The 69890-nt window shown below is 51.4% G+C and overlaps 2 protein-coding genes and 4 non-coding genes across 6 annotated transcripts in view; 5 read left to right on the plus strand and 1 right to left on the minus strand.

Annotated features, from left to right (window-relative positions):
• Window positions 1-21198: 21198 nt before the first annotated feature.
• SYNGR1 (synaptogyrin 1) lies at window positions 21199-43944 on the minus strand. The gene is made up of 4 exons (XM_060112482.1): window positions 43791-43944; window positions 24299-24536; window positions 22735-22880; window positions 21199-21502 (listed from the first exon to the last, which is right to left on the minus strand). Exons 1-4 carry the CDS (start codon window positions 43887-43889, stop codon window positions 21410-21412), a joined length of 576 nt encoding a protein of 191 aa, XP_059968465.1. The 5' UTR covers window positions 43890-43944; the 3' UTR covers window positions 21199-21409.
• Window positions 43945-63700: 19756 nt separating this feature from the next.
• Window positions 63701-69890, plus strand: part of RPL3 (ribosomal protein L3) — a 7228-nt gene continuing 1038 nt past the window's right edge. The window contains exons 1-7 of the mRNA XM_060112420.1: window positions 63701-63772; window positions 65278-65470; window positions 66280-66448; window positions 67023-67158; window positions 68199-68385; window positions 68891-69051; window positions 69588-69689. Coding sequence (XP_059968403.1) covers window positions 63770-63772; window positions 65278-65470; window positions 66280-66448; window positions 67023-67158; window positions 68199-68385; window positions 68891-69051; window positions 69588-69689 — 951 coding nt within the window. The 5' untranslated portion in view covers window positions 63701-63769. The remainder of the gene's footprint in view (window positions 63773-65277; window positions 65471-66279; window positions 66449-67022; window positions 67159-68198; window positions 68386-68890; window positions 69052-69587; window positions 69690-69890) is intronic.
• LOC132499629 (small nucleolar RNA SNORD43) lies at window positions 64256-64319 on the plus strand. The gene has a single exon (XR_009533868.1). It is a non-coding gene; the product is annotated as a small nucleolar RNA SNORD43 (small nucleolar RNA).
• On the plus strand, window positions 66968-67022 carry LOC132499661 (small nucleolar RNA U82P). Its single transcript, XR_009533895.1, has one exon. It is a non-coding gene; the product is annotated as a small nucleolar RNA U82P (small nucleolar RNA).
• On the plus strand, window positions 68445-68537 carry LOC132499655 (small nucleolar RNA U83B). The gene has a single exon (XR_009533890.1). It is a non-coding gene; the product is annotated as a small nucleolar RNA U83B (small nucleolar RNA).
• LOC132499654 (small nucleolar RNA U83B) overlaps window positions 69886-69890 on the plus strand; it is a 94-nt gene continuing 89 nt past the window's right edge. Inside the window, exon 1 of the small nucleolar RNA XR_009533889.1 lies at window positions 69886-69890. This exon is cut by the window's right edge and continues 89 nt beyond it. This is a non-coding gene — a small nucleolar RNA (small nucleolar RNA U83B).

A 69890-nucleotide genomic window follows, 5' to 3' on the forward strand; every position in this document is an offset into this window, starting at 1 on the left:
GGGCAAAAGGTGTCTTTCCTGAGCATCCAGAGGGCTATGGAAAAAGAAGGACCGGCGTTTGAGTCTCAGCTAGAACACTGCTAGCTGCGTGGCCCTCCATCCAGCCACTCATTCAACAAATACCTACCTAGCACCTACCATGCATCAGACCCTTAGAGAAGGCGGTATGTGCACGACTCTGGACACAGACAAACCTGGTTCAAGTCCCAGCTCAGCCCTTTACTGTGTGACCTCAGATGAGTTGCTTAACCTCTCTGAGCTTTCTTTGTCTCGTCAGTTAAATGGAAGGAATGTTACCATCCTCTTTTCAGGATTGCTGGGAAGATAGAATAGACATCGATAAGGAGTTTTGCACGCACCTGGCACCCAATGAGTACTCCATAAATGGCTTTGTTGCTGCTATAGAAGGTGCTGGAGGTTGAAAGGTAAGTAACATGGATCCCCTGCCCTTGAGAAGCAAATGGAGAGACAGAGATGAACCTGAATCAGTGATTAGTAAAAACACACCCTGGGTTTGGCGTAGAAGGACAGACACGCTGGATGGGGTGGGGGCGAGGAGGAATAAAGAGGATGGAGAATCCAAAAGGCTTCCCAGAGGAGGTGCCCAACCTTAGGGAGTTCAGCTAACTTCTCTAAACATCTCATCAATCGTTTATTTTCTTTAATGAGTAATTCTTAGGCAAAACTATAGTCACCAAAAGCAGGTCAGTAGGTACCAGGGGTGCAGGGAAGCAGTTGGATAGCACTGTACATATTATTTTATAACCTGTTTTTCCCACTGAATATAATTTTAATGTTTTATTTCATTATTCTTCTACAATAAAGTTCTTATTTCCCTCATGGTATTCCATTGTAAAGATACAACCAAGATTAATTAACCAGTTTCCCTTGCAAGATGTCTTGGTTGTTTCCTGCTTCTCAGGATTCAACTCCAGGTTGCATGGTGTATCCCTGTAGACCAAGATTTCTTAACCTTCTCTGTGCAAGAGAGCCCCTGCCACCAGGAGAAGCCTCCCACCCCCAAAAAATAATATTTTAAAATGCATAAAATAATATACCAAAGTTTGCAAAGGAAACCAATTATCCTGAAACACATTTATCAAAATATATTTTAAAATTGGGCTACAGCGGTCCAAAGAAGGTGTGAGACCCGTGGAACAGAGCAGCCCACAGATCTTCAGGCTGCGAGTGGCCTGAAGCACCCAGCCCCACCCAGCCCCACCCAGCCACGATCAGCTAAACCCCGCAACACCCACAGATGTGTGAGTTTATTTTAAACCACTGAGTTTTGGGACTTCCCTGGTGGAGCAGTGGCTAAGACTCTGTGCTCCCAAGGCAGGGGGTCCGGGTTCGATCCCTGGTCAGGGAGCTAGATCCCGCATGCATGCTGCAACTAAAAGTTCGCATGCCACAACTAAGGAGCCCACGTGCTTCAACTAAGGAGCCCTGGAGCCTCAACTAACGAGCCCGCCTGCCGCAACTAAGACCCGGCGCAACCAAATAAATAAATAGAAATAAATATTAAAAATAAATAAACTACTGAGTTTTGGAATAGTGTGTTACACAGCAAAGGCTAACTGATAACAGTGGGGGAGGATAGTCTTCCTACAGAAAGCATCACCTAAGCTTATGATTAAACCTGGAGCAGAAATGACAAATAAGCATATGAAAAGATGCTCCACATGTCTTTGGGGAACTGCAAATTAAACAACAATGAGTTACCACTACATACTTATTAGAATGTCTAAAATCCAAAACACTGACACCACCAAATGCTCGCAAGGATGTAGAACAAGAAGAATTTTCCTTCATTGCTTGTGGGAATGCAAAACGGCATAGACACTTTGGAAGACAGTTTGGTGGTTTCTTACAGAGTTAAACATAGTTTCACCATATGATCCAGCAATTGCGCACCTTAGTGTTTATCTAAATGAGTTGAAAATTACATCCACACAAAAACCTGCACATGGATATTTATAGAAGCTTTATTCATGATTGCCAAAACTGAAGCAACCAAGATATCCTTCAGTAGATGAATGGATAAAGAACTGTGGGAATCCAGACAATGAAATATTATCAGAGATAAAAATAAATGAGCTATTGGGACTTCCCTGGCAGTCCAGTGGTTAGGACTCTGCACTTTTCACTGCTGTGGCCCGGGGTTCAATCCCCAGTCAAGGAATTAAGATCCTGCAAGCCGCATAGCATGGCCAAAAAAAAAAAAAAAAAAAGAGCTATTAAGCTTCATGAAAAGACATGGAGTAACCTTAACTGCATATTGTTAAGTAACGAAGCCAGTCTGAAAAGGCCACATGCTGTATGATACCAGCTATATGACATTCTGGAAAAGGCAAAACTAGACACAGTAAAAAATCAGTGGTTCCAGGGGTTCAGGAAGAGAGAGGAAAGGAGGAATAGGTGAAGCACAGGGCATTTATAGGGCAATGTAAATATTCTATATGGTACTGTAATGGTGGATACGTGACATTATGCATTTGTCAAAACCCATAGAATGTGCAACATAAAGAGTGAACCCTGATGTAAACTGTGGACTTTAGTTAAGAATAATATATCATTCATATATACAATGAAATACTACTCAGCCATAAAAAAGATTGAAATAATGCCATTTGCAGCAACATGGATGGGCCTAGAGATTATCATACTAAGTGAAGTAAGTCAGGAAGAGAAAGATAAATACCATATTATATCACTTATATGTGGAATCTAAAATATAACACAAATGAACTTATCTATGAAACAGAAACAGACTCACAGACATAGAGAACAGACTTGTGGTTGCCAAGGGAGAAGGGGGGTGGGGGAGGGAGGGATTGGGAGTTTGGGGTTAGCAGATGAAAACTATTATATATAGAATGGGTAAACAACAAGGTCTTACTGTATAGAGCAGGGAACTATATTCAATATCCTGTGATAAACCATAATGGAAAAGAATATAAAAAAGAATATATATATATATGTATAACTGAATCACTTTGCTGTACAGTAGAAATTAACACAACATTGTAAATCAACTGTACTTCAACAAAATAAATTTCTTAAAAGTAGTAATAATAATGCATCATTATTGGTTTATCAATGGTAACAAATGTATCAGTAATGCAGGACATTAATAATAGGGTAAACTCTGGGGGCAGTGAGATGAGAAGTATGTGGGAACTTTCTGTATTTCCTATTCTATTTATTTATTTATTTATTTATTTTCCGGTACGCGGACCTCTCACTGTTGTGGCCTCTCCCATTGTGGAGCACAAGCTCTGGACGTGCAGGCTCAGCGGCCATGGCTCACAGGCCTAGCCACTCCGCGGCGTGTGGGATCTTCCCAGACCGGGGCACGAACCCGTGTCCCCTGCATCGGCAGGTGGACTCTCAACCACTGCGCCACCAGGGAAGCCCACAGTTGCCTTTCTTTGGCCTTCGGATAAACTCCAGGAAATGGTTTTGTCGGGTCAGAGGATGCGCATTTTTGAAAGGTTTTGCTGCAATTGGAAAATTGTCTTCCAGTTTGCAGGTGCAGTTTCCAGTCACCCAGCATATAAAGGGGCCTGTTCTCCTGCCTCCAACCTGCAGCCAGGGGTCCTGGGCTTCTGCATCCCCTGGGCCACTCTGCTCTTTAATACTCAAGTGACAATCACCTAAGTGTCAGCCCGGGAGACCAAGCCTTCCGAGGCTCACTTTGCCAGTGACTTCCAAGCAATGCTTCCTGTTTCCTGATCTGACCTGGTTGCCACTCGTCACCTCGGCCACCTCCCTTCCTCTGGACCACTGCCCTTCTCCCCAGAAATGGGTCACCTCCTGCCATCTGGTGACATCTCCAGGCTTCAGCTCCCAGGATGGCTTCTCTGGGCTCAGCACCCTCCCTGAATTCCCTAAAACACAGCTACCACCAACCTGACAAAACCTGGCTGCAGGTTTGGGGAGAACAAAAGGCAGATTTAAATCGGAAATCAGGGACTTCCCTGATGGTCCAGTGGTTAAGACTGCGTGCTCCCAATGCAGGGGGGCCCAGGTTCGATCCCTGGTCAGGGAACTGGATCCCACATGCTGTAACTAAGAGTCCACATGCCGCAACTAAAGACCCAGCAAGCCAAATAAATAAATAAATATTTAAAAATTAAAAATAAACTGGAGGGCTTCCCTGGTGGCGCAGTGGTTGAGAGTCCGCCTGCCGATGCAGGGGACACGGGTTCGTGCCCCGGTCTGAGAGGATCCTACATGCTGCGGAGCGGCTGGGCCCATGAGCCATGGCCGCTGAGCCTGCGCGTCCAGAGCCTGTGCTCCACAACGGGAGAGGCCACAACAGTGAGAGGCCCGCGTACCGCAAAAAAGAACCCCAAAAATCAAAAAACTGGAAGTCCACAGTCGGGGATTCTTCACGGGGGCCACATGCCTGCTTTCTTCTTAGCCCCCACTGGCCTCTGTGCAGGGGCTCAGTGCCCTTGACTGGGTCCCTATTGCCCAGCATGCAGACCTCCCCAGCCCCCCACCCCAGGGGAGAAGAAATCCTGGCCTCCCGTCTAAAGCTTGCTTCACCTCCTTCTCCTGCACCCTCCTGCACAGAGCAGTCCAAAATCGAAATTAAGGAGGAAAAAAAGTTCTTTAACTAGCTGACCCAGTTTATATAACTGAATAGAATACTTAACACCTTAGTCTAAAGCAGCTGGCTTTGGGCGTCCCCAAGTACAGCAGGAGGCTCTTACTTCACAGCTGCCTGACCAAGAGGGCTCAAGAAAGTGGTCTTTCCAAAACAATCCAGAACAAAGGGAGGATCATCTCTGTAAACAGATCCCCTCTGCTGCCCTAGAATGCAAAAGATGTTTATAACCTTTAAGATTGTCACAGTTTCTATCATCAGCAGTTTTATGCTGCATTCTCCCATGGCGCCCCATGACGCTCTCGTTTTATTAAAATGAATGTTTGATAATTTAGTAAAATTTATTTTTTTAATTAATTAATTTATTTTGGCTGCGTTGGGTCTTCATTGCTGCACACAGGCTTTCTCTAGTTGCGGCGAGCAGGGGCTACTCATCTTTGCGGTGTGTGGGCTTCTCATTGCAGTGGCTTCTCTTGTTGCGGAGCACAGGCTTTAGGTGCATGGGCTTGAGTAGCTGTGGCTCACGGGCTTTAAAGTGCAGGCTCAGTAGTTGTGGCACATGGGCTTAGTTGCTCTGTGGCATGTGGAATCTTCCCAGACCAGGGCTCAAACCCGTGTCCCCTACATTGGCAGGTGGATTCTTAACCACTGTGCCACCAGGGAAGTCCCTAATTTGGTAAATTTTAAATGGTACCTCAATTTGATTTAATTTATATTTCTCTGATTACTAGAAAAATTGAACTCTGGCCCATTTAAATTTCTTCCTATGTGAATTGTCTGTTTAGATTAGGAATCTATATTTCTCTCTGGTAACATATAGGAAATATTTTTCCCAGTTTTCCATTGTCATTTTAACTTAATTTGTTGACATAAAACGTTTACACTTTTACCTAGTCAAGTCTCTTAGTACTTTCCTTTCTGGTGGCTGCCTTCTGTGTTATGCTGAGAAAGACCTCCCCTACCCCAAATTCACATAAATAATCACTTAAATGATGGTGTTTACTCCATTTGGAGTTTTAATGCAGTGTAAGGGATCCAACTTGATTGTTTCCATGTATATAGCCAATTTCACATTAAAGTCTTCTATTGAATAGTCTCTTCTTTCCCCACAGCTTTGAAATGCTACCTTTATTAGTTTTGGAAATCCTATACACCAGTTCCTTTGTTTTTAAAATCCCTACCTCCCAGGGATGTTTTGATGATTAAATGAAGTAGCATCTTCAGAGCCTTTAGCACTAGAACATAGAATCTGCTCCAAACATGTTGGTTCTCGTCCCTTCTCCTTCTCTTTCCCAGTCCCATTTCCCTCTTCTCATGCCATATGCATCTACCATTTGACCTTGGGATTCTGGGAACAGTTCCAGATTCACAGAAGGTGTTTACTAAGGCCTTTGCCATTTGGGCCCCCAAAACTGCTTTTTAGCCTGTTAATCATCTCAGCCAAGGTGACCTTGCTCGTGAGGACTGGATGAGTGAGCCCCTGGTGAGGAAGGTGGTAATTACACAGTGCTGGGGAGGTGGGAGGGGGTGGTCAGGGAAGAGTTCACAGTGGAGGTGATCTTGGAGCTGGGTCTAGGAGGGGAGAGGAATTGGGCAGGCAGAGAAGGGAGAAGTCATTTCAGGCCAAGGGAACAGCATGACCAAGGGGTGGGTTGCGGGGTGTTGGGCAATGGCTGAAGTTGAATGTGGCAGGACGCTGGGGATGGCAAGTCAGGGAGGGTGCACAGGAAAGAGTAGGGCTTCATCTAAGTGGGAGAGTCACGTGATCATGCTTGTGTTTTTGGAAGATCACCCCAGGCTAGGCAGCAGGCAGGGAGACCAGGACTAAGAGGCTGCTAAGAAAACCCAAATAAAAGTCCAGGGGCGGTGGCCTGGACTAGAATGGTGGCCATGAGGAGGAAAGGAAATGGTCAGTTTTCCAAAATATCCAAATAGGTAAAATAGAAAGAATGGCCTTAGACTGGCAGAGAGGGGAGCTGAGGATGCCTCCCGGGTGCCTGGCTCGGGCAGCTGGGCCAATGGTGGAGGGTTTCCTGAGACAGGAGGAGCAGGTTGGGGCCCGGGTTGGGAGGACTTGGGGATGGATGGGGAGAGGCAGGGGTGGAGAAGACATGGAAAAATTCAAAATATGCAAACTCAGTGTATTACTGTGTGCATTCCTGGCATCTGTTGTGGAAGGGCAGAACCAAGGAAGTGGCAGAAGGGATGGTGGGAAGTAGACGGTTTAAAAAATACTTAGGAAGTTGAGTCAATAAGATCCGGGGGTGGATTTCTGCAGAGAGGGATAAATCTCGGATAAGACCCCCAGCGGGAACTGGAGACTGATGGCACCTTTTTCTGAGATGGTGAACACAGAGAAAAGTAGAGGTTTGGTGGGAAGATCAACTCAGTAACTCAACAATTCTCAATTAAGCACCTAACTGCTCTATGCCAGGTACCTTTTTTTAAAAATTTTTATTGGAGTATAGTTGATTTACAATGTTGTGTTTCAGGTGTACAGCAAAGTGAATCAGTTATACATATATATACATATATCCACTCTCTTTCTTTTTTTTTTAATGCCAGGTACTTTTGTATTTGGGATAGAGCAATGACAAGATCTCTGCCCTCATGAGATGTACGTTCAGTGAGGAGAGCCAGACAGTAAAGAAATAAACAGGCAAACATGTTAAATGGTAAAAAGTGCTACGGAGGAAAATAAAGTGGGGGTGGGGACTGCTGTTTTTAAAGGCATGACTAGGGAAGATGCCATTGAGAAGGTGTCATGTGGGCAGAGACTTGGAGTGGGGAAGAGCATTCCAGGCAGAGGAAACTGCAAGTGCAAATGTCCTGAGGCAGGAACGTGCTAGGTGTGTTCAAGACACGGTGAGGAGGCCAGTGTGGCTGGAGAACATGCGATGGGAGAAGTGGCAGAGGCAGATTCTGTGGGGCCATGTAGGTTATTGTAAAGACTCTGGCTTTTATGCTCAGAAGGACAGGAAAACTTTCTGGAGAGTCTTGAGCAGAAGAGGACCATGGGTTAACCTGTATTTTATCTTTTTAAATTTTTAAATTAATTTATTTAGTTTTGGCTGCATTGGGTCTTCGTTGCGGTGCGCGGGCTTCTCATTGTGGTGGCTTCTCCTGCTGTGGAGCACAGGCTCTAGAGCGCAGGCTCAGTAGTTGGGGCACACGGGCTTAGTTGCTCCGCAGCATGTGGGATCTTCCCGGACCAGGGCTCGAACCCGTGTCGCCTGCATTGGCAGGCGGATTCTTAACCACTGTGCCACCAGGGAAGCCCTAACCTGTATTTTTTTTTTAATATATTTATTTATGTATCTACCTGGCTGTGCCAGGTCTTAGTTGCGGAATGCGAACTCTTAGTTGCAGCATGTGGGATCTAGTTCCCTGACCACGGATCGAACCCAGGCCCCCTGCATTGGGAGTGTGGAGTCTTAGCCACTGGACCACCAGGGAAGTCCCCCTAACCTGTATTTTAAAAGCTTAGTGATTAAGAATTCTTTGGTCTTTAGATTCCCAATTCCACCATTTTCTAGCTGGGTGACCTTGGATAAGTTTTATGTATATATATATATGTATATATACATATATGTATGTATGGATTCTTTTCCAGATTCTTTTCCATTATAGGTCATTACAAGATATTGAATGTAGCTCTCTGTGCTATACAGTAGGTCCTTGTTGTTTACCTATTTTATATTTAGTAGTGTGTATCTATTAACCCCATGTTCCAAATTTATCCTGCCCTTCTTGGACAAGTTATTTAATTTCTCTGTGCCTCAGTTTCATTATCTGTAAAATGAGGATAATAATAGTACTCCCTCTGGGGAAGCAGCTGCATAGCACAGGGAGATCAGCTCGGTGCTTTGTGACCACCTAGAGGGGTGGGATAGGGAGGGTGGGAGGGAGGGAGACGCAAGAGGGAAGAGATATGGGAACATATGTATATGTATAACTGATTCACTTTGTTATAAAGCAGAAACTAACACACCATTGTAAAGCAATTATATTCCAGTAAAGATGTAAAAAAAATAGTACTCTGTATGGATATTGTGAGGATTATATAAAGTTAATATAAGGAAAGCACTTAGAACAGTTTCTGGCACATTATAGCACTGTATAGTGGGAGCAGTGATTATGATAATATTGAATAGTTATATCTTGGCTGCTGGCGTTGAGAACAGACTGGAGGGGGCCACGGTGGAAGCAGGGATGCCATCTGGGCAGCTCCTGCCGTGGTCCAGGAGAACGATGAGAAGGGCTTGGACTAGAGGCCATAGTGGAAATGGAGAATTAGGAAGAGCTGACAGCATTTGCCAATGGATCAGATGTGAAATATGACAGAAAGGGGAACCAAGGACAGCTCCAAGGATTTCGCCCTGAACATGTGGAAGACGGAGTTCACTGAGCTGGGGAGTCTGGGTTTCAGGGAGGAACATCATCAGGACTTGGGCTTTGAGTATGTTACATGGGAGATGTCGACGAGGTATCTCCGTGTAAAGATGCTTGGATCTACAAGTGACCTGAGCTGGGGGTGTACGCTTGGGAGTGGTCAGTAAACTGTGGATATTTAAAGCCAAGAGACCAGATAGGCTCACCCAGGAAGCGAGTATGGATTGAGAAAAGGGCCAAGGATGGGCCTGGGAGTCTGCCATGTTGACGCTAGGGCTCAACTGATGCCACCACCAAATTGATGCGACTTGAAAAGCCTGCAGACTTTGGAAAAAGCTTGAGTAAAAGGTTTTTGGTTTTGTCGGAGCTCTCTCAAACGTTTGAAGTAGCACTTCTAGGACATGTATTGGGACAGGCTTGGGAAGACAGCAGAGATGGGTAAGCCCAGAGGATGGATGGGTACCAAAGCTGAAGCCTTTGCTGATCCAGAAATATTCAGAGCTGGGGAAATTGTTGCATAAAACAGCCTTTAAGGATATGTGAACTACTGAAAGTGTATAAAAATATTTCAACAAAAAGCAGCAAAGTTGGGCCTCCCTGGTGGCGCAAGTGGTTGAGAGTCCGCCTGCCGATGCAGGGGATATGGGTTCGTGCCCCGGTCCGGGAAGATCCCATATGCCGCGGAGCGGCTGGGCCCGTGAGCCATGGCCGCTGAGCCTGCGCGTCCGGAGCCTGTGCTCCGCAACGGGAGAGGCCACAACAGTGAGAGGCCCGCATACCGCAAAAAAAAACAAAAAACAACAACAACAACAACAACAAAAAAGCAGCAAAGTGGCCAAGAGCATTTTTTTTTTTTTTTTTTTTTTTTTTTTTTTGGCCGCACCGCCCAACATGCGGGATCTTAGTTCCCCAACCAGGGATCAAACTCGCGCCCCCTGCAGGAGAAGTGAGGAGTCTTAACCACTGGACCACCAGGGAAGTCCCGGAGCATGGGTTTTTTGTTTTTTATAAATTTATTTATTTATTTTTGGCTGCGTTGGGTCTTCGTTGCTGTGTGCGGGCTTTCTCTAGTTGCAGCGAGTGGGAGCTACTCTGCGTTGCGGTGTGTGGGCTTCTCATTGCAGTGGCTTCTCTTGTTGTGGAGCAGGGGCTCTAGGCACGTGGGCTCAGTAGTTGTGGCTTGTGGGCTCTAGAGCGCAGCAGAGCATAGGTTTTGAAGGTGGGTGTACTGTGGTGCTTCAGGCTCTGCCCCAGTGTGACCCTGGCTCTACCCAGCTCCTCCTCAGTAGAATGGGGTCAGCTTAGTGCCTCTATCCATAGGCGTTGGAGAAGTGAAATAGATAATACAAAGTACCTAGCATAGCACTGGCCCTAAAAGAAAAAAACAAGGGCTTCCTTGGTGGCGCAGTGGTTGAGAGTCTGCCTGCCGATGCAGGGGACGCGGGTTCATGACCCGGTCCGGGAAGATCCCACATGCCGCAGAGCGGCTAGGCCCGTCCGGAGCCTGTGCTCTGCAACGGGAGAGACCACAACAGTGAGAGGCCTGCGTACCGCAAAAAAAAAAAAAAAGAAAAGAAAAAAGAAAAAAACAGTTTTCTTCCTCTTTTTTTTTTTTAATCGGGGTATAGTTATTTTACAATGTTGAGTTCATTTCTACTGTACAGTGACATAGAGTTCCCTGGACTATACAGCAGGTAAACACTGTTTTCTTCTATACCTACTCCCACTCACACTTGTGACACCAAAAGTGTGGGGTTTCTCCCACACTGACCAATTCTCTGACACCAGCTGGGTGTCCTAACCGAACCCTATTCAGTTCTGACACTATCCACCTGGAGTTAGGGTCCCATCCCACAAGTTAGGGGATCAGTTCCACAGACTGCCCTCACTTCAGAAACTATTTCTGACCTACCGGATATAAATCAGGGGTTCCCATGACCCCCTCCTTGGGTTCAATAATTTGGTAGAATGGCTCACAGAACTCCAGAAAGTGCTTTACTTATTTTTACCTATTTATTATAAAAGGATACATCTCAGGAACCGTCAGATGGAAGAGATGAATAGGGCAAGGCATGTGGAAGGGGGTACAGGGCTTCCATACCCTCTTCAGGCCTGCCATCCTCCCAGCACCAACCTAGAAGCTCTTGGAACCCCTTTGGTTAGGAGTTTTATGGCGGCTTCATGATGTAGGCATGATTGATTAAATCATTAGCTGTTGGTGATTGAACTCAATCTGCAGCCCCTCCCATCTCTCCAGAAGTCAGGGGGTAGGGCTGAAAGTTCCAACCCTCTAAGCACATGGTTGGTACCCCTGGAACTAATCCCCCATCCTTAGGGGCTTTCCAGAAGTCACCTCATTAACATCTGCTCAGGTGTGGTTGAAAGGGGCTTATTATGAATAATAAAAGACATTTCTTTTACCCATATCATTCAGAAATTCTGAGGATTTTAGAAGCTCTGTGCCAGGAACTGGGACTGGATGAAGACCAAATATGTATTTCTTCTTATAGCACAATATTACAGGCCCACAGTCAAGTGTAGCTATGTAGTTGACAAAGAGAGTAAAAGGAGAAGGAAAAAAAGATTCAGAATAGAATAAAGGGGAAATGGAGAGGGGGCCAGAATCAGTATTCTGGGTAGGGCTGAACTCATGGGCATGTGACCTGTGCAGTCACACAGAGCCCTGCTCTCAGAATGGACCCAGCCTTTGGTTTAAATCCAGCATGCGCCGTCTTGAAATTCTTAATAATTTTCTCCTTGAACTTGTTTTTTTGTGTGTGTGTGTGGTACGCGGGCCTCTCACTGTTGTGGCCTCTCCTGTTGTGGAGCACAGACTCCGGACACGCAGGCTCAGCAGCCATGGCTCACGGGCCCAGCCGCTCCGCGGCATGTGGGATCTTCCCGGACTTGGGCACGAACCCGTGTCCCCTGCATTGGCAGGCGGACTCTCAACCACTGCGCCACCAGGGAAGCCCTCCTTGAGCTTGTTTTGTAAGAGAAGTCCAATGGGACGATGATGCATGTGTATGAGCGGAGAAGATACACCAGGTGGCAGCAAGCAGGCTCTGGCCATCAAGAACAGCAGGCAGTGGGCAGTACGGGTGCTGAGCAGTTGGCCTGGCCACCCCACGTGCACCCATTTGGCTGGGCAATCTGGGACACCGTGGGGCTGTAAGGGGCCAGGATCTGGGCCCAGATCGACAGCAGTAGAAGATGGTAGCAGTCCACCAAGGCCGTGGTGAGAGGAGGAACCCCATATGGAAGAGCCCGTTCTGTAGCATCTACACAAATATAAGCTCTGCGACCTAAGTCTGGGACAGGAACTGCCAGCACACACACCGTAAGATGTCAGTAAATTATCACAAAACTAAAGCATACACATGGATGTTGCAATAAAGCATATCAGGGAGTCATCAGAATTCATTAGAGCTAGAACCTCTGGCTTTAAAAACTGCTGCAGGGCTTCCCTGGTGGCGCAGTGGTTGAGAGTCCGCCTGCCGATGTAGGGGACACGGGTTCGTGCCCCGGGTCGGGAAGATCCCACATGCCGCGGAGCGGCTGGGCCCGTGAGCCATGGCTGCTGAGCCTGCGCGTCCGGAGCCTGTGCTCCGCAACGGGAGAGGCCACAACAGTGAGAGGCCCGCATACCGCCAAAAAAAAAAAACAAACAAAAAAAGTAATAAAATATTTTGAAAGGAAAAATCTTTATATTTTAGTAACTTTGACTGTACTATTTTTTTTTACACGGCTTTTTGAACAAGAGGCCCTGCGTTTAATTTTGAACTGGGCTCTGCAAATTATGTAGCGGCCCTGATTCTGAAAACTAGTATTTTTTCCAAGGGTTTTCACATTTCCGCAAATTGTCCTGACTCTGTGACAGGACAATTCAGGCTTTTACAGACTTCCCTCCAGTCCAATGAATGGCCATCACGTGATAACTTCTTAAAACCCACATCACAGTGTGGAGGGCTGGTCATCTTGGAAGGCTGACACTCTTCACTGTGATGTCCTATTCATCCCGTTTGGGGCACAGTCTTCTCAACCTGAGACACATTCTTCTGAATCGCTCCCCCACCCCCACCCCAGATGGCAGATCTGAGTCCTTCGATGTCAATTTTTGAAGTCCTTTGGCAATATGTGACAAGTGGTAACTGTAAAGAGTGGAGGGAATACCTGAATGATGACGAGTACGGAAAGTGCAAATAGAGGACGGTGTGACTGCTAAGTGATCACAATTCCATTAATCTTCTTGAAGACTGAGGGGAAAGGTTGTTACAGGTGAGCCCCGGGGTCAAGCAGAAGCTAGCGGGTTGGAGCCCGGCCCCACTGTGTCCCAGGGGTACGCTTCCTCGCGCCGGGGTGGGGATGGGGGGACAGCAGCCTCAAGGGCGGGCCTTCCAGGGGTGGTGGGGCTCTTCTGATTGCGAGCAGTTGCAGCCTTCAGGCCTCCTTAAAGCAAAGCTGGACAGAACCTGGGTAGGCTGAAACCTGCGGTTCTCCACTTTCTCCTGGAACTCGCGCCTCTTCCTGAGTCTCCGCCCACCCCTGATTGACCAGTCCCTCTGCTCCATCGCCGAGGGAAGCAATCTGATTGGCCTAGTCATAGCGGGGTGGGGGCGGTGCTTTATAACAGACATGGCGCCAAGGCCCTGGGACCCATCAGCCTGTGAAGGGGCGGCCCATGGATCAGGTGCTCACCTCTGTCCAATCAGAGGCCTAGAGGCTATTTCCCAGGCCGGGACTACTGCGGAATCTGCAGAGAGCAGGGGAGTGGGCGCGGCCAGCGCCATAATTGACAGGTCCATACTGAGAGCCGAGCTCAACTGCTCCTCCCCGCCAGCCTGACCTCCAGCACTTCCAGTACTTGGGAGCTGTTCTCACACCTACCTCACCCCTCTTTACTCAGTCCATCATTTACTGATCTGCTCCTCCGTCAAACTTCTTCCACCCTTCTCATCGCCATGGTGACCTTCCTGTCTGAACACTGGGCAGCAACCTCGACTGCCATCTCACCACCGGAGTGGTCTTTTTAAAGAACACACTGGGACGGTCACTCGCTCTTCAGTGGGTTCCACACACTTGCTCTGAACCAAACCCCTACGCAGGCCTCAAGGCCCTGCGCCGTGCAACTCGAGTACCCTCCGCATTCTCTCCTGTGTCCGCCACCCTCAAGCTCTTCCCCAGACAGAACGGCGTTTTAGTTCCTCTCCAGAATGCTCACCAGCCCACCTTCTTGCCAGCGAACCCCTGCTCATCCTAGACAGCTCAGGTTAAGGGTCATCTGCTCAGAGGGGCCCAGGTCTAAACCGCACCTTCTGACACTCTCTCAGCACTTCACACAGTTGAGATTTTTGCTTTCACGTTGGTTTAACGTCCATCTCCCCTGCTGGAAGACCACCTCTGCAAGGGCAGGGGTGTCTACCTGGTTCAGTATTGAGCTCCTAGGGCCCAGCACAGTGTCTGGCACTTTATAGAGTCTGAATAAATACTGTGCCAGCTGAGGGCCACTAACTTTAAAAACAGCGCCCTGCAAACATGTGTAAGAGCATGGGAACGGTCTGGAAGGAATGAGGCCAAGCTAATCTTGGCTGCCTCTGGTGGTCGGGGAAGGGACCAGGAAAGGGAGTGGCGATGGGGTGTGCGTGCATGCACACATGTAAAGGTGTGGGGCACTGGCTTCATCTGTAATGACTTTACTTTTTACTAAACATTAATGAACAAATAAAGCATGTTCCAGGTCAGGGGAGACAGAGGGGATGGGCAAATGCCAAGCCACACTCACCAAGAACCAAAAAAACACCGTGACACTCTGCAATCCACTGGTGGGTTTGGAGTCTTCACTTTATTACTATGTCACCAGAAGTCACCATCTTCACTTGGTTCACCACAAATGGACGGATGTCATAGAGGAGGGTGCCACGGGGCCACTGGATTCACTCTTGAGAGACTTAACCAGGTGGTGGGGGAGTCCAGAGTGGGGGCCCAGGATGGGGACTGCCATTCACTGCACACACACACGCACAGATATATTTGTGGAGCCTTATATTATACATCTTATATATAGAAAATATATATATTTATACTATACACAGGCAGTAACGCTGTGGGAAGGGCCAGGGCACCCAGACAAGGGCTGTGGGCACCAGGGGATGGTGAGCGTCACATCAAGGGGCAGCGCTGGGAGACGGATGGACAAGTCCATCCTCCCACAAACTCTTGGGAGGGGTGCTCCCCCTTTGTGCTCCTTAGAGAATCAAAGGGGTCTTGGGCCAAGGTTGGGGGCTCCCGAGGGGTAACACGGGGGCTCTTGGTTACATGGGGGAAGCCTGGGACCCCCAACAATCTTCGAAGATCAAGAACCACCAGGGAAGGGTGGAGTGGGGAGCAGATACCAGTACCCTGGGAGTTAGTCCCTCGATTGTTACACACCCTGGTGGACCAGGAGCCACAGCCAAGCAGATGTCTGTGATGGAGCAGGATCAGTGTCAACTCAGAGGCAGGAGACCTGGATCCCGAACCTCTAGCTCTGTGCTTGACTTTGGACAAGTCACTGTCTTCCTGGCCCAGACTCTACCACCCCTAAGTATCCTTGCAGCTCTAAACTTGTGTGGAACCCAGTTTTCCTTGGCCCTCTCTTGTGCTTGATGGGAGGAGGGAGCCCAAACTCAGCAAGGTCGGACTGCAGGGGTGCCCTTCTTCAAGGAAGGGCTTGGAAGCAAGGGAGAGGCAGAGGGAGGCAGCAGGGAGGGTAAAGGGGATACCGCTGGCCTGTGAGCACAGGCTCTAAGCTTGGGGCCCCCAGGGGGCTGTCCTCAGCCAACAGAAGGAGCAGGGCTTCCCCACCAACCACTCAGTAGGGGAGTCAGGAGCCCTGGGTCTCAATCAATTCCCGCCCTCCAAATCTCTGCTCCTGTTTCTCACCCCCACCGCAGCACAGCCTGACCACGGGACCCTGTCTGGGCAGCACCCCAGGACTAGTGGGGAATGCTGAGTGAGATGATTCAGCAGCCCCCAATCCTGGCAGGGCCTTGTAAATTTTCCCATTCTGGGGTGGCAGGTAGAGTCTGTAATAAACACCCAGCGACCGGGTAAAGTTTAAATGGTACCCTGCCCTCTAGCCCAGCATCACCAGCAGCTGATCGGTGCCCAGGGGAAGAGATGGGCAGCACCCTGGGGTCTCCTGGTGCCCATCAGCAAGGGATGTTTTTGGTGGGGAGTGGGTGAGGGACAGAACTTCTCTCTGCCAGAAACACACCCACTCCCACCCTTATTTACCTTTTTTGCAAACCTCTGGTCTGGTACTGGTTCCACTGCTCAACCTGGCAGATACCAGAGCCTCATCCTGTTCCCCACTTGGGCCACCCAGGGGGAGAGAACCATAGATAGCGCCCCTTCCCCAGATGTGGAAAATTGAAGTGAGCAACAAGCAGCTGTCACTTGGCTGTCTGGGGTCCTCTCCCGTCACCGCCACCCCTTGGGAGGACTTGACCAGACCTGATCCATGCTCCACTGCTAATTCACGTGCTGAGCCTCCGTTTCCCCTTAAGCGGGGACAATGATGCTGCTTCTCTGCCTAGGAAATTCCCTCTCCTTCCCTCATTGCCAAGCTAACTGCTGCCCATTCTCAGGGCCCCTCCTTGGGGAGCCACAGCCCGTCATGCACTCGCATAGCGCCTCACCCCTGTAATGGACCCTGGATACAGCTGTCGGTTTAATGCTCATCTCTGACGACTCAGCTCCTTGAGGGCAGGGACCCCACGCTCTGTATTCCCAGCACAGATGCCCCATAACTGCTGAATCAACAGGCAAGTGAACAAATATTACCTGCCCCTTAGGGTTCTCGTGGGGGCTGGTGGTGGGAACACCCAGCACCGTGCTGACCTGCAATCCCAGTGCCCTGCTTCCCGAGGCACTGGCTGGTGGACTCTGGGCCCCAGGTCTCCCCACACCTCTCCCCTCTTCTTCAAGGCCTCCCCAACCCTTAAGGCTCAGTGGAGAGCCCACGTTGTGTAAGAGTCCCTCCCTGTGCCTTTGAGGACACCTGCCACCCTCTCCCCTACAGCCTGTGGCCTCCCGGAGCCTTCCACGCCCCAGGGGCTCTCACCGTTCATCTTGAGGACAGTTTGTCCCACGGCAGCAATTGCAGGCTGGCCTTGCTGGGTCTAAAGCCCGTCTTCCCATAGGGAGACCAGCCATTTGGCAGGCCTTCTGGAAGGCTCTGGCTTGGCTGCCCCAGCCCCTGGGCCCCTGGCTGACCCCAAATGAGGAAAGATGACACAGTGTCCCAGATCAGTTCTGTTTCCTGGGAGGTCACAAGGGCAGGGAATGGGGCACCTGCTGGGTAGCTGGGACCAAGAAGACCAGGTAGCAAGCCCAGCCCTGCCACTCACTCACTGTAACCTGGGGCGAGGTGTTCCCCATCCAGGCCTCCTTGTCCACTCGGCCCCTGGCAGGGACACAGCGAGCCCCTCCTAGAGGCAGGGACAGTGGTCAGTCGTCGGGAGGCCACAGAGGCGTGCTGGAGCTCCTGGCGGGATACGCGCAGCATGGAGCAGCACACGGGAGCCAGGTCCGCCCTCTTGGCTCTCCCGCCCTGGGAGGCGGCCGGGGAGGGGCTGGCGGGATGTGGGGAGAGGGGCCTGGAGGCAGGGCTGTCCCACTTGGGGGAACAGTCGGGGCAGAGCAGGCCCCTGGCTTGCAGCAGAATCAGGGTGTCTCATGGGCTGAGGTCCCCAAGGCCTCCCAGAGTGACGGTAGCACTGAGCAGTGGAGCCCACAGCTCGGGGAGGGGGGATGGTGGGAAGGCCAGGGGACAGCAGGTGCTCTGCAGTCAGGGGGCCTGGGCTTGGCCCCATCTCTATCACTGGCTGCCTGAGTGACCCTGGGCAAGTGACCTTCACCCCTCCAGGCCTCCGCTTCCTCAGCCATAAAATGGAGACAGGCCAACACCCCTAGCAGGGCGGTTGTATCACTCCTAGCAGGTGACAGCCCCCAGTGTCCTGTGGGTGCTCACACCCTGCAGCCAAACCTTCCCAGCATCCTCCCGGTCTAGCTTTCTCTCCATTCCTACTTCTGGTACCAGTAGGGCCTCCTCCACATCTCTTCCCCATTTCCAGGGACCATTTGTCTTTCAGCACTCATGCCAAGCACAGGCCTGATATACAGTAGGTGCTCAACGAACGCTCGAAGACACAAGGAATGAATGCAAACACCCCAGGGCCCTGCTGGACACACCTGCACACACATGTGGATACCCCCCCAACCCCTCACTGCCCCATCCCACCCGAGCTGCCCTGGACCTCAGTGGAGCCACCTGGAGGGACCGGGCAGGGCAGCCTGGGAGGGAGAAGGGGGCCGGGTGTGAAGGGAGGGAGCAGGGGGCAGCTGGGGCAGGTCACAGGCAGGTGGGGGGCAGGCGGTCACTGTGGCTCAGTAGCCCTGCGACTGGTAGCCCTGGGGCTCGGGCTCAAAGGCGCTGGCTGGCTGCTGGTAGGTGCCGCCCATGCCGGCAGGGTCTGGCCCGGTGCTGGGCTCCACGTAGGGGGCGTAAGGCATGCTGGAGTCCTGGCTGGGGTCCATGTAGTCCTGGGAGAAGAGGGCCGAGTCTGCGCCAATCTGGTACCTCTGGAAGGCCAGCACAGCCTGGCCCGCCTGGGGACGGGGGTCGGCGGGGACAAGGACAGGCGGGAGGGGGTGGTTAGGGGAGAGACAGACAAGAGCACTGGGTTAGTAGAGGTTAGTCCACAGGACACGGGCAATAGAGGGTTAAATATCCTCAAAACACAGAAGATGAAACCAAGCTTGACTGGGGAGGAAGGAAGGCTGTCCTCGCAGCCAGCCCGGAACCACACTCTCTAGCCACAGAGAACTTCGGAAATCACCTGCCCTATGTCCCCTAATCCCAGAGGTCACTCTGGGTCAACAAAAATTCTAGAGTCTTCATTTTAGAGTGTTAAAATGCCCCCAAGGCCCACAGCACCCTTCTCAAAATGTGTTCTTAGGGAGTTAGATGGAATGGAGAAAAAAGTTTTTGTTGGGACAGAGAAATGTCGGCATCTCCTAAAAGCTATTCTGTCTCTCTTGCAGTTAGGCACAGCCATATGACTAAGTTCTAGCCAATGGGTCACCCCCAAGTTCTTTGTCCCACCCTTTGACCTGATGCCTGGAATGCAGGTGTGATAGCGGGCGCTCTAGTTGTCATAATGGGCCATGAGGTCCATGAGCCAAATTGTAGGGATGGACGAAGCCTGGGTCACTAAAGACTTCTGGAGCCACTATGCCAGCCCTGGACTGTCTTCCCAGACTTAGACTTTGTTTAAACCACTGTCATTTGTGATTTCTGTCATTTGTCACTGAACCTAATTCTAACTGAAATGCTTCACCAAACAAGTTTGGGAAACTGAGTTAAATAGAAGAATATAGGACTTGTCAGAGCTTTGACTAATGACTAATGTATGCTGGGATCCCCAAGGGGAAAACTATGGCAAGCAACATTTGCCAACCTTATCCAACCACTGAAGCCCTTTTTTCATAGGACCCAGTTGGGAAAGACTTGTCTACCGCATAAATGCATAGGTGGGAAATTCTTTTCCAGTAAAAGCAGCTACATTGTTATGAAGGACAAGGACACTGATCACACGAAGCTAGGGAATAAATTAAATCTGTCATTAAATGACAATGTTTATAAGTTTACACTGAAAGCCTTCTCCAGAGACCTTCCCAATCCAGGTAATCTGCCTGTGATGGGAAAATGCTAATGTTCTACATACCCTTGTTTTGGGGCTGGGAAGACTGAGGCCTAGAAAAGGGTGGCCTCATGGCAGTCAGTGCCAGAACCCAGACCTGAACACAGGGGTCCTGCCCCTTCCCAGGCCACAGCCCTCCCCATCTCCTTCCTTTTGATCAGCCTGCTGACAAGACACAAAGTCAACCAGGAACCCAAGAGGGTCAATGGGTGAGAGGCAAGGGCCAGGGGCCTGGGAAAGGCAGACCAGGCCTCAAGGAGGTGGGCTGAGGAAGTTAGGAGTGGCCCTCCTATATTTTCCACTATGTTGGTACGAGGTCCTGGCCGCGCAGACGCTCAGATGCAGGAGCCTGGAGTAGCAGGGAGGTGGAAAGTCCCCCCTGGGGTACCGGCAACGTTGTCAGCACCCTTGAGCCATCAGTGAGCCCACAAGAGCACACGGGGAATGAATGAATGAATGAATGAGTCCCTGAGAGGAACTTCTGCAGACCTGGTCCCCCCACAGCTCCCTGGCTCCACTGGTGTCTGCACTGAGGCAGAGGCCTGGAGAAGATGACCTCTGCAGACCCTTCCAGGGAGAGGCCTCTAGCTACAGGCACCTAGAGCTATATCTGTGGTCACTCCTCCATCCCCACTGAGTCAAGGCCTCCCTTAGCCAGCCAGTTCAAAGAGCCACAGACAGGAGCCATGGAGGGGTGTGGGCCCCTGCTGGACTGGGGTGCAGAGGTGAGGCTGGGCGTTCTGTTCAGAGCCCAGGGACCTGGTGGTCCACTTGGCCCTGCTTCTTCAGAGCAGGCGCACTCTCTGTGGCATTTCCACCGTGCAGTGCTTTGCCCTGGGGGCCAGTTTGTACTCCAGGGCAGCAGAGGGAACCTGTGTAGAAATGGGGGCCAAGGTCCTTTGGAAGAACAGCGATTCACCACACGGGAATCACTCCCAAAGTAGAGATTATGAAGGTGTCCTTGACTCCTTGGAGAGAATGAATGAATGAATGAATAAACAAAAGAACCTACATTTATTGAGCATCTCTGTGCCAAGCCCTGTGTCAAGCTTTGTTTCATCTGTGCAACAGCCCTGAGAGGTTGGTACATTATCACTCCTCAGTCCAGGGAAGTAGACTGAGGCTCAGAGAGGTGCACAGGTCTGCCCAAGGTCACAAAGCACACGAAAGCAGAGCCAGACCATGAGTCCTCTGATGTCCTGGGCCAGACCCCCCTTGGCAGCCAGCCTCCATGGGGACTGGAAAATCGGCCTTCATGTTGCAGCCATGGGATGGGCTCTCAGCCCACAGCTCGGCACCCTGACAGCCCATGTGTGGAGCCACCTCCAGCCCTTCTACAACCTGTGCAGTACATTTGGGGGAGGTTTCGGTTTGCCTGTCTTCGCCTCCCCAGGCTGTGGGCTCCTGGGGCCAGGGACCACATCTGATTCATCACTAGGCACAGAACAGTTGCTCAATAAATGTTTACTGAATGAACAGACACATGAAGAATAAACAAAGGAGGCAATGAGTGAATGGTGAGTCTTAACTGGCGCCTCTAGCCAGCTTTCCACTGCCCTACACGCCCTGGCATCTTGGCCGGTCCAGGAAGTGGGCTGCCCCCCAACCTTGCCACTGGGCATGATTAGGGCTCCCTGCCTCTGGAAGCCAGGAGGGCCTACGGCTGTGCTGAAGTGGGAAACAGCGTGCTGTATTCCTCCTGGAAGGTAAGGTCCTTGAATCTCCGCACGGCCAAGGCTGCGGTCAGGCTCTGCCAGGAGAGAGCAGGGGTGAGGCCAGCGGGGAAGAACAGGGAGAGGCAGAGGTGCCAGCAGGGAGGCTGACTTCAGTGGGCTGGTGGGCACCTGTCAGTCAGGCTTTCAGACCCACCCCTGGAAGTCCTGGTGTCCAGTCACTCACTCCTCCTCTGCAAGCCCCGCCCCCAAGAGAAAAGGGATAGCCAGGAGCCCTCAAAAAAGGAAGAAGTCTAGGACAGGCCCAGGAGGGCAAGGGGGACAGGGAAGGCTGGCTGCAGCAAGGCTTCACAGGAGGGGTCAGGACAGCTGGAAGGTCTGGAGGGAAGGGGGCACTGTCAGAGGGGAGACGAGAACCCTTGGGATGTGGGAACGGAGCCTGTATAACCCCAGATATCTGCAGGAGGGAGACTAGAGAAGAAAAAATAAATCGAGAGGACCTGGAACCAGTGGGAAAGAAGGACCAGCCTTGCTGTCACGCTGATGGGTGCTCAAGACCACTCGGTCTAGAGCCTGCAAAGGGGTGACCTCTGGCCAGTGGGGCCCAGAGACATGCTTTTTTGGACCCACACAATATGTTTTCTTAAACTTGAACAAATTGCTAACACATAAAGATGAGATTTCTCATAGAAATTCAGACTTCTGGGCTCCCTGGGAAAACAGGAAGACCTGGCCTCTGTGGGTCCCCATTACTGCTCAGAACAGGGGCCGGACAGAGGGTACCCTTTTAGGATGGTGTCCACATGTCACCCGGTCCACTCACGCCTTCTCACATCCTGCCTGCCCCGTGGCCATCTGTGTTTGTGACACACCCCACAGCAAATCCAATCTCCCCACTTTACAGATGGGAAGACAGAGGCCCAGAAAATTAGAGGCAGCCCCACGATTTGACCCAGGTCTCCTGACTCTCAGCTTGGGCTCCTTCCCCGCCTTGAACCTCAAGGCCTTATCTTCCCATCTAGGCCTCAGCTTTGTCATCTGTAAAAGGGGACAGTAAATACCTACCACCCAACTATTGGCGTGGTTGGGAGGGGAGTCCATTACCACAGGAATGGTGCTCCGCACCACAGCCAGGGTCTGTCACCACCGCCTGACTGTCTTTGCTGGACAGTCTCCTTCCTCAGGGAGCAGCTCCGCCATGAGCATTGAGGAGGGAAGCAGAACAGAGTCCATGGCTATGCTCAAAAGCCACCAGCCCAGGAGCCTGGCTGGGGCCGGCGAGTGTGGGCTGGGTGGGCGGTGTACTCACCCACGTGAAGATGGAGAAGAAGGAGAAGGCGATGGCAGCCCGGGCCGCGTCTGTCCCTTCATTCAGCGGGTTGTCCTCGGGCTTGGAGACCTGCCACTGGTTGGCCAGGTAGCAGAAGCCCACGAACCAGAGGAAGGCCCAGAAGGCTGGGGTGTGCACGGGGCCAGGCGGAACGCCCACATGGGGAGAGAGGGCGAATAGGGAGGAAATCGGAAACCGAGGAACAGGGGCGGTTCAAGATCACGTCTCCCACGCTCCCCCACCCCCAAAGGGAGAGGAGGTGGGGGTCAGAGCGGGGAGAGCACAGGGAAGGCGCAGGCAAAAACAGAGAGGCCGGTCAGATGCAGAGCGGGAGAGAGACCACAGAAAGGAACCAGCCAGGCCGGGAGCAGACCCAGGGAGGGCCGGGCAGTGAGAGGCAGGGAGAGACAGAGGGCAGGAGAGACAGAGAAAAGTCAGTCAGCCTCGGCCGGCGTTTCTCTAACCTCAGCCAACACAGATTTCCTGGCTGAATCCCTGACTGACCCACGGTCCACCCTGAGGCCTGCAGCTCTCTGGGAGGAGCGTCCACCCAACCCCGCACCTGACTGCAGCCTCCCAGAGAACTGGGCAGGGGAGGATGAGGGGACGCTGGGGCCAGCAGGTCTGAGTCTCAACCACTAATGTGACTGCAGCGTCACAAAGCCCCGAGGTTAGTGAGGGGCCCTCTGAGAGCCGAGGTCTGAGGAGTTTCGTGGTGTGAGCCTTGTGGCAACAAGATCTCTGGGTGCCCACAGTCTATCCACAGAAGTCCAGAGCTGCTCAGGATAAAAAGCATGTGTGCGGGGGGCGGTGCCTAGAGCCCAGCCCCTCCCAGAGACACTGCTGGGGAACCCTGGGGCTCCATGGAACAAATTTGAGAACCACTCATGTCATTCTAGTTCCTTCAAGTCTAAGGGACCCGGTGCCTCACTGCCTGCAAGCCAGGTACATCCTGAGAGTCCTGGGGCCAGGAAGTGGGGGGAGGTCCCAGCCAGACACCTGAGACCACAACCCTAGGCCAGTGACACCAAACCCAAGCACCCTCCAATCAGTGTCTCAGAACTCATGGGGACAGAGGCCAGGGTACTTCTGCCAAAGGCCATCTCTGAAGGGCAAGGGTGGCAGGTCACGGCAGCTCCCCAGCTCCAGGTCCTGACCCACCCGGGGTACCTACTGTGTGCTAGGGCCTTCAGCCATCGCCTTGCTTACTTCTCACGGGGCTCCACCAGGGAAGGGGCCAGAAGAGGCCACTGAAAGAAGAGGTGACTCCTCTGGTCGTTGTGCTCCCCTCCCCGCATGAGATGTGGGCTGTTCTGGGGTCTCAGGCCCAGCCCTGGTCCCACCCTTCCCTGCTGCCAGCCCTGTGACCCCAAGTCTGTCCCTTCACCCACCTGCACCTCAGTTTCCCCATCTGGAAAATAGGGAGGAGGGTGGCAGCTGCCTCCCAGGTGTGCGTGAGGATGAGCAGGACCACGGCCGGGACAGCCCCCTGTGGACTCTGTTGTGCCGGGGTTGGGGGGTGCCCACTGGGATGGGGGCTCACCCGAGACACCGATGTCGGACAGGACGGCCTTCTTACGGTCCTTGACACTGCTGATCTGCGGGAAGTACACGTCCAGGGCCAGGTAGAGCAGGCAGGTGAGGAAGGCAAGCACGCCCACGGTCACGCTGTAGCCGCAGGCATTGGGGTTGCGGTTGTAGATGCAAAACTCCTCGCTCTCCGAGGGCCTGTTGAGGTAGCCCTCATTCACGATGGAGGCGAACACCACGATGGAGAACACCTGCGGTGGCGGGGGAGGGGCAGGGGCAGGCGTGAGACCCCTCCCAGTACCAGCCCCAGGGGAGGGGAGGGCTGCCAACTCCCTCGGCCTGCTGCCGGCCTCTCTGTGAGCCCTCTTCACCCCAAACAGCCACAGGGCCGGTGTTAAACAGGCATTTCAGAGGGCAGGCCCAGAGAGGGAGGGGAACTTGCTTGGGGTCACACAGCACAGGCAGGGTCAATCGCCTTCTTCTTCAGCTGCAGGCACTGAGGACCCTCTGACCACAGATGTGGCCCCACTCCCCTTCCAGCCAGGTGCTGAGAGGTCTTCCTGGGCCCTGATACCACGGTTCCTCTAGGACTGGACCTGGCCTCCCAGAAGAAGAGGTCTCAGCCCTCTGGGTGGTGAACTGCCAAGCCAGCAAGCCCCCAGCTGATTCCTCCAGATGTGGGCACGTGCCCAGCCCCATTTTGTGCTCCCCTCTGCTCTGCAGAGCCATGGGCTGTTCTGGGGTCTCAGGCCCTGTCCTTGGTCCCACCCTTCCCTGTTGCCCAGGCCCTGACAAGTGGAAAGAATGATAAATGAAAAAAATACAACAGTCATAACCCTGTCAATTACAGAGCAACAGGTCAATTACTTGCAGGACCCCAAGTGTAACATGTGTTACCTCCTTAAGTGTGCCCAACAACTTCCAAGACAGGTCTATTTCAGCTGGGCTGGCAGCCAGCAGAGGTGGTCCTCTAAGACCCCACTTCCTGGTATTCACACGTTTGTGCAATCTCCTTCCCCTAGACTGTGGGCTGAGCCTAGCGATTTGCTTCTAAACAAACAGAATATGGCAAAAAGTGATGGGATGTCACCTGTGCGAGGAGGTTACAAAGACCTGGCCTCCATCGTGCTCACCCTCTCTTGACCCCTCTCACTTGCTTGCTCTGATGGAAGCAGCTGCCAGGTTTTGAGCTGCTTTATGGAGAAACACACGCAGCATGGAACTGAGAGAGGCCTCCAGCCAACAGCCAGCAGGGAACTGAGCCCCGCGGCCCACAGGGAACGAGTCCTGCCAGCACCATGTAAGTGAGCTTGACAATGGATCCTCCCTCAGCCTTCAGATGAGACCGCAACCCTGGCTGACACCATGATGTGAGAGGCAGTGGCACCTCGCTAAGCAGATTCCTGGCCACAGAAACTGTGAGATAACAAATGTTTGTTGTTTTAAGCCACTACATTTTGGGGTGTCTTGTTACATAGCAGCAGCTAACGAATACAATCAGCATCATCGGCGTTTTGCAGATGAGGCAGGAAAGGTATAGGTATTGGTTAATGTGCCCAGAGTCACACAGCTGGTACGTGGCAGAGCTGGCTTCAAACCCAGGGACCTGACTCTGAAGTTCATGCTTTTTCCTCCTACCTCCCACCTCCCCGGAAACTATGATTATGAGGAGGCCCAGACCCAACTGACAAACACACAAACAGGAAAAGAGAACCTCAGATGTGGCCTACAGTGAACTTGAGGTTCAGGCTGCAGAGGGTTTATTGTCCATTTTCCACTTCACTTTGCTTTCCAATTTTTCTACAATAAGGAACTAGAATTTCAATATGACCCAGATGCATTTTCGTCCTTAGCTAACACCTAGGATGGGAAGTGACTCCAGCGCAGGTGTGAGAAAAAATATAAGAAGCATCATTTTTTAAATTGTATCTTTTTAAGATGTCTACACTTTACATGGGTTTTATCATGTACTGGATATATTAGTGTAGCAGTAATATATATAAAACAAATCCACATTTTTTATTGAAGTATAGTTGATGTACAATATTATTAAGTTACAAGTATACAATATAGTGATTCACAATTTTTAAAGGTTATATTCCATTTACAGTTATTATAAAATATTGGCTATAGTCCCTTGTACAATAAATCCTTGTAGCTTATTTTATACGTAATAGTTTGTACCTCTTAATCCCCTACCGCTATACTGCCCCTCCCCACTAGTAACCACTAGTTTGTTCTCTATATCTATGAGTCTGCTTCTTTTTTGTTATATTCACTAGTTTGCTGTGTTTTTTAGATTCCACATGTAAGTGATATACAGTACTTGTCTCTCTCTGTCTGACTTATTTCACTTAGCATAATACCCTCCAAGTCCACCCTTGTTGCTGCAATAGCAAAATTTCATTCTTTTTTATGGCTGAGTAGTATTCCATTGTATATATATACAATATTTACCACATCTTCTTTATCCATTCATCTGTTGATGGACACTTAGGTTGCTTCCATTTCTTGGCAACTGTAAATAATGCATGAACGTTGGGGGGCATGTATCTTTTCAAGTCGGTGTTTTTGTTCTTTTTAGATATATGTCCAGGAGTGGAATTGCTGGGTCATATGGTAGCTCTATTTTTAGTTTTTTGAGAAACCTCCATACTGTTCTCCACAGTGGCTGCACCAATTTACATTCCCTCCAACAGTGTATGAGGGTTCCCTTTCCTCCACATCCTCGTCAACATTTGTTATTTGTGTTCTTTTTTTTTTTTTGCGGTACACAGGCCTCTCACTGCTGTGGCCTCTCCCGTTGCGGAGCACAGGCTCCGGACGCGCAGGCTCAGCAGCCATGGCTCATGGGCCCAGCCGCTCCGCGGCATGTGGGATCTTCCCGGACCAGAGCACGAACCCATGTCCCCTGCATTGGCAGGTGGACTCTCAACCACTGTGCCACCAGGGAAGCCCTGTGTTCTTTTTTAAAAATATTTATTTATTTTTTTTATTTTGGCTGCACTGGGTCTTCATTGCAGCATGCGGGATCTTTAGTTGCAGCATTTGGACTCTTAGTTGCAGCATGCATGCAGGATCTAGTTCCCTGACCAGGGATAAAACCCGGGCCCCCTGCATTGGAAGTGTAAAGTTTTACCCACTGGACCACCAGGGAAGTCTTTATGTTCTTTGTGATGATAACCATTCTGACAGGTGTGATATGATATCTCATTTTTGTTTTGATTTGCATTTCCCTGACAATTAGCGATGGTGAGCATTTTTTACGTGCTTGCTGGCCATCTGCATTTCCTCTCTGGAAAAATGTCTATTCAGGTCTTCTGTCCATTTTTTAATCAGGTTGTTTTTTTGATGTTGAGTTGTAAGAGCTGTTTATATATGTTGGATATTAACCTCTTATCAGTCATATCATTTGCAAATATTTTCTCCCATTCAGTAGGGTTGTGTTTTTGTTTTGTTCATGTTTCCTTTGCTGTGCAAAAGGTTTTAAGTTTAATTAGGTCCCATTTGTTTATTTTTGCCTTTATTTCCTTTGCTTTAGGAGATAAATCCAAAAAAACACTGCTATGATTTATGTCAAAGAGTGTTCTGCCTATGTTTTCCTCTAGGAGTTTTATGGTTTCCAGTCTTACATTTAGGTCTTTAATCCATTTTTTTTTTTTTTTTTTTTTTTTTTTGGCGGTACGCGGGCCTCTCACTGTTGTGGCCTCTCCCGTGTGGAGCACAGGCTCTGGACGCGCAGGCTCAGCGGCCATGGCTCACGGGCCCAGCCGCTCCGCAGCATGTGGGATCTTCCCGGACTGGGGCACGAACCCATGTCCCCCTGCATCGGCAGGCAGACTCTCAACCACTGCGCCACCAGGGAAGCCCTTTAATCCATTTTGAGTTTATTTTTGTGTATGGTGTTAGGGAGTGTTCTAATTTCATTCTTTTACATGTAGCTGTCCAGTTTTCCCAGCACTACTTATTGAAGAGACTGTCTTTTCTCCACTGTATATTCTTGCCTCTTGTGTCATAGATTAACTGACCATAGGTGCGTGGGTTTCAAATTTACATTTAATGGGAGGACTGATTCAAAAATTTTTCCTGAAGGACGGCATGAACTAAGGTTTGGAGACCACTGGTTAATGACACTTGTGTTAACAAGGATTCTGACCCAAATGTCCATCAATGGATGAATGGAGAAGTAAGCTATGGCACATCCATACAATGGAATATTATTCAGCCATAAAAAGGGGCAGAGTTCTGATATATGCTTCAACTAGATGAACCTTAAAACAGGTGAAGAAAGAAGTGAAAGAAGCCCAGACACGAAAGGTCAGTATTATGATTTCTTTTATGTATCAAACCCAGAATGGGCAAAACAGAGACAGAAAGCAGACTAGAGGTTACCAGGGGCTGGGGGAAGGAAGAATGTGGAGTGATTACTTAATGGGTATGGGGGGTATTTATGGGGTGATGAAAAAGTTTCAAAACTAGACAGTGGTAGTTGCACAACATTGTGAATCCACTAAATGCCACTGAACTGTATACTTTAAAATGGTTTATTGTGGGTAATATGAATTTTTCTGCAATTCAAAAAAAAAAAAGAAAGGATTGGGGGGGTGCTGTGTCCTGGTTCAGCCATGGGCACTGAAATGGGCAGTGGTGGCCTGTGAGCCACACATTTGCCAATCCTGATTTGGGAATGTACATGTCACCTCAACCTGCAGACCAGTGCAGGCCTCCTGGCACACAGCTCTGCCCGGTCACAAGCTCTGCATCTTCACAATCTCCACATGGAGCAGCAAGGGCAATTCGTACTGCCCCCAATTGACAGAGAAGGAAAACTGAGGCTCAGAAAGAGAAGGTGACACTGTGGTCAGGGTACAGGCTGAACTTGAACCTAGGTCTCTTGAATCTCAGCCCTACGCTCTCTTCCACCTGACCAAGCTGACCCTCAGCCTCGGGAGGTGGGCCCTGAAGCAGGCGTGACCCTTTATTTCCAGAGACCCAGGGGAGCAGTAGGAAAGCATCAGTGTGACGGGAACAGGCCGTGGGACTGGAATGGCAAGTCTGGTGTTCAGGGGCACAGGAGGGGACAGGCACGAAGTCCAGATTTCAGAGCAATTGTCAAAGGGACCCCTGGGCTACTGACAGCCCAGACAAGCAACGCAGACACCACTGGGAGACAAAGGCGGGCTCTGACAGCCAGCCGCCTGGGCCGTGCATTACACAACTCCAGGGACCGCCACTCACACAGTCCCTTGGGCTTGTGCACCAAGACAAGTCCAAGGCTCCTACCAGAAAACTGCCAGGTTGGGAATCTGAGGCCCAGTCCCAATATCATCAGACATCACCAATCCAGCAAAATGGAAAAGCCTCTTGATTAGACAGAGACTTCAGACACTGAGGAGTCACACAGACCTGCTGGATTCAAATCCCAGCCCTGCTCCTCATGCTGTGTGGCCTCAGGCAAACGACTTAACCTCTCTGAGCCTCAGATTGGTCCTCTGTAAAAATTAACCTTCCTTCCAGGGCTGATGGGAGAATTACACACAAGTACACAGAGCACAGCAGTCAGGACTTCGTTCAGGGTTAACTCCCTTCTCCAGAGGCCCTGGGAGAGAAGACATGCTCCCTGGGGGCTGGAACAAGGGTGGACCCCTTCCCTAAAGCAGGCTGAGTGGAGGGGTGGGGGCAGCAGGTGGGCGGAAGTCTGGGCTTTGGGGACAGCAGAGGAGGAACCATTAAGACGGGCCCTCTTGGGGGACAGGTGCAGGGAGTCCTCAGAGAGGCCAGGAGGAAAGTGCTGGTGAGGACATGTCCCCAAGAGGGGAAGGAGCAAGATCAAAACAGCCTCCGAGGGACCTGGCGGGGCCACGGAACTGGCAGAGCTGGCGTGCCAGCTCCCTGCAGCCAGTCCTTCAGGCCCCGAGCTCCCCGCCCTCCTCTCCGCCCACGGCTCCCTCCTGCAGACTTGGGCCTTGGTCAGGCATTCATCACAGGTCACAGGCTTCTCAGTGCCTTGCACTGTGCTGGGAGGGGGCGTCAAGGGGGACCGCGTCCGTGGAGCCCCTGCTGTCAGGGAGCTGATCGTCTGGAGGGACAGGAGTGAGGGGGTGACAGGAGTGAGGGGGCGAGAGCCTGGGTCAGATTACCTGGGCTTGCTGAATCCGAGCCTGGCCCCTTGTCTAGCGGGGTGACCTTGGGCTTAACCTCTCTGAGTCTCAGTTCCCAACAACAATAGCACCTAAACCACTGACATTTTGTGAGGAATAAATGAGGTCCTACGTGTAAGGAAGAGCATGTGATGCAGAGTAAGCATCCAAAAAATGCCAGACTGACACTAAACAAGTGGAATAGATAATTGAGGCAATGACCCACGGTGGCAAGTGCTGGGAAGAGGTGGCAGTGATCAGGGAAGGGAGCCCTGAGCAGTGATCTCTGAGCTGGGTCAAGAAGGAGCCAGCCCTGCACAGATCAGGGGAAGCGTGTTTCAGGCACAGGAACAGAAGGGGCAAAGGCTGAAGGTGAGGGAAGGAGCTCGGCTGGAGCAGGGACCAGGGAGCTGGGGCTGGAGGAGGCAATGGGACAGGAAGCGGCAGGGAGGGCAGGGCCTGGTGGGCCACAGGAACATCGGATTAAATGCAGTGAGAAGCCACAGGAGCAACGAGATCTGGGTCTATGGATCATGGTCCCCACCCTGCAGAAGGAAGGTCACCTAAGTGCCCCCGCCCCCAATCCCCGGCCCTGGGCCTTCTGGACACAATCCAAGCTTCTAGGGCTGGTGGTCAAGGTCCTCTAAGTACCCGCTCTGCCCACCTCTCCCGGGGCCTCCCTTCCCTCCACTTCCCACCAGCCACCTACTTGCCCACCTCACACCCCCGGCCCTTTCCACTGTTTTCTTTCCGTAATATTCTTTCTACCACGTGGTAGGTGCTGGGCTATAAGTAACTTTTCTGATTATGTTGGGTGGCGGTGGGGTGAGCTGCCCCTCTGCTGGGCATGCACTACCCAGGGAGCTGACCGCTTTGCAGCCACAGGGACCCCTGCCTCCAGGGCCTGGGAGGCCACATCTCGGAGGCCAGAGAACTGGGGCTTGCTATCGGTTGTTCATTCATTTGAAAGTATTTCTAAGCACCTAGTATGTGCCAAGCCCCGTGCGAGAGGCTGAGGGGGCAAGGTCCCTGTTCTCATCAGGGAGAAAAACAGCTGAGAAACATGTACAAAAGTCCGGACAAGTGTCCCGAAGAAGCATCAAGCAGGGCAGGAGGAGACAGACTGGGTGAATGGGGGTCACTGATGTAGTGACCTTTGAGCAGACGCCCATATGCAGAAAGGCAGAGCCATGCAGATATTGGGGAGAGACGTTCCAGGGAGAAGTAACCACAAGTGCAAAGGCCCTGGGGCGCGAATAAGCTTGGTGCCTCGAGGAGGGGCACAGGGTGTGGCTGGAGCACAGTGAGCAAGGGGAGGTCCCCAAGGTAGGCAGGGGCCGGCCGCCAGGGTCTGCAGGGGAAGGCTGAATTCAGGAGTCACTGCAGGGTTAAGAGCAGGTGAGTGATGGATCTGACTTAGGTTTAAGAAGACTCACCCTGGTCATGGTGGAGAAAAGACTGTGGGGCGAGGGTGAAAGCAGGGAGACCAGAGGGGCTAATCAGCGCCCAGGCGAGGGACAAGGGGGCGAGGCTGGCATGGGCAGTGGGATGGGGTGAATTAGTGGGGGCTGAATGTCCTTTGGAGGTAAAGCCACCAGAATCTGCAGACACTGGCCTGCTGTGGGGAGCAGGGCAAGAGCAAGAGCAGGTCGGGGAGGGGCTGGGCTGGATGAGAATTGGGAACAGAGGTGTCGTGCCAGGTTCCCTGAAGGCTGCAGGGCCAGGGCAGGGAGCCACCCCTGGACCAGGCTGAGAGTCTACAGATGGAGAAACTGAGCCTAGGAGAGGGGAAGCAGCATTGCCAAGGACACACAACAAGGCCCTTGCAGTCTCACCACACCCCCTGCAGGACCCTCTGGGCCCCAGGTTAACTCCTCCATTTAGCTGCAGTCTCCCCACCTCCCAAAAGCAGGCCCAGGCCCCATGTTTCTGTTCCACAGTCCAAGGCAGGAGGAACGGGGACTCCTTCAAGACCCACGATGTGACTGAAACACATGCTCTTCACTCCACAAGGTCCATGGCCTTATTCTCATTTTACCCACGTCCAGGGAACTGCCCAGGTCCCACGGCTGTTTAAGGGTGGATGGAGTATTGACAAAAATCCAAGGCCGGTGCCCTGTATCGGGCGGCCTCTGGGGTGACATGCCAAGGCCAGATCGGCAGGGATGGCAGGGAGCACGCAGAGCAGCCACCAGAGAACCGGAAATTAAACCACAATGAAATTCTATGCTGGCCCCAGTGGCAGAGGCATGGGAGGGAGAAGCTCACCCCAACGAGCAGATCTGCTGCAGGGGCCGGAGATAGGTCTGCAGAGGCAGAACCAGCAGCCAGGAAACAGGAGAGGATGGAGGGTGAGGGCCTCGGGAGGTCCTCAGGGGGGCCACTGGTCACAGGCAGGCACAGGAAAAACCACCTCCCTCCCTTGCACTAGAGAAAAATGTTAAAAAAAAAAAAAGCATCAAGGTAAACCAGGACAAGACTCTGTTTTTTTCACCATCTTTATAATCCAATTCTGAGTCTTAAAAAAACAGATTCCAGATGGCACTTAGAGCAGAGCTATCTCCAACTCAGAAAAACAAATCGAAGGAATCTCAGCATCTCAGGCTCCTGGATTCAGAGACACACAGAAACAGAGACCCCAGAACTGCTAGACCCTGCCCTGGCGTCACATCTCTCCCTCTCCCACCCCATGACTCAACCATCCTAGAGGGCCAGCATTAGCAAAGCCACAGGCTGTTTGATAATTTCGACCTAGCTGTTCCCACCTCCCAGAACACCCTTCCCCACCTTCTTCATCTTTCAAATAGGAACGAACTCCTTCCCACCCTTCAAAACCCTGTTGGGAGGTGGTGACTTGCAGCTGCCTCCTGGGACACCCTCCTTCCCAGTCACTCTCGCCCACCCTAACCCTGCACATACTCCTGCTTGGGATTCATCTACCGGTCTGTCCCCCCTGGCCCACCCTCACCTCCGACCCTGAGTCAGCCCACAGCCTCTGCAGGGGCCCTGCATCCACTGGGAGGGCTTGACAAAAATCATCTCATTTAATCCTCATCAAAACCTTTAAGGAAAAAAGTAAACCTAAAAACACCCCACAGATTAGGAGATACACACTACTATGTACAAAATAGATAAACAAGGTCCTATTGTAGAGAACAGGGAACTATATTCAGTATCTTGTAATAACCTATAACGGAAAAGAATCTGAAAAAATATTTATATACACCTATATGTATAACTGAATCACTTTGCTGTACGCCAGAAACATTGTAAAAATCAACTACACTTCAACAGATAAACAAAAACAACAACAAAACGCCCACCCCCACAAAGCAGGCTTACTTAGCCCACTCCAGCAGAGGGCAGCTGAGGCTCCATGAGGCCTGGACTCTGGCCAGCCCACGGCCGGATGACCCGGAGCAGGTAAGCATGGTGCCGGGCCTCCTGCCTAGGCCTGCCCCCGGTCCAGCCCCATTCCAGAATGTGAGCCAAACCTCGACCTTCAGCTGCCTCCCCGTGAAGAAATGACTTCCAGATCCCAGACTCGAGGACCAGCACGAGACCCAGGAGAGACAGCTGCTGTGCCGAGCCTGTCACCTCCCCACAGTGCAGGAGGGGCCCGGCCCACTTTTCTCCACATCCGCCCAGAGAGCTGGCAGGCTGTGCCTGGGCCCGTGCTGGGCATCAGGCTAACTCGGGCTCCAGGGACAGCTGGGCCCAGCCAGCATCAGGGGCAGGTGGGGACAGAGGTCCCTGCTGTTCTCAGGGAATTTCCCAGAGGCCTGGCTTTAAACATCCTTAGGCACCTGCTGAGTCTTCCCCCAGACAAGCTGTCAAGAGATGAGGTCAGGAGTCCACAACCCTCCGGTCCTGCCAGCTCCGGATGGCACCTTCTATCTACCTCACCCTGTACAGGGACATCTGTTCCCCAGACGGGTGGCTGGGAGGAGTCCCTGGTCCCTGCCTCACGCTGCAGGCAGCCAGAGGACCCGCTCACTGGCTCTCCACTTCGCGGCATCGGCTACTGTCCACTTCCAGGCCACAGTGTTGCTTGCCTGACTCAGGACAGCCTCCTCTCCCACCTCCTCCAACCCATCTCCAGACGGGCGCCAGGGGGCACTCACCACTCCCCCAACTCTCACCAGTCCCTCCTGGGGCTGTGGATAAAGTCCAGCCCTGGAGAAGAAGACAACGACGGGTTGCTGGTCTCACCTCTGGTCTCTCCCCGCCCCCTCATCCATCTGGACACTGGCCCCTACTCAGCTGCTCAGACCCCAGAGTGGGCACATCCTTGAACCCCATCCAACCTGGCACTTGGGTCTATTTCTTCATCCTTCCCCAAACAACTCTCAGTTTCCTCCATGCAGCGCCCCGCCCCCGCCCCTGTGCTGGTCCAGGCCACCATCACCTCTTGCTAAGCGATGACAGCAGCTTCCCAGCCTCTGTGTGCCACTCCTGCGCCCCTGTACCATCCACTTCACTGGGGCTGAAAAGATCTCTCTAAACTGAAGTCAGATCGTGTCACCCCCCGCCCCCCGCTGCATCCCACTCACCAACACCCGCACGGTGAAATCCCCCTCCCCACCCCAACCCCCAGGGTTCTTGCCTTCCTCTCAGCCTCCTCTCCTGCCACTCCCTCCTAAGCTCATTCCTGCCTCAGGGCCTTGGCACTGGCTGTTCCCTCTACCTGGGATGCCTAGAGTTCCCCAGATCTTCCAGGCTGGCTCCTGCTGGTTCCTTCTCAACATCCAAATCTCAATGCAAGCCACCTCCTCAGAGAAGCTCTCCAGACCTGACTCCCAATATTCTCCAATACCCCCATTTATTTTCTTGATAACCTCATTACATATTTTTTTCTTATTTTTTGGTTCAGTTGTTGGGTGTATGTCTGCACTCCAGACCCAGAGGGAGGGTCAGGAAAGGCTTCAAGGTGAGTGAACAGCAAGCCTGATAGATGGGCAGAGGCATAGGCAGCACGAGAGTTGGGAGAAAGACTATTCTCTCCTCAGCATCCTTGGCTTGCACACCTCTGACCACAGGGAGCTCACTCCATAACAAAGGGCTGAGCCCGCCTTCCTGCCGGCATCCCCATGAAGTCCTCAACCTGCCTCCTGGGCCCCACAGAAAGAGCGGACAAAGAAACCGGCAGCCGAGCCTTTGAGGGATGAGTCAGGCTGCAAGGGCCCCCCTTCAGGGGAATGGGCCCTGCCTCCCCCCGGGTCACGTGAGGGAAAGGGCCGAAGCCGACGCAGGGGCGCGTGACGGGCACTGGGGGGGCACTGGGCTTCCTCAAGAGCCTCGTGCAGAGCCGCAGGGCGGGGGCGGGGCAGGCGGGCTCCCTTCTCTCCTCCCAGGCCCGCCCGGCCACCACCTCTGCAGCCTTGGAAGCAGAGACCTGCTGAGGATTAGGCAGTAATCTTCCCGCAAGCTGTCTCCGCGTGCTCTCCGCAGTGGGGGTGGGGAGTGGGCTTGCTGGGCAGGGGCCCTGGCCCCGCGGCACTGAGACTCGCTCGACCTGGTGATCTGAAGGCTCCCCTGTCTTCTCCCTCCTGTGGCTGCACAAACACCAGGAGAGCAGGGAGCCCCCTTAGAAACGGGGAAACTGAGACCCAGCCCTGAAGACTGGAGACTTGAATGGGGACGGTGGGTGGACGCAGGAGGACAGAGCACTGCAATTCCCAGCCTCATTCACCCACGTGTGAGCCATAACAAGACGCCAGGTGCCGTCTCGCACTGGGGATACGACAGTGACCTGACAGACACGGTCCCTGCCACCCAGAGCTTACAGCCCATGGGGCGTGGGGGGGGGCAGCAGCCTCTCATCACCGCCCTGCCGCGCCTCTCGGCCTTGGCTTTGACCTTGGCCTTCACCCGTGCTGCTCCTTCTGCTTGGAATGTCCTCCCTCTCCGTCTGGCTGGCCCCATCCCTCCCACCTGTCCCGAGCCCGGGTGAGCCTGAGTGAGCGTTCCCTCACTCTAGGGCTTATGCTCACCTCCATATTTTAAGTGGTTTCTCAGCCACATTTCCCGCCACTAGACTGTGAGTCTCGCAAAGACCAGGCACATTAAAGAGAAGGCGGCAGTCCCACGGCTGTCGGAACCAACGGAACCAACGGGAGGACGTACGAACCCCTCACTGCACCAGATGCGGCCGTGAGAGCCATTAATAACAATTGGCCACAGGATTTGGCAACGTGAAGGTCACGGATGATCCTGACGAGATGGAGAGGTGAGGGCGAGAGCCTGAGCAGGGCGCAAGTGAGAGAAAACTGGGGGAGAAACACCAGAGACGGTGACCACAGACAAATCTTCTGCAGAACCAGAGGCAAGGGCAAGGGGGTGGGAAGAGCTCACATTTGTAAGCTGATGGGAAAGAGCCAGAGTGGAGGATGGAGGCAAGGGCGGAGGGAGGGAGGGAAGGAGGGAAGGAGGGAATCTGAGTCCTCCAGCAGGTGAGAGGGTGCACCTGGTGGACCCTGCAAGGCTGGCCTGGCCACCAGAACAGGAGAGAGCCTGGGGGAGGGGCGGGTGCGAGGAGGCCAAGGGCGGATGCAAGCAGGGCTTTGCCAGGTGAGCGCAGCGATGCAGGGGGGCCAGAGCTGGGAGCAGGTGGGTGAGACCACCAGGGAGCCCAAGCTGGCGAGGGGGGCGGGGAGGATGGGGTGAGGGCCAGTGCACAGAGGGAGTCCCAGGCCAGGGACCGTGTGCGAGGCAGAGCACTGGAACGACAGGATGGGTGGGGAGAGGCGGACGCCTGAGTTCTCGCCAGGAACAAGGGCCAGGCCCAGGGTACACCCAGTGGGAGTGGCTGAGGCAGGGAGGACAAGACTGTGGGAGGCTGAGAGGCCAGGGTGCGAGAAGGATCACGGAAGCGGGAGCTACAGTCAGCAGGACGGAAGGCAGGGTGGTGCTGAGGAACAGGGCAAGTGACCTGGGGCTGGCTTGCAATGAGGGGAGTGGCTGGTCCAGTGCTGTGATGAGATTCAAAGCTGGTGGAGAATGGTCTGGAAGCAGCCTCAGGAGCCGGGAGGACTGTGTCCCATCTCCAGGCCCAGTGGAGGGAGGGCATGAGGCAAAGAACAACCCCCAATGAGAAGGCTGCTGGGGAAGCTGGGTCTGGGGGCAGTGGGAAGGCCAGGTTACAGTGCAACTTACAAAAGGTGTCAGGGATGCTCAGAGTGGGGCCCAAGATTTGGGGAAGACCATGTCCTCTTGACCCCTGGACCCTGAGTCATTTGAGGAGCCGGGATGGTTGGGGTTCCCAGGCAATGGCTTTCTGAACAGTCTGGGCCTGACAGCCTGGGACTCTCCCAACCACCCCTTCCCCGAAGTCCCCCTCCCCCGACACCATCTTCCCAGGCAGAGGTGGGGTGAGCACAACTCCCTCCAGGAAGTGAGGGCTACCCTGCCGGCTCCAGCTGGCACTGTTCTGCTCCTGCAGTATGGATCTGGGGCCCAGGCTCCCCCTGCAGGCCCCCGAAAAGCATCAGGGGTGTGGGAGGCTGGTCCTTGACATCACTTCTTTAAATACTGACCAGTCCCCCAGTTCCCAACCTACAATCTACTAGGAGGAAGAGTAGCATTTGTTGAGGGTGGAAAGGCTGGGAACCACCAGCCCAACCTGACTGTCCTTCTCCCATCTGATAGATGGGGAAACTGGGGCCCAGAGAGCACTGGCGTCTTGCTCACGTCATACCGCCCGTCAGGGGTGGAGTGGGCGCAGAACAGGGACTCAGGCCTCGGGCCCCCGGCACTTCCTGACGCTCCGCCCTGCCTCGTTCTTCCGGTGTAGGTGCCAAATGTGGCTCCGTGCCAGCTCTGCCATCTGCCCTCTCCCTTTCCTCCCTCCTCCCCCTGGCTCTTCCTCCTCTCCGCCCTCCCTCCCCAAGACTTTGTTCTTTCTCCCCAGGCTCAAGCCTGCCTAACAGCTCTGCACAAGTGGCCATGCGGGGACTCCCCATGTGGCTGGGGACTCCCCAAAGCAGGAAGCAAGGGCCATGCCCTGGAAGTCAGCCATGGGCTGCAATCCCAGGAGCTCCAGTTACCTCTCTGGGCCTCAGCATCTCACCTAAAAAAGTGGGAGTAACGAAACCCATTGGACAGGGATGTCACGTGCCTAGAGGAAGGAATTGGATGGCAGGCCCATGATACATCCATTTTCACAAACCGAGTCCGCCCTGAACCCAGGCACTCCAAGCCCACGTTACAGGTGAGGATTTTCCAAGGTCCCTCTCTGGCGGCCCTGGTCTCGATGCCAAACCCAAGACTCCTCAAGCTCCCACACTGCCCCAGGACACGAAGAAATGCCCAAGACGCATGCAAAAACCTATCATCCACGTCTCCTTGTCCTGACTCTCTCCCAGGCCTGAGAGAGATGGACCAGCCAAAGGTCAGTCACAGGCAGGCAAAGAGGTCAAGAAGATTCTGAGACTGTCAGCGATACACGCCAAAGGAGCACAGGACATGCCTGCGTGGACCCAGCTCCCTGAGTAAGTGGCAGGGCCTTGCCCGGTGCTGGGAGAGGACAGGCTAGACCATACCACACATTTCCTGCTGGGCCTCCTGCCCCCAGAGCCCTCCCCAAGCCATACCTCCACATGGCGCTGCAGGGAACATCCGAAACACACCTCTTCTCTGCTTAAAACCCCTCTCTGAGGCTGTCCATGGCCCTCTGTTGCAGCCCAGCTTGTGAAACTGGCATCCAAGTCCGACCCTGGGTTGCCCCCCCTGCCTGCCCCCCACACCCGGGGTCCCCAGGAGCTCAGCAACGTTTCTAAAACCCACTCAGACCTTGTGCCCCCAGTTGTTTATTTATACATGTTGTTCCTCCCACCTGGAATGCACACCCCCCACCTTCTTTATTAGGACCAACACAGGGGTCACCTCCCCCTGGAAGCCCTCCACGCCCCCTGGCAGAGGTACCTACTCCCCACTGGATTTCCTTCTTGTTGCATTCCAAGCCTTCTGGATGGTGCCCGTCGACTCAGTTCTGTCCTCGCTGGACTGAGAGCATCTCCGGTGGGACACACAGGCTGGCACCGAGCAGGGACTTGGTATTTGTGGAATAAATGAATGAATGCCAGAGCTGGCCAGAGGCTCTGTCTCGACCCTGGACCCATTTCACCCCAGCCCCTGCAGGCTCTAGAATTTCTATGTGGGACAGCTAGAGTGTGGCAATCTGGTTGGGAACGGAGACAAGGGGTCTCATTTTGAAGCTGCTGCGTTTGCAAAGCAAACTCAGCATTTTTTTTTTTTTTTTTTTTGGCTGAGCCTCGCAGCATCCGTAATTCCCAAACCAGGGATTGAATCCGCGCTCCCTGCAGTGGAAGCACGGAGTCTTAACCATTGGACCGCCAGGGAAGTCCCGCAAGCTCAGCTCTTATACTCAGTGTTTGCTTGGAGTGATTGAGGGGGTCTGATAAAAATGAGGGTGTAAAACCGCTCACTCAAGCCACTCCTTGGTGCCACTGTGACTCAGACAGGGAAGCCACGGGGAGTACACTGAATGTGGACCCAATGGACTGGATTGAAACTGCGGCTCTGACAGTCCAGGGCCCAGCAGCTCTGTCTCTAGTCAGTAGAGAAGTCACCTCCAGCCTGCCCCTTACTTCTGTCATGCGAGGGATGACACCCACCCTCCTTACAACATCCTGAGTGTTACAGCCAAAGCCCTTAAGAGATCAACCCGGAAAACGGCAAAATTTCAAACATTTTATTGTTTTATTTTTGCCAAAACAGAGAATTAAAAAAAAAGAAAGAAAGAAAGAAAAAGAAAACCTCTCATCTAGCAGCGCCAATATTCTTTTCCCATAGGTCATTTCAAAGCTCTAAAAGGATGTAAATTCCAAATAGAAGGTGGTCCTTTATATGAAATCAGCTAGCTCCCTGCTGAAACTCCACTTCCCCCCACCTGGCTCCAGGTAAAGAAAGGGGTCACTGACAGGCTGCAGGATCGGGGCAGGATTGGGCACCTCTGACCCAGCCCAGCCTCCGCTTTCTGATGGGGAGACAGAGGCAGAGGGGGTGGCCACAGCTGGTGCCAGATCTCCTGGTCCCCGGCCAGCACAGCCCACCTCCCCGCCAACCCAGGTCAGGGGAGGCAGCTCTTAGCTCACCCTGGACACTGTCCCAACTTAGCCATCACCTCCTCGCCCAGGGCAGGAAGGGTCCAAGTTGGGATCTGCCAGAGGGCTCACCAGCGCCCTCCCCACCTTAACCCTCCGGGTCCATTCCTCAATTCCGAAGTGAGTAATCACCCCCCACCCCAGGTGTGTGTGGGGGGTTGGGGGAGATGGTGTAGGGCACACAGGGGCAGAGAGGAGCTGAGAAAGCCTCAGTCAAAAGATAAGGGGTCCTGCAGGCCTGGGGGCTCAGGTTCCAGGGTAGGTCCAGGTTTGGTAACTCCCTGAAGCTTACATGTTTGGGGACCCACTTCAAATAAACAAATAACAGAAAAAAGATCTTTCTCTTACAAATTTTACAAAATCGCAAGCCCAAGTGCTCACGTTGTTAGGGCCCTACAGGGTGGCAGAAGGGGTCTTGGGGAGCACAGGAGTCCTGGATAGAGTGACCAACAGTCTTGTCTGTCTGGAACAGGGGGGCTCCCAGGACACGGGGCTTTCAGTGCTGAAGCCAGGAAAGTTCTGGCAAACCAGGGCAAGCTGGTGCTGAATGCTCAGGCTCCATTAGCTCGAAGGTGAAGCTTAACGCCAGCCAGACCCTGCCTGCCAGACCCTGCGGTGAGCAAGCAGAGGGAGCTCCAGGGAGGAGGGCAGGTGGTCATGTGCGTCCACTACGTGCCCCCACGTGTTAAAATGTCTCAGCGCATCACGTGTTTTTGAAAAAGACTGGTAGGAGATAGCAGCCCTCCCTAAGTGGTGAGATCACATGTGCTTCTTTTTCCAATTTTTTTTTTTTTTGGTGAAATACACACAACATAAAATTTACCATCTTAACCATCTTTAAGCGTACAGTTCAGTGGTACTCAGTACATGTGTATTGTTGTGTAACCATCACAAGTGATTTATGTTTTCCAACGATCGTCAGGTATTACTTCTATGATCAGAAAAAAACCTATATATTTTTTAAAAGTTCAATCAGCCTCTATCAGACACCTCTGCTCACACAAAGGTAGTGAGCAGGGCTGGGAGACTGTTGGGGGCCTCCGGGAGGATTTGGACATTGGATGGGGGTTGACCCAGATGACCCTTATCCTTTCCAACCTGAAATCCCAGGACTTCAAACTCTTCCTGATCCAGGGGAAGCACTGTGCTTTGGAGACAGGAAGATCTGGGTTCAAATTTTCCATCTGCTACTTACATGCTCAGTGACCTTGGGCCTCTCTGAGCCTCAGTTCCCTCAAGTGTGATACAGACTGTGGGGGGAACTAGCCAGGTAATCGTGAGAACAGCCCTGCATACAGTGGGTGCTCAGTGACTTTTTCTCCCTTCTGCTTGGAAAGTCCTCCCGGCACCTTGATATGCACACATGTAAACCCTCCTCATCCTTCCAGGTCCAATTTGACATCGCCTTCTCCAGGAAGCTTCTCTGATTGCTCTCCTGGTTTTGCCGGTCTCTGCCTGGGGGTGCCTGGCTCACTCCCCAGGGGGAATGTAGGCTCCCTGAGCACTAAGGGCTGAGTCTGAGTCACGCCGCCTTCCCTTGGAGCCTAGCCAACTCAATAAAGCTTTGCTAAATGAAGCCCTCACCAGCAGAAGTGACCCAAGCAGACAAAACGCCCACACCCACTCACAAAGCCAGTGACTTCACACTCCGGGCCGGCGGAGGGGAGCAGTGCACAGAGCCGGCCCACCTCATCAGGCAGGTGTCCCCCAGAGCTCTACCTTTGCCAAGGACCTGCCAGGGTCTCTGGGGAGCTGGAGACAACACACAGATGAATGAACTCAGCACCACAAACCCTCCTGGATGTACCCAGGGTGCCAGGCCATGTGCCAGCACCGGGGACCCAAAGACTAAAGAATAGGGCTTCCCTGCCCTCAGAGAGCTCCCCATCTGGTGGGCACTTGAAAAGAAGGGGTTTAAACGTGGCCACCCTTCCTGTGGCACCAGAGGGAGGTTTTAACATTTTTAGACAAAGGAAAGGTAGCTCCCTTTCCCTCTGGGAGGCCAGAGATAAACACCCCAGCTGTCCCACCCATCACACCCTTATATGGCCCTGAAAATCCAGGAAGTGAGGGAGCCTGAGCACCCCACAGCTGGCTTTAGGCTTAGCCCCCTGGGGTGGCTAACAGGGCCCCTGCCCAGTGTCCCCAATCCAGGCCTTTCTGATCTAGGCCCACAGGAAGGGGCCCCAGGCCTGCAGAGGCAAGACCCTCTAGTGAGGGGGTCTGGGCAATGGCCAGCAACCCTAGGGAGCCCCAGACACCCCTCCCCAGACAGCAGCAGGCCTCCTTTCCCTGGGGTGCTGCCCAGGTCATGTGAACCCCTCCCCGTGTGCTGACTCTGTCCCATCCTCCTCTCCCCGACCCCAGGTTTGAACAGGGACCCCCACTCAGCTCTCTGCACTGAGGGATCCTGCCCTCACCAGGCTGGAGATCCAGAACGGGCTTCTCTGCTCTTCCCTGTGGGCAGGGGACCTCTCTCCCGCCCTCAAGGCCCACGGCCCTCCTCAGGCATGCAGGTGTCTGCACGAATTCAGGAAATATCCGAGCCCAAGGAGGTCTCAAGGAGGCTCCTCCCACCTCGCTACAAATCGGGAAACTGAGGCAAGCGAGAGGAGGTGACGCTGCCCACCTCGGAATTTAACTCCTCACTTTCCATGAACATTTCTCGGGTGGCTTCCAGCCCAAGGTCACGCTGCCGAAAGGCGGTTCCCGGGGAGAGAGCCCAGGTATCCGGCTCCCGGCGCGTCGCTCCACACGAGCCCAGCTAAGCCACAAAAACACGGTTTCCTACCCTCTCCTTCTTGAACGTCCATGGCAAGAGCGCGTGCACCCCACGAAACGATCCACGCCCCGATCCACCCCCGAATAAAGGCCACCTGAAACCAGGGTTCCGTCCCCACGGTCGCCGGTCTGCCCAGGCGGCCGCGCGCAACCCGAACCGCGAGGCGCCGGGTCGCGGCCTGGAGGTCACCGCGATGGGGGGGGGGGGAGAGTAAGAAGTGGGGACACCGGGAAGCCAGGGGTCGGGGAGCAGGCGCCCCCGCGAGGGTCGGGACCCCCGCCCGGAGCCCGGGAAGGAGGGAGGGGCGGGCGCCAGTACGCCGGCCGGACGGCTCCCCACCCGCGGCCGCACCCGGACAGCAGGCCCAGTGGGGTTGGGGTCCGTCCGGGCGCGCAGCCCTCGCCCGCGCCCCCACCCCGCCCCACCCCCTGCTTGGCCGGGCCACCCAGACGTCCTTACCCAGGACACGACGCGCAGGATGGTGTGCGGCTGCCGGACCAGGGTGTAGGGGTCGAAGGCGCCCCCGGCTTTGCCCGCTCCGTACGCACCCCCTTCCATCGTGGCTGCACCCGTGCGGTGCACCCCGCTCGGCGCGCTCCGCCAGCCCGTGCGCGTGCGCGGCGCCCCCGCCCCCTCCCCTGCTCGCGCGACCGGCGAGGTCGAGGGCTCCCGCGAGGGGGCGCCGTAAGCCGAGGGCGCCGGGCGGGCGGGCGCGGCGCGGGCGGGCGGGCCACGCGCGCCCTCGATCGCGGGGACGCGGGTGCTGCGGAGCCGGCGGAGGGCGCGCTCGTCGCTGGCTCGTTGACCTCTTTGCTGAGTAGGGGGGACGAGGAGTGGGGGTGCAATAAATGCAGAACTTGTCCCCGCCCCCGGGTGGCGAGTCTGCCGGCCCGCCCTACCCGCTCCGAGCCTACGGCCCTGGATGAAACCACCTTCGTGACTTTTTTGCTGGTTTCCTGTCGCTCTGTCTGCCCCCAGTATAGTGAGCGGACAGGGGCCGCGCAGTAAACGTTAGTGAGCTACCCATCCCCGTTGGTCTTCAGGGTAGCTGTGTACAACAGGGTATACAGGCACTTTCTTAGAGACACAAAGCTATACATGGGGTGCTTGGGACACAGTAGGTGCCGCAGGACTTCTCGAATGAATGAACCACGAATGAATTCGATTCACGAATGAATAACCCTTCTCTCAGAGCCTTCTGAAGCACAGCCCCACCTCCCCGGAGGACCTTTCCACCCTGTTTTTACGCTGATGTCACGTGAGTCCCCGAGTGTGCGCACCCCCCACCCCCAGCCTGGAGGGGTCCGAGGTACCTGGCTCAGAGGCAGAGACCGAGGAAGGGCAATTAATTCTTTATGAGAAACCCTCACCCCCACCCCACCAGCACGCTACCCTTTTCCTTAATCCACTAATTAATTATGTAGTTATTTGTTCATTGTCCTCCTCTGCTAGTCTGCGAATTTTGTCTGACTTGTTAACTGCTGTAGCTAAGGGCCTGGCACACAGTAGGTGCTCAGTAAACAGACCCTAATCCCCATCACCCCATCACTGCTTGGCCTAGAGCTCCAGCTTTCATGCAGACCGAGGCTGGATGGAGGAGTGCTCGCTGCAGTGAGAATGGCTGCCTTCCGGGTCTGGCTCTTAGCATGACCTGTAGTCCCTAGGGCCTCATGTCTCCACTGGTTCCAGGAGGCTGTTGGATAAGGATGTCTATCTACAGGGGCCTTTGGTGTCCTGGTGATGACAGAACATGCCGCATCCTGTGATGTCAGGACACCAGATCCGTGCAGAGGAAATGTGGTGGGTGTGAGACCACCCCTTATAAACATTCCACAGACAAATGTCCATCTTAGGCTCTGTTTAGTGAGTGTTAACTCAGCACCAGGACCTGAGCTAAAGGCTTTACATACGTTATCCCATTTAATACAACAATCATATTCTATGATTATATGAAACTTCTAGAAGCAAACAGAAATTTTTTGTGACTTTGGGTTAGGCAAAGAGTTCTTAGATATGATACCAAGACCATGATCCATAAAAGAAAATCAATAAATTGGAGTTCATCAAAATTAGGAACACTCATCTGGGATTTCCCTGGTGGTCCAGTGGTTAAGGCTCCACGCTCCCAATGCAGGGGGCTGGGGTTCGATCCCTGGTCAGGGAAGTAGATCCCACATGCCGAACTAAAAGATCCTGCATGTTGCAACTAAAAGATCCCACACGCCACAACAAAGATCCAGCACATGGCAACGAACATCCCGCGTGCCACAGCTAAGACCTGGCACAGCCAAATAAATAAATACATTTTTTATTTTTTTTTTTTGCAGTACGCGGGCCTCTCACTGTTGTTGCAGGATGGCTCTTACCTGCGCCACCAGGGAAGCCCCCCTAATTTTTTTTTAATGGAGAAAAAAGTGTGCAAGGGTGACGGGCTGAATCAGTGAGTGATATTCAGATCAGTGAGTCATGTTCATTCATTTATTCATTCAATAAATATTTATTTGAAGCCCACCATGCATTAGGCTTTGTGCTAGGCATAGGGCCATAAGAGTGAAGAATTTAGAGACTGTCCCTAGACCTTCCAGCACTAAGGTTTGATCCCACTAATGTATTAAATCTCAGAAAGGGTAGTGTTCAGGAACCTGAGCTTCAGACTGAGATATTCTTGGGTGCATGTCCTGGCTCCTGCCACCCTTCACTCACTGTGTGACCTTGGGCAAATGGCTTCACCTGTCTGTGCCTGTTTCCTCATCTGAAAAATGGAAATAAGCATAGTACCTACCTCTGGGGATTACTGACAGGATGAAAGGAGAGAACTCACAAAATGTGCTTAGAATAGCGCTTGATACAAAGAATGAGCTCAGTAAACGTTAGTGAGCTACCCATCCCCGTTGGTCTTCAGGGTAGCTGTGTACAACAGGGTATACAGGCACTTTCTTAGAGACACAAAGCTATACATGGTGGGTAGCTTCCAGACTCACCCAGGAACCTCTACTTTTTAACTATCATTGCAGGTCATAGAAACATCCTCTTCTTCTACTGTCTGTATTCATGTGTTCTGCATTAACGGCAAGGCCAAAGGAGGAAGTCAGGCTGTCCTTCGTAGGTCAAGCTTTTGCAAACCCAGAGCTGCCTGGATCATGCCTTGTACTTCCTGGTCGTTCAAGTTCCCAGCCCAGGCTGAGCTGTAACTTGCCTTTGTTCCTTCTCTCCTGCCCCCTGGAGGCCGCTTTGGTATGGAAGGTGTTTGGTCTGTTTTGTGCGAGTGTGGAGTAACCTGGGCAAATGGGCAATGCATTCATTGTATTTGAGTGCATGAGCCACAGCATAATGATAACGTTAAAAATTTGCCAAAGGTACGTTTCTGGAGAGCTGTTTGGCAGTGTGTTTCAATTGAATAAAGAATGTGCCATTTGAGGGCTTCCCTGGTGGCTCAGTGGTTGAGAGTCTGCCTGCTAATGCAGGGGACACAGGTTCGAGCCCTGGTCTGGGAGGATCCCACATGCAGCGGAGCAACTAGGCCCGTGAGCCACAGCTACTGAGCCTGCGCGTCTGGAGCCTGTGCTCCACAACAAGACAGGCCGTGATAGTGAGAGGCCCGTGCACCGCGATGAAGAGTGGCCCCCACTTGCCACAACTAGAGAAAGCCCTCGCACAGAAACTAAGACCCAAACACAGCAAAAATAAATAAGTTAATTAATAAACTCCTACCCCCAACATCTTCTAAAAAAAAAAAAAAAGAATGTGCCATTTGATACAGAAATCCCATTCTTTTCCCAAGGAAGGGATGTAGGAAGTACACACAGATCTAGTTAGCTCTAAGACTGGGTTGCACATTCACCTAGTCATTTGTTCAATATATCTGTAACACCACTGTGCGCCAGGTCATTGAAGACCCTTAGGATCCAACAGTGACATAGTACGTGGTCTCTTTGATGCTCCTCCCACAGAGAGGTGGGGTCTGTGTCTCCTCCCCTTGAATATGGGCAGGCTTGTGATTCGTTGATCAATAGGATGGCATTGTGCCCTTTTCCTGGCCCAGGCCTTAAGAAAATATCAGCTTTCACATTCCACCTCTTGAAACACTCAGCCCTGAGTTGTCATGTAAGAAGTCTGACTATGTTGACACCACTGAGACATCATGTCCGTACTCAGGTCAAGAATCCCAGCTGAGGGAATTCCCTGGCAGTCCAGTGGTTACGACTCAGCACTTTCCCAGCTGAGCCCATCCTTCCAGCCATCACTACCACTGTCCTGAACCCTCCAGACTGATCATGTACCAGCTGAATACCACAGAGCAGAAATACGAGCTGGGGAGAGGGGTGAAGTCATGGATACTTGAGCTCTGGATCCTAGTAGCCACCGAAGCTTTGGCTTTTGTAGGATAACAGAGATTAAAGCTTTCCAAAAGAGACAGAACCTGAGCCAGGCTCTTGCAGCAACAAGAGTCAGCAACAGAAGTCAGCAACAGGGGTGGCACTCCATCACTGGGAAAGGAAGCAAAGAATAGAACTGCAGGGGATTCTTGCCTGGGACTCTGACTTAAGAAAGTGATGGGTCCAGGAAGGGAGGACAAAGATTTAGCTTGCCACCGAATGCTGAAGCAAGCCTCCCACTGCATCCCCAAACAAGGCATCCCTAATATGTCCATAGGAAAGAGCCCTAACACATCATTGTGAGAGCTGCAGAGATTTAAAATAATAATACCAATATAGCAAGAGAATATTGTGAACTTTATGCCAATAAAATTTGAATATAAAGAAAAATGGACAATTGCGTAGGTATTTATAGAAAAATATAGCTTACCAAAACTGATTCAACAAGACATAGAAAAATCTATGTAGTCCTATAACCATTAAAGAAGCTGAAACAGTGGCTAAAAAATCTAGTTACAAGTAAAATACAAGGCCCAGATAATTTTGAGTGAATTTTAACAATCACCCAAAAAAGATGATTTCATTTTCACACAAATTCTTTTAGAGTGAAAAAGTGGATATACTTGGACTTCCCTGGTGGTGCAGTGGATTAGGGTCCACCTGCCAATGCAGGGGACACAGGTTCGTGCCCCGGTCCGGGAGGATCCCACATGCCGCGGAGCGGCTGGGCCCGTGAGCCATGGCCGCTGAGCCTGCGCGTCCGGAGCCTGTGCTCTGCAACAGGAGAGGCCGCAGCGGTGAGAGGCCCGCGTACCGCAAAAAAAAAAAAAAAAAAGTGGGTATACTTATTTTATTCTATGAAGTTAGAATACTTTGACATCAAAATCAGAGAAAGATAGTACTAGAAAGGAAAAGCTCAGGGCAGTCTCATTCATGAATATCATTGCAAAGAGTGCTGAGAAAATATTAGCAAACCTAATCCTGCAATGCATAAAATGATAATACATCATGAGCAAGTTGGTTTTATCCTAGGAATGCAAACTTGGTTCATTTTTAGGGAATCAGTAAATGTAATTTTTCATATAAACAGATTAAAAGGTAGAAAACTACATGATCATCTCAATAGATGCATTAAAACTATTTGATAAAATCAATACCCGTTCAATATAAAATCTCTTACCGAACTAAAAATACAACATCCTTAACTTAAGATTATCTACAAAAGTCCTATAGGATGAGTATACTTTTTTTTTTTTTTGCGGTACGTGGGCCTCTCACTGTTGTGGCCCCTCCTGTTGCGGAGCACAGGATTCTAAAATTTTTATGGAAAAACAAAGGAAAAACAAAGGACCAAGAATTGGTAAAACAGTCTGAGGAAGAAGGGCAAGGCCTATTGGACAGGTAGGGCAGCTGTAAAGGTTTATTATAAAGCTAAAGTAAGATGGTAGACAGAAAGAACAATGGAACAGAATACAGAGCCCAGAAATAGAACAGTGAACATATAGAAGTGTGTTATACAGCAGAAGTGACCCTGCAAACAGAAGGATGGGCCATTCAGTAAGTAAGTAGTAGCTGGGAAGAATGGCTATCCATATGGGGGGGAAAATGAGGTTGGGTTCCTACCTCACATCATTCACACAAGTTAATTCCACATGCTGGTTGCAAGTACCATCAGCGCAAATCAAAAGCCCCAGCGGGTGTGGCAGTTGTGAAAACAGGTGTGGACTGGCCGCAGGAGTCACTTACACAGCCCCCCTCCAAATCAGCAGCTCAGGGATGACAGCTGGGAGACGGCCTCCTCCCAAAGCCCCTTCACCCTAAACGTTTTCAGGTAAAACCATGGTAAAGTGGGAGGTAGTGTCAGCAAGAGGGGGTGCTTGGCTGTCTTGTGGAGCCTGGAGCTCTCTGCCCCAGGGCTCACCCTCCCCTCTACTTCAATTTCCGAGTGGGGGCTATTCTTTGTTGCGGTGCACGGGCTTCTCATTGCAGTGTCTTCTCTCATTGTGGAGCACGGGCTCTAGGCGCACAGGCTTCAGTAGTTGCAGCACACGGGCTCAGTAGTTGTGGCTCACGGGCTCAGTAGTTGTGGCTCATGGGCTTAGTTGCTCCGCGGCATGTGGGATCTTCCCGGGCCAGGGATCGAACCCATGTCCCCTGAATTGGCAGGCGGATTCTCAACCACTGCACCACCTGGGAAGCCAGAAACTGCCCTTTTTCTTTTCCCAATACACATTACCAGATTGCATAGTTGAAATCCTTGTGGGGGAGGGTGGGGCTCAGAGGCTTAAATAACTAAATGTCTGAGTAGGACAAGTCCCTGAAAATAAACACAGTAAACCTGCAGGACATATACCATTGGAAGCCGGGCTACTGGAAAAAACAAACCAAGAATATAAAATAGACCTGACACAGAGCTAAGGGATGATATTAATGATATAAATGAGGAAAAGAAATAATCAAAGTGAATCCAGCAGAAGGATTTCATTTTATTTTATTTTTTGGCCGCACTGCATGGCTTGTGGGATCTCAGTTCCCTGACCAGGACTGAACCTGGGCTACGGCAGTGAAGACACAGAATCCTAACCACTAAGTGACCAGGGAAGTCCCTTGAAGTACTGAATGAAAAATATAAATGTTGAAATGAAGAACACAGCATGGATACAGCTGCAGAATGAATTAGTGAGGTGGATGATCAGAGTGATTAAATGCCTTGGTATAGTTTACTGATGGCTAGAGTGCCCTGTTGTTTGGTCAAACATTAGTCTAGTTGTTGCTGTGCAAGTAGTATTTTGTAGATGTAATTAATATATAATCATTTGACTAAGTAAAGGAGATTATCCTCAATAACATGGGTGGGCTTCATCTCATCAGGTAAAGGCCTGAAGGCTTCCCAGAGTGGAAGGAATTCAGACTCCAGATTACAACATTAACCCCTTTCTGAGTTTCCAGGCTGCTGGCCAGCCCTACAAATTTCAGACTTGCCAGCCCCCATGATCACATGAACTAATTCCTTAAAATAAATCATACGTATGTTTTTATTGGTTCTGTTGGTTCTGTTTCTCTGGAGAACTTCAACTGATACAAGTAGGTTGTAAAAATCTCGCCATCATAGAAGTCCCGTTACCCTCTCTGCTCTATGTTGTACTTGTCAAAAGTGTCACCTCTACATACACTGCCAACCCCATCTGTGGGAGTTGCAATAAATTTAGAGGAGCTGAAGGGGAGAGCTTGAGAAGGGGCCGGGGGAAAGGGGAGGCCAGAGAGGCACGATTTGTCTGTTTCCTCATGATGACACCTATGTGAAATGTTTGGACGTTAGTAGTTCACATATGATGCCATGCACTTCACCGTGCACCCCACTGGGAGGGCCATGATGCCAGGTTGTCCTACTATGTGCTGCTGGCTTAAAGTGTGACCATCAGTCTGCCTGATGTTGAAGTGCACTTTTCCTTGGTTATTAATAAGTAATCTCTAGCTGATACTTCGCATGACTAGCCTGTTTCCCAGCTGTGTTTCACCCAATGGTTTTAACGTCTCCTGACAATCCTTGCTTGATTCAATTAGGAATTACAAAGGGGTGATTTTTCTATTTTTATTCTGTATTTATTAGCAGAGCTGTTATCTGGTGTTTTGGTTTTTAACAACATAGTAGTAGATTTTGGTTGGTTGGATTAGAAACACAGCTCATCTAGAATCCTAAAGGTAAGTGGAAGGGGCCTGGGACCATCCATTAAAGAGATTCTGGTCCAACCCCCTCATTTTCCAGAGATGGGAAGGGATTTGCTCAAAGGCTCCCAACAAGAGCTTTGTAATGTCCTACAGGAGCTTTTTGGTGCACAGCAAAGACTTATACAATTACTCGGATTTTAAGCTTAAATGATTTGCCCAAACTTTCCCTAGCTGAGTGGACTGTGCCACCAGGGAAGTCCCTAATTTTTAAATAAATAGGATTATAGCATTTGCACTATTCCATGAATTGTTTTTTTTTTAACCTGATGTGTTTTGAAAGTCTTCTCATGTCACTATATATAGATTTACCTAATTCTGATTAACAGGCTGTAAACTATTTCACTGTACAGAAATATCATTGAAGGAAACCAGAATATGTCACCCCCAAATATGCCTCTTTGACATAAGAATTCTTTTGAGCTGAAGGCAATTAAGAAGTAGCAAATACAGGGGCTTCCCTGGTGGCACAGTGGTTGAGAATCCTCCTGCCAATGCAGGGGACACGGGCTCGAGCCCTGGTCCGGGAAGATCCCACATGCCGTGGAGCAACTAAGCCCGTGCTCCACAACTACTGAGCCTGCGCTCTAGAGCCCATGAGCCACAACTACTGAGCCCGTGAGCCACACCTACTGAGCTCGCGCGCCACAGTTACTGAAGCCCACATACCACAACTACTGAAGCCCAGGCGCCTAGAGCCCGTGCTCGGCAACAAGAGAAGCCACCGCATTGAGAAGCCCTCGCACCGCAACGAAGAGTAGCCCCCGCTCGCGGTAACTAGAGAAAGCCCGCGCACAGAAACGGAAGACTCAACGCAGCCAAAAATAAATAAACAAATAAATAAATAAAATAAATCTATTAAAAAAAATTTTTTAAGTAGCAAATACAGGAAAAGCTCTCCTTCCCCTCCCCTTTTCTAGGGTATAAATTTTCCTTTCTGGAAACAACTCTAGACTCTTATTAGCCCAGAGACAGCACCAGAGGAATCTGAAAACAAACTGTATTCCATTCGTTTCCCCCATGTATTTACTTCCCCACAGTTTGCCACCCTTGGACGCTTAAACCCATTTCCTTTGTCCCGTCATTCTTCTACAATCCTGTGGTTCTTTATTGCAGCTGCAAGATAAGCCCAAGGTTTAGCCACTGCTTTGAGTTACTCATGGGTTTCTCCCATGTGTATATACTATATAAATGTTAATAAACTTCTGTTTGTTTTTCTCTTGTTAATCAGTCATATGTTATAGAGCCCCAGCCAAGAACCTAGAAGCGTAGAAGGAAAAATAATTTTTTCCTCCCCTACAGTCATCATGGTAATAATAATAATTATTGTTCTTTGTTCACCTCAAGTGCAAACTGCCGGGTTCATTGGTCTCCTCAGCTCACAACACATTACAGTCTCCAGACTGGGTCAAAAGCCCTCTCCTGTCTCCTCTAATTTCTTGCCTTTTCTGCTGACCCTCACTCCCAGGCCCTTCCTCACAACAGTTTCTAAAGAGAGGTTCTCAAATGCTGGAGTGCATCAACCTCCCCGGGAGAGCTAAGAAAGAACACGGAGCCCCAGCTTCACTGACAGGTATGGCCTGGGCCTTTGTGTTTCTACCTTGTTCCCCCTTGTAAATTAAGTATGGATACATTTGTGTTTGTGTTTTTAAATAGTATTAATGGCATTGGGCTATACATCTTACTGTTTCTTCCCTTTTTCAACTCCACATTATGTTTTAAGACGTCTCCACGTTATAGTAGGAGCATCGAACTTGGCAATTCCAAATGTGGTCCAGCATCCCATTGTGTACATCCCCACATCTTATTCATCCATCCCTGTAGTGGTGGCCACTGGGGCTGCCGCCACCTCCTGCTACAATTCCACTGTTCTCATTTGCTTCAAGAAGTACTGAATTAGGGACTTCCCTGGTGGCGCGGTGGTTAGGAATCCGCCTGCCAGTGCAGGAGACACGGGTTCGAGCCCTGGTCCGGGAAGATACCACATGCTGCAGAGCAGCTAAACCTGTGCGCCACAACTGCTGAGCCTGTGCTCTAGAGCCTGCGAGCCACAGCTACTGAGCCCGCGAGCCACAACTACTGAGCCCATGTGCCACAACTACTGAGCCCGTGTGCCTAGAGCCCGAGCTCCCAACAAGAGAGGCCACCGCAGTGAGAAGCCCGCACACTGCAACGAAGAGTAGCCCCGCTCGCCGCAACTAGGGAAAGCCTGCGTGCCGCAGTGAAGACCCAACGCAGCCAAAAATAAATAAATAAATAAATTTATTAAAAAAAAAAAAAAAAAAAAAGTACTGAATTAAAGTAAAGGGAAGACATACTGTATAGCACAGGGAACTCTCTTCAATATCTGTAATAACCTGTAATGGAAAGGAACTGAAAAAGAATATATATGTATAGCTGAATTGCTTTGCTGTACTACCTGAAACTAATACAACATTGTAAATCAACTATACTTCAAAAAAAAAATAAAGAGAAAGGAAGATAAGGGTTTATATATCCACTTAGGGACTTCCCTGGTGGCACAGTGGTTAAGAATCCGCCTGCCAGTGCAGGGGAGAAGGGTTCGAGCCCTGGTCTGGGAAGATCCCACATGCCGCGGAGCAACTAAGCCCGTGCACCACAGCTACTGAGCCTGCGCTCTAGAGCCCGTGAGCCACAACTACTGAACCTGCGTGCCTAGAACCTGTGCTCCGAAACAAGAGAAGACACCGCAATGGGAAGCCTGCGCACCGCAAAAAAGAGTAGCCCCTGCTCGCCGCAACTAGAGAAAGCCCCCCGCGTGCAGCAACGAAGACCTAACGCAGCCAAAAATAAATAAATTAAAAAAAAAAAAAAAGGTCTGAGGAGGGGAGAGAGGCCAGTTTACAAGATCAGGTGACTGAGGAAGGCTCCCCAAGAGATAACATACAAGATAAGTTGTGAAGAGTATAGGAACATTTAAAGATTTTTGGAATAAGAGAAAGAGATCACTGGCTATCCTTTTAGTGACAAGCTGGAGCCTCAGAGATTATCTAGTTCTTTGTAGTTTAAAGGTTCTTCTTTGCCCTTAAACTATTTTGCGTCTCTGTACACTGTAGACAAAGGACAGCAATGCACATAATCCTTATCTGTACACATGCAAATAAATCCTGTCCAGTGGAAGGACACTCCCACCGCCACCACCCCCCACCCACCACCAGTGGAAAAAGCCAGTTTTATGTCTATTTGTAAATTCATTTCAACATTTCTTTGCTCCATATAACTACGTGGTTCTGTGTTCTCCTTTGAATCATTTGCAGCATCTGCCTGGTTTCCTCGTTAATTAATGAGCTAAATAAAAATCTTTCACATATGTTCATTTTATATCTGTACAAGTGTCGTGATTTATATCATCTTTTACAATTTATGCTTTAACAAGAATAGAAGTCAGCCCATGTTCCGGGCAGGAAGAGAAGCAGGTCCAAAGACTCTGCTGCAGAGAGGGCTGCATGTGGAAGGGGGGAGGTCAGCGTGAGGGGAAACCCCAGGACCAAGGGATGTGCTGGGACCCAGCTGGCAGTCCCCAGAGGCCTCATATGGAAAGCAACTGGAGGTCTTAATCAGTGGAATAATGGTCTGATTCTCGGTATAATATCTACCTAGCTACTGGGTGGAGAACGGTTTAAAGGGGCAGGAGGGGGACCAAGAGGATGCACCTGTAGATTGGTTCAGCAATCCAGGTGGGAGGTGACCGTGACCTGGACTTAGTGGGTTGAGGGTTGAGTATCTGCTGAACCACAAACAAATGGGGATGGCACAGGCAAAAGTCTACAAGGGGACACTGCATCTGATTTCTTTTCTTTCTTTTTTTAATATTTATTTATTTTTATTTTTGGCTGTGTGGACTCTCTAGTTGTGGCACATGGTTTAGTTGCCCTGAGAGATGTGGGATCTTAGTTCCCCAACCAGGGATTGAACCCGCGTCCTCTGCATTGGAAGGTGGATTCTTAACCACTGGACCACCAGGGAAGTCCTGCATCTGATTTCATTCATAGGATAAATGCCCTAGGCCTTTAGCAGGGAACTCAGCAGAGCCCATCTACATGACACCTGAGTAGGAGGTGAAGGCTTGTGGTTGAAGGTGTGAGCTCTGTTGTATGATCTCAGGAAGTTACTTAATTCTTTTGGGACAATTTCCTTAACTATAAAATGGAGACATAAAAGAGTGCTTTCCTCAAAGGGTTGATTGGATGATCCGATGAAATAAAAGACTGTTCTGCCCTCAGTAAATGGCAGCTAATATCATTTCCCAAATAATAATAAATGCCTCAAGAACATTAAAATAACCTCTGGTTTGGTATACTGCCGCAAATATTTTTGGACCTTAAGTATAGAGTTGAGATACAAAGTAAAGATCTGTATTAGTTTCCTATGGCTGCGGTAAGAAATCACCAAAAACTTGGTGGCTTAAAACAACAGAAACTCACTCTGCCACAGTTCTGGAAACAGGAAGTCTGAAATCAGGTGTCGGCAGGGTTCATTCCTCCTGGAAGGGCTGAAGGAAAAACTGTTTCGTGCCTCTCTCTTAGCTTCCGGTGGCTATTGGCAACCCTTGGCATTCCTTGGCTAATCTGCTTCCCGCTTCACATGGCCTTCTGTGTTTCTCCTCCCTTTAGCTTCTCTTATAAAGACACGTATCATTGGGTCCCCCATCCTAATCCAGGATGATCTAATCTCAAGATCCTTAGTTCAAAGTGTCCTTTGCAAAGACCCTTTTCCCAAATAAGGCCACATTCACAGGTTCTAGATAGACATATCTTTGGGGGACCACCATTCAACCAACTAGAAGACGCATATTTATTTATTTTTTCATATAGTGAACCAATTTCTCCAACTCTATCTGCTATATAGTTCCTGCTCTCCCCACTGGTTTGTGATGTCACCTTTTCCATGTACCAAGTTCCCATTCGTAGCCAGCTTATGTCTGGGCTCTGCATTCTGTTCCATTCATCTGCCTGTTTTTTTCTGCCACATTGTTTTTACTCCTGTGATTTCATACTATGCCTTAATATTTGGTAGAGCAAGTCTCCTACCTTGGCTCCATTTTTTTTTAAATGCTTTAAAATTTTAAGGACCTTGATTTTCCATATACATCTTAGAATCACTTTATGAGTCCTCTCCCTTGCCCTCAAATCCCTTGAGATTCTTTTTTTTTTTTTTTTTTTTTTTTTGCCGTATGCGGGCCTCTCACTGCTGTGGCCTCTCCCGTTGCGGAGCACAGGCTCTGGACGCGCAGGCTCAGCAGCCATGGCTCATGGGCCCAGCCGCTCCGTGGCACGTGGGATCTTCCCGGACTGGGGCACGAACCTGTGTCCCCTGCATCGGCAGGCGGACTCTCAACCACTGCACCACCAGGGAAGCCCCCCTTGAGATTTTGGTTGGAATCCTAATGACTTTATAGATTAATTTGGAGACAATTGACTTTCTTAAGACATTAGGCCAGTTCACCCGTACATTGATTATGTCCCTCTTTATTCGGGTCTTCTTTTTATGTCCTTTAATAGAATCTAAGTGTTCTCCAAGGAGGGCTTGTACACTCTGTTAGGATAACTGGGGGGCAAGAGCACTCTATAACTTACAAATGGCTCAGTTTTGTATACCTTTTCTCCCTGGGGGCTTATTCTCCACATTTTACAGAAAAGGAAACTGAGGCCCAGGAAATTCCCCAAGGACACATAGAAGTGACAGAGCTGAGACCAGGTCCCCTAGCCCAGGCCCTGCTATGCAATGTGGCTTGCATACTGGTTACCACCCACCCTTGCCCCCAGCCCAGCAAAGGCTTGGGTAGACAGATCTGATGCCATTCAATCGCTTCTTGACAAAGCAAGTCATGGACATACCAGAGGCTGGCTCACACTTGGTCATTTATTTTAAGATCTTCACGAAGAGACACATGGCGTAGATATACAGAAGAACAATGAGAATACAGGTCACCTTGACTTGTCGTGCGAGGGCCTGCTTGGATGAAGACCTGAAGGCTATCTTGCTTGTACTGTTGCTCTGGAACCTGGTGCTAATGGGCACCTTACTGGCCCCCAGACTGCAGCCTCCCTCTCCCTCACTGGCATCCTTGTCCCCAGCCACTAGGCACAGGCTGATGGAGGCTGGCGTGAACCCACCTCAGGGTGGCCGGGTCAGGTCCAGGGAAGTGCTGGCTAAAAGGGATGGTGGTCACTGGAAGGATGGTGGTGACCGCATCCAGGTCTTTGGAGGGTGCCCCCCACAGCCCGGCCCACCCCAGGGACTGCAGGCCACTGCCCTGCAGGGCCTGAGCCACCTGTCCCACGATCACCCACAGCCTGTCCTGGCAGCGGAGCAGCAGGGACACTGCCACCTGCTGCAGCACAGCCCGCAGCAGCAACTCCAAGACCTTGCAGTTCTCATGGTGGAAGTCGACCAGGCTATAGTAGGCCCACTGGGCCACAGAGAGCAGGGCTACGGGGGTCTCCCACCGCAAGTGCCGCTGGAGCCACAGGACGCAGTGGCAAGCTCCGTGCATCAGGGTGGTGAGCAGTTGAAGGCCCTAGCCCTGCACGACAGTCAGCAGCTGCCACAAGGCCTGCTGGATGGGCAGCAGTACATCAACACACAGCTTCCAGGCCAGGACGAGCCCCCCAGTCACCTGCAGACTCCTGCCGCACAGGACGCAGAGGCCCAGCATGGAGATAGAAAGGCGGTGAGAAGCCGTGTTTGCCATGGTTGCCTGCAGCCCCAGCAGGGCTCCATAGAATTTCACCAGGCCCAGCCCGCACAGGAGCAGAGGCTGCCAGGCGCCTCTGGCCAGCAGACTCCCTTTCTGAGGGGCATCCCCTTGGCAGCGGGTGGTGGAGGAGCAGGGAGGGGGCCCTTCATGACCCAGAGGCTCTGTGCCCAGCCTCCTGCTCCAGAGGCAAGGGGCTGCACTCATGCCATAAGCTCATATTAACTGAGCCTCTGACCCAAATGCCCTGTCATCTGAGCCAGGTGGCTTTGCAACAATCAAAAGATCAGGATGTGAACTCTTGTTAAAAGAGGGAGCTGGGCTTCCCTGGTGGTGCAGTGGTTAAGAACCCGCCTGCCAATGCAGGGGACACGGGTTCGAGCCCTGGTCCGGGAAGATCCCACATGCCGCGAAGCAACTAAGCCTGTGGACCACAACTACTGAGCCTGTGCTCTAGAGCCACGAGCCACAACTACTGAGCTCGCGTGCCACAACTACTGAAGCCCGCGCACATAGAGCCCGTGCTCCACAACAAGAGAAGCCACTGCAATGAGAAGCCCGCACACCACGGGGAAGAGTAGCCCCTGCTCACCACAACTAGAGAAAGCCCGTACGCAGCAACGAAGACCCAACGCAGCCAAATATAAAATAAATGAAATTAAATAAATTTAAAAAAAAAGAGGGGGCATTATTGTTTCAATGGGCAAGGGAGGCAGCCTTGGAAACTGTGATGTTCTAGTTCATGCCCACATCTGCCAAATGTGAGCCAGAGCCTTCTCTGGGCTAGGACCTGCAATCTCTGCCACCACAAAGCTTCCTGTCCAGCAAGAGAGATGCCCTCATGACAAAACTGCATCACTCAGTTCCTCTCTTGCCCTCGTGCTTCCCATTCTTTTCTTTTCTTTTCTTTTCTTTTTTGGCCACACCATGTGGCTTGCAAAATCCTAGTTCCTGACAAGGGATTGTACCTGGGATGAACCTGGTGCTTTCATATGCCCCGGCAGTGAAAGCTCCAACTCCTAACCGCTGGACCACCGGGGAATTCCCCCATGCTTCCCCATTCTGCTCCTCAAGCCCCCCTAACTTCTGCCGAGTTTAGTCCATGTCTCTGGTTTTACCTGGCAGCAGAGAACATCTGCCCTTCAGGGATGTGAGCAAAACCTTGGACCCTTTTCCGTTCTTTACTAGAAGTTCCGTTTTGAAAAACAGTATCGATGGGGGACCATTTGTAAACAAAGTTAATCCATTTCTTTCCAGACTCTGGATTTTATCTTTGGATTAAACCAGCAATTCGGGATCCGGTAACCCAACCCCCTTGTTTTGGCTGTTTTTTTTTTTTTTTTTTTTGCGGTACGTGGGCCTCTCACTGCTGTGGCCTCTCCCGTTGCGGAGCACAGGCTCTGTACGCGCAGGCTCAGCGGCCATGGTTCACGGGCCCAGCCACTCCGCGGCATGTGGGATCCTCCCGGACCGGGGCACGAACCCGTGTCCCCTGCATCAGCAGACAGACTCTCAACCACTGCGCCGCCAGGGAAGCCCTGTTTTGGCCTTTTGTAAAGAGCTCACACAGATGGGCTTGGTGAGTCACCCTGATTTCACTGGTCCGCATCAAATATGCTCAACAATTGTGTGTTCACTGAGGGGTGATGTTCAGGGTGTCATTAGCTGCATCCCACTTTGGCCCGTTTAGGAGAGCCCCATCTCCCCAGAAAAATTTCTTTCAAGCCTTATTTTAGGCACAGTGGATTCCTTTGGCCACTGGTTTGTTTTTATCATGTGGATATTGTGAATCATGTTACTAATCATATTTATCTTTCTTATTTAGCTGGACAGAGGCTTGAAACCTAGTGGGAGGACTACTCTAGCACAAACAAGAGTTCTATAATGTTTTTTTTGGGTGTGATCGTGAAACCGAGCGGGGCCCTGTGGGGCTCCCGGGCACGGAGGCCTTTTTGTCCCCCCATTTCTTGTAGGCAAGACTCCAGCCTTCCTGACCTTCCCTGAGTTCCAAAGGGCAGATTTGAACAGTTGCTAATCAAGGGAGGAGCAGCCAAGAAACCACCTGAGGCAAGATTAAAGGGACCAGGGACTTCCTGGTGGTCCAGCGGTTAAGACTCCGCCCTCCCAATGCAGGGGGCCCGGCTCTGATCCCTGGTCAGGGAACTAGATCCCACACACCCGCCACAACGAAGATCCCACGTGCAGCAACTAAGAACCCCACCCTGAGTTGGGACACATAGTTTTCGAGGGCAGGAGCCCTCTGTGTCCCCCTTTGCCTGGCAAAGCAATAAAGCTATTCTTTTCTGTTTCACCCAAAACTGTCTCCGAGATTCGATTCGTCATGGGTGTACAGAGAGGCTGAGCTTTCGGCATCAATCCCTCTCTGGCTTCATTTTATTTCCCTTCACTCACGTCCTTACTTTTTTTTTTCCTTTAAATAGACTTTTCCTTTTTAAATAATTTTTTTAATTTTAAAAAAATTTTTGGCTGCGTTGGGTTTTCATTGCTGCGCGTGGAATTTCTCTAGCTGCAGCAAGCGGGGGCTACTCTTCGTTGCGGTGCGCGGGCTTCTCATTGCGGTGGCTTCTCTTGTTGCGGAGCACGGGCTCTCGGCGCGTGGGCTTCAGTAGTTGTGGCTCGCAGGCTTTAGAGCACAGACTCAGTAGTTGTGGCGCACGGGCTTCGTTGCTCCTTGGCATGTGGGATCTTCCCAGACCAGGGATCAAACCAGTGTCCTCTGCATTGGCAGGCGGATTGCTAACCACTGTGCCACCAGGGAAGTCCCTTATTTTTTTCTTGTTGATTTGCATACACCTTGCTGTGTAGTCCTAGACATGTTCTTGGAAGAAGGAAAGATACAGTTAACCCCATAACTGAATCCAAACCTACATATATAAATTAATCTATCCTTTCTAAAAGTGACGTTATCTATCCAATATTCCAAAACGGATATCCTGACTCCTGTCATCTCTGCTTCCTCTCCCTGCCCCCACCCACAATGACTCATACAAATAGTCTCCGGATCCTGCTATCCTAAATATCTCCTGATTCTGCTCCTTCATGTCTACCCTCAGTGTCCTTTTCCAGGTCACCCACTTGACAGCTTCCATGGAGTAGTGAAAGCCCTTCTACCTTATTCTCACCTTTAGTTGGTCCTTTAATGTCATTCTTAGGCAGAGTAGGCTCAGTACACATTTGCTGGGTGAATGAATGAATCCCTCATTTGACAGATGGGGAAACTGAGGCCCAAGGCAATAACCCAGTGAGCTATGTGCACAACCGGCAGGACTGTGCAGGTCTGTTGATACTCTCTTTTCTCTGACTGGAAAGAGGGAATTCCTTTTAGGGGGAATGGTTTGTCCAGGACCTTTGGTAACATTGTTTGTTAAATCTTTGTCAACCCTCATCACAATTTTAAACAGTCTTATTTGGTCTGCAATGGTAGCTGTCTTGTTCTCTTACAAATTCCCACAGACTGGTGCAGTACCTGGCACAGAGCAGGCCTTTAGGAAGAATTTCTTATTGAGTGAATGAGTGACTCAGGACCCCAGAGCTCCTTTTCCAGTGAAAGGGCTACTGAACCCTGAGTCTGATGTCATGAAAACCCAACCTAGACTCAGTCAGACTTGAGCTCTGTCCTTTATTAATTGCTTGACTTTTGCCAAATTATTTCCTCTTGGCCTGAACTTAGTTTTCTGTGTCATATGGGCCATAATTCCTTGTCTGCAATTCTGAAATGAAAAAACGTTTTTTTAATTGAGGTATAGTTGATTTACAATGTTGTGTCAGTTTCTGGTGTATAGCAAAATGATTCAGTTATATCTTTTTCATATTCATTTTCATTACGGTTTATTACAGGATATTGAATATAGTTCCCTGTGCTATACAGTAGCACCTTGTTTATCTATTTTATGTATAGTAGTTTGTATCTGCTAATCCCAAACGCCAAATCCACCCCTCCCCCTTTCCTCTTTGGTAACCGTAAGTTTGTTTTCTATGTCTGTGAGTCCGTTTCTGTTTTGTAAATAAGTTCAATTGTATCATATTTTAGATTCCACATATGTGATATCACACGGTATTGGTCTTTCTCTTTCTGACTTACTTCACTCAGTATGATAATCTCTAGGTCAATCCACGTTGCTGTAAATGGCATTATGAAAAAACTTCTTAAGTCATTTGGTGGCAAAAACCAAACTAACCTGAATTTTTTAGGTAGCTAAGTTAGCCTTTAACTGTGAGGCTATTTATACTTATCCCACTCCATGTGAATATTCACGTTTCTTAGCAGAATTAATGTGTTCCATTCAACAGCTTAGGGATGATTACATAATATACAGTATGTGCACCATATTGCACGGTATTATCTAAAACATGAAGAATGCTGAATTTGGATACGTATCTGGCCCCAAAGACTTCCAATAAGGGGCTGAGGACTATCAGCACTGCCACTGGGGGATGGCGTGAGGGTTACATGAGAGAATTTTTTTAACAATTGTGTGAGCAATGGTCAGGCCCAGAATCCAAGAACAGGACTGGCGTAGGATGGACGTGGAAGGTGGTGATCGATGAAAAAGTGTGTATTCGCCTGCAGCGAAGAGGCTGGAGTAGCTAGTTAGGGCAGCTTCTTGGCTGGCAGGCTCAGAAGTTAAGGCTTAATCCACAGAAAAAAACGAGGGTTGGGGGTGGGCGTGGGGAGGGGCATGGGAAGTAACAAGAAGAGATTTGATTCTCAGAAAGATTTGGAGGGGCAAGCCTGGCGGCAGGGAGAGCCATTAGCAGCCTCCTAGAACCTAGGTGACCCCGAGCCAAAGCAGACATCAGCAAGGGCCATTCATGCAGAGTCTGGGAAGCAGGGAGGGCCAGGGTCCGTGAGGCCGGGCAGCTGGACCCATGACCCTTGACGGTGAGGTGGTTCCGTTGCCTAAGACCTTCAGAACCAAGCACGGGCCCCCACAGCCAGATTCTCGGAGGAGTAGCCGAGATGGGGCTTGAGGGAGGGGGGCCCGAAATCAGGAAGCATTAAAGGCAAGCTGGTACCGGGAAGCGGCTCTGGGTTGGGAGCCAGGAAACCAGGGTTCCTGTCTTTCCTCTCCAACTTCGAGCTGGTGGAAACTGTGCGAGTCGTCCCATTTCTATGTGCCTGCAAAATGGCAACAACGCTGCGTGGGACGGAAGCGGGATACCACGTGGGAAAGCGCCTTGGAACTGAAGCCCCAACAGGGTTACTCAATTCCAGAGGTTTCATATGAAACCTGCATTTCATATGAAAAGAACCGACGTTGCCATTTTCCTTCACCGTAACAGCCGTTTCATCAAATTTGCCTGCTGCCCAACGCCTCAGGACAACGCTATGCCGCCGAGTCCGAGGCTTTTCACTAAGTTTGAACTCAGCCGCTCGCCGTAGAGCCTCTAAGTCCCGCCTACGAAACTGACGTCCCGGCCGGAACATAAGCAAGGCGAGGACGAGCTTGCGTGGAAACGGCACCCAGTACCCGCCCCCCGACCCGACGTCTGCCGCGGGCGCGCGCTCTCACGCCGGAAGGGGCGGAGCCAGACTGGGATTTATATATAGCGCGCCGAGGGCCGAACGATCTCTACCGGCAGCATCCGACGGCAGGATGGTAAGGTTCATTATGGCGGACTTCTACTTGTCTGCCGCGGCGGCATGAGTGAATCCGCGGCACATCCCCGCCATCTCGCCTCACCCGGCGCCGCGGTTCTGCTCTAGGAGCATGGGGCACTCAGCAGAATCCGCAGTCCGGTCTATTTTCTGAAAATGTCCGAGGCCTGAGGTTGCCTTTGGGCCTGCCGGTCGGCTGGCGAGAGGCCTTGCCACGGGAGCTGGGTTGGGGAGCCCGGGCCCAATAATCTTCAAGCCATGGATTATTCCTAGATCTCGGCCTCAGCACTCGAGATCCGAGTCATGAGCACTTTCGCCAGGAGGACCTTGGGTGGCAGCGTATGGCACTGTTGTGAAAGTGGGAGGTGCAGAAATCCAGGCCGCAGGCGGCAGGGGAGGCTTTGTGTATGGGTTGTTGAATTCTCATTCTGAAACGTCTGGGACGGTTGGTACAACTCCTTGGGCCTCTAGAGTTTTCAGAAACCAGAGATGATGAATTTACTGACGGGCGGACAGAGACTGTGTGCTGATTGTCATGTTCTGATTTGGTTCTGTCGAGTTCTAGTGGCCTCCACTTGCCAGTTAGCTCCCGTTGGGAGCATGAGGAACCTTTACTACCATTATCTGCCACCCAGCCGTTTGACCAGGAGTCCCTATTGTGGACAGAATGTTTTTCTTTTTTTTAATCTTTATTGGAGTACAATTGCTTTACACTGTTGTGTTAGTTTCTGCCGCACAACAACGTGAATCATCTATATGTATACATATATCCCCATATTGTCTCCCTCTTGCGTCTCCCTTCCGCCCTCCCTATCCCATGCTAGGTCGTCACAAAGCACTGAGCTGATCTCCCTGTGCTATGCAGCAGCTTCCCACTAGCCGTCCATTTTGCATTTGGTAGTGTGTATATGTCAATGGTACTCTCTCACTTCGTCCCAGCTTCTCCCCACCCCTGTGTCCTCAAGTCCGTTCTCTACGTCTGCATCTTTATTCCTGCCCTGCCACTAGGTTCATCAGTACTGTCCTTTTAGATTCCACATATGTGTGTTGGCATACGGTATTTTTCTTTTTCTGACTTAATTCTGTATGACAGACTCTAGGTCCATCCACCTCATCACAAATAACTCAATTTCGTTCCTTCTTATGGCTGAGTAACATTCCATTGTATATCCGTGCGTGGTCAGAATCTTAACTGACTCGCACATGAGGCTGCCTGTTAACCGATTTTTAATGCCATTACCTGGTGTGCCTTTGTCCTCTTTAGAGGAAAAGGTGGGTGGTTCATCTTGTTTTAATAAATTATACGGTGAGGGTTTGAGATAAATGTTCAACTCATTTGGCTGTAAAATGCCTTTTAGATGTGTGATCCCGAAAAAGGAAAATCCAGCACGTAAGCCTGTTACCTGGGTTGCTGGCGTGGGAATCTTCTTAGAACCTAGGCCTCTGGGGATGAAGAGGCGTGAGCTACTTAGAAGGTGCTGACGTTGATCAATAATTTTATCCTAGTCTCACAGGAAGTTCTCCGCTCCCAGGCATGGGTCCCTGGGCTTTCTGCCTCGGAAGCGCAGCAGCCGGCACCGCGGGAAGGTGAAGAGCTTCCCCAAGGATGACTCTTGCAAGCCCGTGCACCTCACAGCCTTCCTCGGCTACAAGGCTGGCATGACCCACATTGTGAGGGAGGTCGATAGGCCAGGGTCCAGTAAGTACATGCTGCATCTTCCCAGCTGATGGGAGAGTAGGAGTTGGTGGGAACTGACTAGATGGGGCCAAAAGCTCTCAGGAGAGCAGGCTTTGGAGAGATCAACAGAACCTCTGGATATCACAGTAGAAATATATTTTAGGATCGATTAATGCTTCCAGGCTTCAGGTGGCTGGCACTGCTTGATTTAGGCAGAGGGATGTAATGGTGTCGGGGAGCATGATGAGGAAATTGGTCAAGAGCTGCAGCACAGAGAAGTATGCTAACATGGGAGGTGGCAACCATTGAGGGTTAAATAGAGACTCCACTCACATTTTAGGGGCAGCACTGAGCTATGAGTCTCACCTGAACGCCTGAACACTACCCATGTGCCTGGGTTGTGAAGTTCGAAGTAGAAAAGGCACTAAGTAGAACACACGGTGCTGGTGATTGAAACACAGTAAATAGACAGTTAAAATGGTCTATGCTGAGGAATTACTACCTCACTATACTTAGTGCTCTTGTATTTTCTAGGTAATAAGGAGTTTGTCTCTGGAGATGGTTATGATAAACCAGCACCGAAACCAGGCTGTTACTTGGCTGCGTAGGGTCCAGATAGTTTTGTGCTGAAAAGGTCAATGCACACAGACTGAGCATTCAGCAGTGAGGGAGTTTGGGCTGCAATGCAGACTTCCCCACAAACCTTCCTGTCATCTGAAGCAACTTGCTTTGCTGGCCTGGAAGGGTACGCGACATTTTCCCAAAAGACAGCCCTCCTGCCGGGTACTTGAGGCAGCCCGCTCAGGTCTACCTGCCTGCTTCCTCTGCAGAGGTGAACAAGAAGGAAGTTGTGGAGGCTGTGACCATCGTGGAGACGCCGCCCATGGTCATTGTGGGCATTGTGGGCTACGTGGAAACACCTCGAGGCCTCCGGACCTTTAAGACCGTCTTCGCTGAACATATCAGTGATGAATGCAAAAGGCGCTTCTATAAGAACTGGTAAGGGAGCCGATGCCGCCCTCGCCCTGGGTTAGGCTGGCCAGGAGGGGCAGTGTACCGGGCAGGGCCTCAGCTCCATAGCTGGGGTGGGAGGAGCTGCTCTGGTGTCAGGTTTAGTTGCATAACAGAGCAGAACAATTCTTTGCTGTGCTGGGAGCAGCATCTTGAGACATTTCCTTCAATGTTCACCTTAGTGGGTGCTACCTTGAGTCAGTTCAGTATTTCCTGAGTTGCTGGCAAGTGTTGAGTCTACTTAGAAGCTGAGGGATAGCAGTGATGCCCCCCAGACCCCACCACCCCTGGTGTGTGGTCTAGTGAACGGGTAACCTGGAGCAAGAACTTGTGTGTCTGAACGTACGTGACTTGCATCATTAATCTGTGGACCTCTGCTCAGCTCCGCTCGGCTCTGCCCGATGAGCTCCATCCGGGCTCCGCTTGCCGGTGGAAAAGGCTCCTTAGAAGCCGGCAATGAGCCCCGTCCCCACACGGTGCCCGTGTGCCTTCCGCTCGCCCCTTGGAGGGGTGATGAAGGCTGGCACCTGGCCCCCTCCCCAACTCTGCTCTGCTTCTGAAGGCATAAATCTAAGAAGAAGGCCTTCACCAAATACTGTAAGAAGTGGCAGGATGTAGACGGCAAGAAGCAGCTGGAGAGGGACTTCAGCAGCATGAAGAAGTACTGCCAGGTCATCCGTGTCATTGCCCACACCCAGGTGAGCGCCCACTGCTTTGTGGAGGTGATGATCTGCATGACCACCTGTGGCTTTGGGGGGTTCAGTTATCTTCTGAGTTGATCCTCAGCTCACACTGGTTTTGTGTCAAGCCTCAGGATCTTAGGGATGGTAAGACTTTGAGGTTCTTACACTTCTTTCCTGGTGGAGGAAGGGGTTGTTAAAAGCAACACAGTCCAGCCAGTGCCCTGCCTTGAGGCCTGGGTTCCTGGGGCCATATTAAGGACAGTTTTCTGTTTGAGAAGGCATCCAGGCCTCCTCACATAGGGTTGGGTTTTTTTGTTGCCAGCAGAGGGCACTGTGTCCCCGATGGTTCTTAATTAGGGAAAACCATATCCCATTTTAGGAGAACTGGTTGAAGGAACCGGTGAGTCATAACTAACATTGTCTAGCGCCTAACTGAAAATAGTGTTGAGATGCTGGCTATTTGCACTTAAAACCTGACATGTGAGCTGAATTAGCTCTTGGTTCTCTGGGTAGGAATGGGTGCCACCTTTGCTGTCAGTCTGGGCGATTATCCTGGGTGTACCCATGGTTCCTAAGTGATCAGTGGCCCTGTGAGGTTAGTGGTGACCAGATTACCATAGATTTGTGGTGTGTCCATTACTGAAGACGGGTCAGTAGGATAACACTGGACAGCTTTAAAATCTGGTCAGATTGATTCCTTAATCACAGCTTGTACTCTGGCAGTGTTATCCTGCTCCCAAAATAAGTGGCTTACTGATAGTTAATAGAGCAAGGTAGATGGCCAGGGTAAACCAGGGCAGGTACCCCAAAAGAACTGGCCAAAAGGACAGCGATCAGGAACATTGGGCTGGTTGGTCCCAGGATCTGGTTAAATCAGCCTCTCTTAATGTGGGCCTGGTGTGTCTGTCAAGGATCAGCTTATTCTGACCTGATTCAGGCACCAGAATTGAAAGGGAAATGGTACCCAGTGGGGAGTCATAACACTGGAAAGCAAAACTGTTGACTGTTGTGCCCAGCCTGAGTTCCTTTCACCTTGAAGCATCTGTTCCTTTTAGATGCGCCTGCTTCCTCTACGCCAGAAGAAGGCCCACCTCATGGAGATCCAGGTGAACGGAGGCACTGTGGCCGAAAAACTGGACTGGGCCCGAGAGAGGCTAGAGCAGCAGGTCCCTGTGAACCAAGTGTTTGGGCAGGATGAGATGATTGATGTCATTGGGGTGACCAAGGGCAAAGGCTACAAAGGTGAGCTTTGCAGTGGCCCACATTGCTGTGGTTAACCTGGGAGAGGGGTGTCAGGCCCAGCTGTTCTGTGATGAGGCCCTGGAATGAGCGCTGGCACAGCGCCCGAGTCAGACTGCGGAAGTATTCCTAGCTGCCTTCCTTCTGAGGACAGTGCTGTGGTCGGGTGGTTGGGATAGCAAGTGGGACCAGGGGTGACATACATACGCTTTGAGCACACTGCAGAACGCACTGGGAGGCTTCCTGAATGCTCCCAAATGAGCATGATGTCCTAGTAGGGCTGATTCTCCAAGGCCTGTTCTTGTTTGCTGATTGTAATTCAAGGGTTATGTCTCAGCTGGTATTCAAGCTTGGATGGAGATATAAGAAGGGAGAGGACATGGCAGTCATGTGTTGCATTGCATGTTCTGTAGACACAGTACCACAAACTCAAGTTGGGCATTCATAGCAGGAAAGGGCCAATGGCATGGGTGCCAGGCACCCCAGTAATAGCATGTGTCTATTCCAGGGGTCACCAGCCGTTGGCACACCAAGAAGCTGCCCCGTAAGACCCACCGAGGGCTGCGCAAGGTTGCCTGTATTGGGGCGTGGCATCCTGCACGGGTGGCCTTCTCTGTGGCTCGGGCCGGGCAGAAAGGCTACCATCACCGCACCGAGATCAACAAGAAGGTGAGGTGCCCAAGGGGATCCTCTGGAGACTTTAACCCTAGGAGGGGCAGGGTGGTCCCAATATTGGGAATTGGGGGTTCCAGTCCCTGTCACCATCAGTCCATTTGTGGTGGAGCATCCCGTGGACTTGGTTGCTCATGTCCGGTGGCACGGTTCTGACTCTTGGGTGATAGTAAAGTGCTGTCCTTGAAGGTGGTTCTGGTGCAGCTGACCTTTGGCGGGGCTGAGGATATGAGCTTTGTCTACCCTCTCCTGTTCCATGGTGTTTGGAGAGGCCTCATCCATTGTCTCACTGGATGGCATTGTTTTCAGTTCAGGCCCAGCCACCTTTTCTTTGCTCGGAGCCTGGGACGCCCCCTCACTAGGGCCGAGGTCATAGCTGCTTTCCCAGAGCCCTTTGTAGGCTAGCCCACCCCCAAGATGGATCATTTGTCCCTAATGCCTGTCCTTGCCTCCAGCCAGCTCCAGAGGCCTCTGAGCTGTCTCCCCGCCCAGTTTTCTTGTTCTCAAGTATTTATGCTCATTTCCTCCTTCAGATCTACAAGATTGGCCAGGGCTACCTCATCAAGGATGGCAAACTGATCAAGAACAATGCCTCTACTGATTACGATCTGTCTGACAAGAGCATCAACCCTCTGGTGAGTAATGGGAGCTGTCCATGCAAAGCCTCAGATATCTGGTCTGGGGGGGTTTCCGGTTCCAGGCCTCCCCTATGGGGCTGGGGCCATTTTTACAGCCAGTTAACTGGACCCCTGCACAGCATCCAGCTGTCTGTCCACCCTTTGTCATTGGTGGGGGGCAGACTGGCTGGTGAGGAGTGGGGTGGCAGGCCCAGCTGT

The sequence above is a fragment of the Mesoplodon densirostris genome, chromosome 11, assembly GCF_025265405.1.
Source record: "Mesoplodon densirostris isolate mMesDen1 chromosome 11, mMesDen1 primary haplotype, whole genome shotgun sequence".
NCBI classification, from domain to species: Eukaryota; Metazoa; Chordata; class Mammalia; order Artiodactyla; family Ziphiidae; genus Mesoplodon; species Mesoplodon densirostris.

What these genes read in the sequence shown, in the direction of transcription:
- SYNGR1 (XM_060112482.1), bottom strand. Translation starts at nt 43,889, where the DNA reads ATGGAAGGGGGTGCGTACGGAGCGGGCAAAGCCGGGGGCGCCTTCGAC. An exon ending in TCCTGCGCGTCGTGTCCTGG is followed by an intron (nt 24,537 to 43,790) that starts GTAAGGACGTCT and finishes CCGCCACCGCAG; the next exon opens with GTGTTCTCCATCGTGGTGTT. An exon ending in GTCCGACATCGGTGTCTCGG is followed by an intron (nt 22,881 to 24,298) that starts GTGAGCCCCCAT and finishes TGCACACCCCAG; the next exon opens with CCTTCTGGGCCTTCCTCTGG.